At 42.0% G+C, this 72,089-nt stretch overlaps 2 protein-coding genes across 2 annotated transcripts; both read left to right on the top strand.

Moving 5' to 3' along the window:
* The first annotated feature begins 19,539 nt into the window (after nt 1-19,539).
* Nucleotides 19,540-23,999, top strand: LOC110509535 (purine-rich element-binding protein gamma-like). Its single transcript, XM_036968247.1, has one exon. It carries the CDS (start codon nt 19,838-19,840, stop codon nt 20,864-20,866), a length of 1,029 nt encoding a protein of 342 aa, XP_036824142.1. The 5' UTR covers nt 19,540-19,837; the 3' UTR covers nt 20,867-23,999.
* A 14,575-nt stretch (nt 24,000-38,574) lies between these two features.
* On the top strand, nt 38,575-68,516 carry LOC110509534 (serine/threonine-protein phosphatase 2A catalytic subunit beta isoform). Its single transcript, XM_021590453.2, has 7 exons — nt 38,575-39,000; nt 61,758-61,967; nt 62,287-62,460; nt 64,368-64,457; nt 64,947-65,108; nt 65,909-66,027; nt 67,665-68,516. Exons 1-7 carry the CDS (start codon nt 38,899-38,901, stop codon nt 67,735-67,737), a joined length of 930 nt encoding a protein of 309 aa, XP_021446128.1. The 5' UTR covers nt 38,575-38,898; the 3' UTR covers nt 67,738-68,516.
* The last annotated feature ends 3,573 nt before the right edge of the window (nt 68,517-72,089 follow it).

The following is a 72,089-nucleotide window of genomic DNA, read 5'->3' as shown; positions in this document are numbered from 1 at the left end:
AATGTGCAACAATCCCAGGGGCAAAATGTGCCAAGTTTATAGAGATGTACCCCAAGAGACTTGCAGTTGTAATTGCTGGAAAAGGTGGCTCTACAAAGTTTTGACTTGGGGGTGAATAGTTATGCACGCTCAAGTTTTTTTTTGTGTATTATTTCTGTCACGACTCGAACCTCGACCGAAGGTAGCTCACCTTCCTGTTCGGGTGGCGCTCGGAGGTCGTCGTCACCGGCCTACTAGCTGCCATTGATCCCTTTTCCCCTTTTCTGTTTATTGGTTTCACCTGTGTTTGTTTTAGGCTGATTGGTTGGGCTTTATTTACCAGCAGGCCCGACTGCGGGATTGTTCGATGTACGTGTGTACACATCTGTGTGTCACGGTTTTCCCATGTGCTTGGGTTTTTTGCTGGACTGTTTAAGTCCCCCGTGTTTGGGGCATTTGTTTTGGTTGGCGTATGTTCACTGTTGTTGTGCATTAAAAGTTAGCACTACCCTGAACTCTCTGCTTTCTGCGCCTGACTTCTCAACCACTACACCCCGGGGGTTACAATTTCTTGTTTGTTTTACAAGAAAAAATAATTTTCATCTTCAAAGGGGTAGGCATGTTGTGTAAATCAAATGATACAAACCCCCCAAAAATCCATTTATATTCCAGGTTGTAAGGGCAACAAAATAGGAAAAATGCCAGGGGGGTGAATACTTTCGCAAGCCACTGTATATATGTGTGTGTATGTATGTATGTATGTATGTATGTATGTGTGTGTGTGTGTGTATGTATGTATATAATCATTTTATGCAGAGTTTTAAACAGCTTGAATGTTGTTGCTATAAATCAGTGTGCACGAGAGCACGTTCTGTCTTTCTCTTTCCATCAATTCCATTTAAATTGCATGCAAAATAGATAATGGATATATTAATCTTGAACATGATTGAGTGTACAAAACATGACAGACTGACCAGGTGAATCCAGGTGAAAGCTATGATCCCTTGATGTCACTTGTTAAATCCACCTTTATCAGTGGAAATGAAGAGGAGAAGACAGGATCTTCTATCCTCGAGACAACCATTAAGACATGGATTGTGTATGTGTGCCATTCAGAGTTTGAATGGGCAAGACAAAAGATTGAAGTGCCTTTTGAATGGGGTAAGGCAGTAAGTGCCAGCCGCACAGGTTTGAGTGTCAAGAAGTGCAACGCTGCTGGGTTTTTCATGCTCAACAGTTTCCCATGTGTATCAAGAATGGTCCACCACCCAAAGCACATCCAACCAACTTGAAATAACCCTAGGAAGAATTGGAGACATGGGCCAGCATCCCTGTGGAACGCTTTCGACAACTTATACAGTCCATGCCCCAACAAATTCAGGCTGTTCTGAGGGCAAAGGGGGGTGCAACTCAATATTAGGAAGGCTCCTAATGTTCAGTACACTCAGATGTCCTAGCCTACCTCTTTTGTAATACAGTCAATGTAATATTAGCCTTATATTGTTGCTAATTGATAATGGGTTAATATGCATAAGCTTCTAACTTACAGTGCCTTGCAAAAGTATTCAGACCACTTGGATGTATTCACATTTGGTGTTACAAAATAGGATTAAAATATATTTAATTGTCTTTTTTTTAAAAGATCAATATAAATTAAATGACTCAAATATAGTTGTTGCATAAGTATTCGGCTCACTGAGTCTACATATTAGAAATACCGTTGGCATCTGTAATGGCTTTCTTCTTCCTCTTCTGAGGAGTAGTAGGAAGGATTGGAGGACCAAAATGCAGCGTGTTATGTATCCACAATGTAATTTAATGAGAATAAATACAGAATACAAAAAGAACAAGAGAAACAAAATGAAAACCGAAACAGTCCCGGATGGTGCAAACACAGAAAGGGAAAATAATCACCCACACCAAACAGGTAGGAAAATGCTACCTAAGTATGATTCTCAATCAGAGACAATAACAACACCTGCCTCTGATTGAGAACCATACCAGGCCAAACACAAAAACACCACATAGAAAAAGGAACATAGACAACCCACCCAACTCACGCCCTGACCATACTAAAACAAAGACCTAACAAAATAACTAAGGTTAGAACGTGACAGAATCGATAAGTTGTAAGTCTTCTTGGGTAAGTCTATAAGAGCTTTGCACACCTGGGTTGTGCAATATTTCCCATTTATTATTTTCAAAATTCTTCAAGCTCTGTCAAGATGTTGAGGATCATAGATTTTCCAGCAGATTTAAGTCAAAACTAACTTTCACTGTCTTCTTGGTTAGCAACTCCGATGTAGAGTGAATTCTGAAAGTGTTCCGACCCTTCCCTTCTTTCCACATTTTGTTACGTTACAGCCTTATTCTAAAAAAAAAACAGAAGTGTTCCGACCCTTCCCTTCTTTCCACATTTTGTTACGTTACAGGCTTATTCTAAAATAAAATCTGAAGTGTTCTTACCCTTCCCTTCTTTCCACATTTTGTTACGTTACAGCCTTATTAAAAAAAAATCTGAAGTGTTCCGACCCTTTGCTATGAGACTCGAAATTGAGCTCAGGTGCATCCTGTTTCCATTGATCATCTTTGAGATGTTTCTACAACTTGATTTGAGTCCAACTGTGGTATTTTCAATTGTTTGGACATGATTTGCAAAGGCATACACCTGTCTATATATGGTTCCAAAGGTTGACAGTGCACGTCAGAGCAAAAACCAAGCTATGAGGTTGAAGGAATTGTCTGTAGAGCTCCGAGACAGGATTGTGCCGATACACAGGTCTGGGGAAGGGTACCAACGAATGTCTCCAGCTTTGAAGGTCCCCAAGAGCACAGTGGCCTCCATCATTCTTAAATGGAAGAAGTTTGGAACCACCAAGACTCATCCTAGAGCGAGCCGCCCGGCCATACTGAGCAATCAGGGGAGAAGGGCCTTGGTCAGGGAGGTGACCAAGAACCAGATGGTAACTCTGACAGAGCTTCAGAGTTCCTCTGTGGAGATGGGAGAACCTTCCAGAAGGACAACCATCTCTGCAGCACTCCACCAATCAGGCCTATATGTTAGAGTGGCCAGACGGAAGCCACTCCTCAGTAAAAGGCACATGACAGCCACCCCCATGATTCACCATAGGGATGGTGCTAGGTTTCCTCCAGATGTGACGCTTGGCACAAAATAATCTTGGTTTCATCAGACAAGAGAATCTAGTTTATCATGGTCTGAGAGTCCTTTAGGTGCCTTTTGGCAAACTCCAACATGGCCTTTTACTGAGGAGTGGCTTCTGTCTGGCCATTCTACCATGTAGGCCTGATTGGTGGAGTGCTGCAGACATTTTTTGGTACCCTTCCCCAGATCTGTGCCTCGACACAATCCTGTCTCGGAGCACTATGGGAAATTCCTTCAACCTCATGGCTTGGTTTTTGCTCTGACATGCTCTGTCATCTGTGGCTCTTTTCAGATAAATATGTCTTGTTTTTAGGTTTTTTGACTGTCATGTCTCTTCTAATATGGCCAAAAAAAATCACTAGCTAGCTAACAAACAACTGTAATGATGCTTTTGAGAGCAAATTCTCTTTGTGAATTTTTGTTTTGTTTTCAATAAACATTGGAGACAAAATATAGTTTACATATGCAATCTGAGCCAGTCCGTTTGGCACACGCATCGGTTTTATTTCACCTTTATTTAACCAGGTAGGCTAGTTGAGAACAAGTTCTCATTTGCAACTGCGACCTGGCCAAGATAAAGCATAGCAGTGTGAACAGACAACACAGAGTTACACATGGAGTAAACAATAAACTAGTCAATGACACAGTAGAAAAAATAAAGTATATTTACAGTGTGTGCAAAAGGCATGAGGAGGTAGGCAATAAATAGGCCATATGAGCAAATAATTACAATTTAGCAGATTAACACTGGAGTGATAAATGATCAGATGGTCATGTGCAAGTAGAGATGGTGTGCAAAAGAGCAGAAAAGTAAATAAAATAAAAACAGTATGGGGATGAGGTAGGTAGATTGGGTGGGCTATTTACAGATGGACTATGTACAGCTGCAGTGATCGTTTAGCTGCACAGATAGTTGATGTTTAAAGTTGGTGAGGGAAATAAAAGTCTCCAACTTCAGCGATTTTTGCAATTCGTTCTAGTCACTGGCAGCAGAGAACTGGAAGGAAAGGCGGCCAAATGAGGTGTTGGCTTTGGGGATGATCAGTGAGATGTACCTGCTGGAACGTGTGCTACGGGTGGGTGTTATCGTGACCAGTGAACTGAGATAAGGCGGAGCTTTATCTAGCATAGACTTATAGATGACCTGGAGCGAGTGGGTCTGGCGACGAATATGTAGCGAGGGCCAGCTGACTAGAGCATACAGGTCGCAGTGGTGGGTGTTATAAGGTGATTTGGTAACAAAACAGATGGCACTGTGATAGACTGCATCCAGTTTGCTGAGTAGAGCGTTGGAAGCTATTTTGTAGATGACATCGCCAAAGTCGAGGATCGTTAGGATAGTCAGTTTGGTTGCTAAACAACCAACTTGTCTAAACAATCAAAACATGGATATTTATATCATTACTACGATTAAAGTTGGTGCCCCATAAAGCTCCACGTCACACATTTACCAATATAATTTATGCAGAATATACACTGAGTGCACAAAACATTAGGAACACCTACATGATATTGAGTTGCACCCCTTTTTTCCCTCAGAACCACCTCAATTCGTTGGGGCATGGACTCTACAAGGTGTCAAAAGCGTTCCACAGGGATGCTGGCCCATGTTGATTCCAATGCTCCCCACAGTTGTGTCAAGTTGGCTAGATGGCCTTTGGGTGTTGGACCATTCTTAATACACATGGGAAACTGTTGAGCATGAAAAACCCAGCAGTGTTGCACTTCTTGAAACACTCAAACCTGTGCGGCTGGCACCTACTGCCATTCCCGTTTTCAAAGGCACTTAAATATTTTGTCTTGCCTATTCACCCTCTGAATGGCACAAATGCACAATCCATGTCTCAACACTTAAAAATCCTTCTTTCAACCTGTCTCCTCCCCTTCATCTGGATTTAACAAGTGACATCAATAAGGGATCATAGCTTTCACCTGGTCAGTCTGTCATCGAAAGAGTAGGTGTTCCTAATATTTTTCACATTCAGTGTATTTCACATTGTCTTTTTATATTATCCACATTTTTGTGAATACAACTCCACTGATTACAATCTCTCTATAGATATATAACAGATCTCAACAGGTGATTTTAAATAGCTATCTGTGTTGGTACTGATTTTTCACAGTAGAGCAGTGGTAATCATTGCACGGGCAATGAGATTTGCGGTTCGCAGTGATTTTCCTATTTTCCATTCATAAATCACAACAATGACACAATTATAATTCAATGTGGCCTGAATCACTTCATTGAATATATATTGTTCCCTGGCTGGCAGATAGATGGCAGTATAGCGCAGCTGTTGAACAGAAAGGCCAAAGTAGAACGTTTTCCCGAAATAGAACAAAACTTCTCAGCTATAGCGACCAACACATATCGGTTTGCTATTAGCTAATTTTGCAGTCTGGTCGACATGGATCAATTTATTGTAAAAAAGAAACGTAAATCTATTGACAATGAAAATGGGGGGGAAGAGCTGGAGAACGTGACAGCTATGAACGAACAACCACATGAGAACCAAGAAAGTCAGGAATATTGAGGCGGAGAAATGCAGCTGGAAAACGTAGCTAACATGACCAACTTTGCTATGGTGGCTAAGAGAAGGAATGCAGGAAGCATTATATGCGAGGCAATCATAAACCAGGCGAGGCAATCATTTTAATGTCTCTTATCGATGGCGGTTATGATGTCATTTAGGACCTTGAGCGTGGCTGAGGTGCACCCATGGCCAGCTCTGAAACCAGATTGCATAGTGGAGAAGGTACGGTGCGATTCTAAATGGTCGGTAATCTGTTTGTTAACTTGGCTTTCGAAGACCTTAGAAAGACAGGGTAGGATAGATATACAGTGCCTTGCGAAAGTATTCGGCCCCCTTGAACTTTGCGACCTTTTGCCACATTTCAGGCTTCAAACATAAAGATATAAAACTGTATTTTTTTGTGAAGAATCAACAACAAGTGGGACACAATCATGAAGTGGAACGACATTTATTGGATATTTCAAACTTTTTTAACAAATCAAAAACTGAAAAATTGGGCGTGCAAAATTATTCAGGCCCCTTAAGTTAATACTTTGTAGCGCCACCTTTTGCTGCGATTACAGCTGTAAGTCGCTTGGGGTATGTCTCTATCAGTTTTGCACATCGAGAGACTGAATTTTTTTTCCCATTCCTCCTTGCAAAACAGCTCGAGCTCAGTGAGGTTGGATGGAGAGCATTTGTGAACAGCAGTTTTCAGTTCTTTCCACAGATTCTCGATTGGATTCAGGTCTGGACTTTGACTTGGCCATTCTAACACCTGGATATGTATATTTTTGAACCATTCCATTGTAGATTTTGCTTTATGTTTTGGATCATTGTCTTGTTGGAAGACAAATCTCCGTCCCAGTCTCAGGTCTTTTGCAGACTCCATCAGGTTTTCTTCCAGAATGGTCCTGTATTTGGCTCCATCCATCTTCCCATCAATTTTAACCATCTTCCCTGTCCCTGCTGAAGAAAAGCAGGCCCAAACCATGATGCTGCCACCACCATGTTTGACAGTGGGGATGGTGTGTTCAGAGTGATGAGCTGTGTTGCTTTTACGCCAAACATAATGTTTTGCATTGTTGCCAAAAAGTTCAATTTTGGTTTCATCTGACCAGAGCACCTTCTTCCACATGTTTGGTGTGTCTCCCAGGTGGCTTGTGGCAAACTTTAAACAACACTTTTTATGGATATCTTTAAGAAATGGCTTTCTTGCCACTCTTCCATAAAGGCCAGATTTGTGCAATATACGACTGATTGTTGTCCTATGGACAGAGTCTCCCACCTCAGCTGTAGATCTCTGCAGTTCATCCAGAGTGATCATGGGCCTCTTGGCTGCATCTCTGATCAGTCTTCTCCTTGTATGAGCTGAAAGTTTAGAGGGACGGCCAGGTCTTGGTAGATTTGCAGTGGTCTGATACTCCTTCCATTTCAATATTATCGCTTGCACAGTGCTCCTTGGGATGTTTAAAGCTTGGGAAATCTTTTTGTATCCAAATCCGGCTTTAAACTTCTTCACAACAGTATCTCGGACCTGCCTGGTGTGTTCCTTGTTCTTCATGATGCTCTCTGCGCTTTTAACGGACCTCTGAGACTATCACAGTGCAGGTGCATTTATACGGAGACTTGATTACACACAGGTGGATTGTATTTATCATCATTAGTCATTTAGGTCAACATTGGATCATTCAGAGATCCTCACTGAACTTCTGGAGAGAGTTTGCTGCACTGAAAGTAAAGGGGCTGAATAATTTTGCACGCCCAATTTTTCAGTTTTTGATTTGTTAAAAAAGTTTGAAATATCCAATAAATGTCGTTCCACTTCATGATTGTGTCCCACTTGTTGTTGATTCTTCACAAAAAAATACAGTTTTATATCTTTATGTTTGAAGCCTGAAATGTGGCAAAAGGTCGCAAAGTTCAAGGGGGCTGAATACTTTCGCAAGGCACTGTAGGTCTGTAGCCGTTTGGGTCTGGAGTGTCACCCCCTTTGAAGAGGGGGATGACTGCGGCAGCTTTCCAAACTTTGGGAATCTCAGATGATACGAAAGAGAGGTTGAACATGCTAGTAATAGGGGTTGCAACAATTTCGGCAGATCATTTTAGAAAGAGAGGGTCCAGAACATGTCAGAACATCAGCTATCTGGATTTTGGTGAAGGAGAAATGGTGGGGGCTTTGGCGGGTTGTTGTGGAGGGTGCCGGGCAGTTGACCGGGTTAGGGGTAGCCAGGTGGAAAGCATGGCCAGCTGTAAAGAAATGCTTATTGAAATTCTCAATTATAGAGGATTTATCGGTGGTGACAGTGTTTCCTAACTTCCTTCCTTGTTCTTCATGATGCTCTCTGCGCTTTCGACGGACCTCTGAGACTATCACAGTGCAGGTGCATTTATACGGAGACTTGATTACACACAGGTGGATTGTATTTATCATCATTAGTCATTTAGGTCAACATTGGATCATTCAGAGATCCTCACTGAACTTCTGGAGAGAGTTTGCTGCACTGAAAGTAAAGGGGCTGAATAATTTTGCACGCCCAATTTTTCAGTTTTTGATTTGTTAAAAAAGTTTGAAATATCCAATAAATGTCGTTCCACTTCATGATTGTGTCCCACTTGATGTTGATTCTTCACAAAAAAATACAGTTTTATATCTTTATGTTTGAAGCCTGAAATGTGGCAAAAGGTCGCAAAGTTCAAGGGGGCTGAATACTTTCGCAAGGCACTGTAGGTCTGTAGCCGTTTGGGTCTGGAGTGTCACCCCCTTTGAAGAGGGGGATGACTGCGGCAGCTTTCCAAACTTTGGGAATCTCAGATGATACGAAAGAGAGGTTGAACATGCTAGTAATAGGGGTTGCAACAATTTCGGCAGATCATTTTAGAAAGAGAGGGTCCAGAACATGTCAGAACATCAGCTATCTGGATTTTGGTGAAGGAGAAATGGTGGGGGCTTTGGCGGGTTGTTGTGGAGGGTGCCGGGCAGTTGACCGGGTTAGGGGTAGCCAGGTGGAAAGCATGGCCAGCTGTAAAGAAATGCTTATTGAAATTCTCAATTATAGAGGATTTATCGGTGGTGACAGTGTTTCCTAACTTCCTTCCTTGTTCTTCATGATGCTCTCTGCGCTTTCGACGGACCTCTGAGACTATCACAGTGCAGGTGCATTTATACGGAGACTTGATTACACACAGGTGGATTGTATTTATCATCATTAGTCATTTAGGTCAACATTGGATCATTCAGAGATCCTCACTGAACTTCTGGAGAGAGTTTGCTGCACTGAAAGTAAAGGGGCTGAATAATTTTGCACGCCCAACTTTTCAGTTTTTGATTTGTTAAAAAAGTTTGAAATATCCAATAAATGTCGTTCCACTTCATGATTGTGTCCCACTTGTTGTTGATTCTTCACAAAAAAATACAGTTTTATATCTTTATGTTTGAAGCCTGAAATGTGGCAAAAGGTCGCAAAGTTCAAGGGGGCCGAATACTTTCGCAAGGCACTGTAGGTCTGTAGCCGTTTGGGTCTGGAGTGTCACCCCCTTTGAAGAGGGGGATGACTGCGGCAGCTTTCCAAACTTTGGGAATCTCAGATGATACGAAAGAGAGGTTGAACATGCTAGTAATAGGGGTTGCAACAATTTCGGCAGATCATTTTAGAAAGAGAGGGTCCAGAACATGTCAGAACATCAGCTATCTGGATTTTGGTGAAGGAGAAATGGTGGGGGCTTTGGCGGGTTGTTGTGGAGGGTGCCGGGCAGTTGACCGGGTTAGGGGTAGCCAGGTGGAAAGCATGGCCAGCTGTAAAGAAATGCTTATTGAAATTCTCAATTATAGAGGATTTATCGGTGGTGACAGTGTTTCCTAACTTCCTTCCTTGTTCTTCATGATGCTCTCTGCGCTTTCGACGGACCTCTGAGACTATCACAGTGCAGGTGCATTTATACGGAGACTTGATTACACACAGGTGGATTGTATTTATCATCATTAGTCATTTAGGTCAACATTGGATCATTCAGAGATCCTCACTGAACTTCTGGAGAGAGTTTGCTGCACTGAAAGTAAAGGGGCTGAATAATTTTGCACGCCCAATTTTTCAGTTTTTGATTTGTTAAAAAAGTTTGAAATATCCAATAAATGTCGTTCCACTTCATGATTGTGTCCCACTTGATGTTGATTCTTCACAAAAAAATACAGTTTTATATCTTTATGTTTGAAGCCTGAAATGTGGCAAAAGGTCGCAAAGTTCAAGGGGGCTGAATACTTTCGCAAGGCACTGTAGGTCTGTAGCCGTTTGGGTCTGGAGTGTCACCCCCTTTGAAGAGGGGGATGACTGCGGCAGCTTTCCAAACTTTGGGAATCTCAGATGATACGAAAGAGAGGTTGAACATGCTAGTAATAGGGGTTGCAACAATTTCGGCAGATCATTTTAGAAAGAGAGGGTCCAGAACATGTCAGAACATCAGCTATCTGGATTTTGGTGAAGGAGAAATGGTGGGGGCTTTGGCGGGTTGTTGTGGAGGGTGCCGGGCAGTTGACCGGGTTAGGGGTAGCCAGGTGGAAAGCATGGCCAGCTGTAAAGAAATGCTTATTGAAATTCTCAATTATAGAGGATTTATCGGTGGTGACAGTGTTTCCTAACTTCCTTCCTTGTTCTTCATGATGCTCTCTGCGCTTTCGACGGACCTCTGAGACTATCACAGTGCAGGTGCATTTATACGGAGACTTGATTACACACAGGTGGATTGTATTTATCATCATTAGTCATTTAGGTCAACATTGGATCATTCAGAGATCCTCACTGAACTTCTGGAGAGAGTTTGCTGCACTGAAAGTAAAGGGGCTGAATAATTTTGCACGCCCAACTTTTCAGTTTTTGATTTGTTAAAAAAGTTTGAAATATCCAATAAATGTCGTTCCACTTCATGATTGTGTCCCACTTGTTGTTGATTCTTCACAAAAAAATACAGTTTTATATCTTTATGTTTGAAGCCTGAAATGTGGCAAAAGGTCGCAAAGTTCAAGGGGGCCGAATACTTTCGCAAGGCACTGTACATAGCCTTTCCTTCTACATTAGCTGCAGTGAAATGTCTCCACACATCAGATAGTGCCCGTGGCATTTTCGTATAAAGATTAGAAAAAAATGAGTAAAAAAACAAACAAATTCAATTCCATTTACAGATATGGTTAAGCAGTTAGATTAAACAACTCCTTTGTAAGATACATGTTTTAAAATGAAACATGTATGGAAACAGGTGAATTAACACTCCTCAGTTAGTAGGCTTAAGCAAGCTAAAACCCACATGGTAGCAAAAACTAACTAGCAGAATTTGATAAGTTAGAAATTATTTACACACACTTTGCTGTAAGCTACTATTTACTAGTTAACAAAAAATAATGTATGTCATAGAAAATATATTCACTCCACTCAGTACTGTAATCAAAATTTACCAGAAAGCATGTAGTCCTTGGCTCAGACAATGTTTCCCAACCCCTTCTGTCTCAGCCTCCAGTATTTATGCTGCAGTAGTTTGTGTCGGGGGGCTAGGGTCAGTATGTTATATCTGGAGTATTTCTCCTGTCTTATCCGGTGTCTTGTGTGAATTTAAGTATGCTCTCTCTAATTCTCTCTCTCTTTTTCTCTCTCTCAGCCCTAGGTCCATGCCTCAGGACTACCTGGCCTGATAACTCTTCGCTGTCCCCAGTCCACCTGGTCATGCTGCTGCTTCAGTTTCAACTGTTCTGCGGCTATGGAACCCTGACTTGTTCACCGGACGTGCTACCTGTCCCAGACATGCTATTTTCAACTCTCTAGAGGCAGCAGGAGCGGTAGAGATACTCTGAATGATTGGCTATGAAAAGTCAACTGACATTTACTCCTGAGGTGCTGACCTGTTGCACCCTCTACAATCACTGTGATTATTATTGTTTGACCGTGCTGGTCATCTATGAACATTTGAAAATCTTGGCCATGTTCTGTTATAATCTCCACCCTGAACAGCCAGAAGAGGACTGGCCACCCCTCATAGCCTGGTTCCTCTCTAGGTTTCTTCCTAGGTTCTGGATTTTCTAGGGAGTTTTTCTTAGCCACCGTGCTTCTACACCTGCAATGCTTGCTGTTTAGGGTTTTAGGCTGGGTTTCTGTACAGCACTTTGTGACATCAGCTAATGTAAGAAGGGCTATATAAATACATTTGATTAGTAGTGTGGGCTCAATAGCATCTCATTAGTGGATCAGCTGTACATTTGATGGAAGAATGAACTGTGCATGCAGAGGGTTGCAATTCCATTGAATTGGGGATAGTTGAAATATGCCACAAGACCTAGAATTGCCTTATGTGGATCCCACGAAAATGTACACTGTTATAAGCTAGAAGAAAAAGAAACGCACACCTATTAAGATGAGGTGCTGGCTAGCGGAGTAGAAAACTTGAAAATAAAAGTGAGCCGCACACTCTAGGAGCTCAGATGCAAAAATGTAATTACAAACGTTTCGACAGCCAAGCTGTCTTCATCAGGGTATAATCACAAACACTGCGGGATGACTCGTTTATATAGTGTCAAAAGACACAGGTGTCTGTAATCATGGCCAAGAGTGGTGCTCTTCACAGATGAAAGCAGGTTCACACTGAGCACATGTGACAGACGTGACAGAGTCTGGAGACGCCGTGGAGAACGTTCTGCTGCCTGCAACATCCTCCAGCATGACCGGATTGGCGGTGGGTCAGTCATGGTGTGGGGTGGCATTTCTTTGGGGGGCCGCACAGCCCTCCAGGTGCTCGCCAGAGGTAGCCTGACTGCCATTAGGTACCAAGATGAGATCCTCAGACCCCTTGTGAGACCATATGCTGGCGTGGTTGGCCCTGGGTTCCTCCTAATGCAAGACAATGCTAGACCTCATGTGGCTGGAGTGTGTCAGCAGTTCCTGCAAGAGGAAGGCATTGATGCTATGGACTGTCCCGCCCGTTCCCCAGACCTGAATCCAATTGAGCACATCTGGGACATCATGTCTCGCTCCATCCACCAATGCCACGTTGCACCACAGACTGTCCAGGAGTTGGCGGATGCTTTAGTCCAGGTCTGGGAGGAGATCCCTCAGGAGACCATCCGCCACCTCATCAGGAGCATGCCCAGGCGTTGTAGGGAGGTCATACAGGCACTTGGATGCCACACACACTACTGAGCCTCATTTTGACTTGTTTTAAGGACATTACATCAAAGTTGGATCAGCCTGTAGTGTGGTTTTCCACTTTAATTTTGAGTGTGACTCCAAATCCAGACCTCCATGGGTTGATCTTAATGTTTTTCCTCATAATCCTGGACTATCGGACCACCATTTTATTACGTTTGCAATTGCAACAAATAATCTGCTCAGACCCCAACCAAGGAACATCAAAAGTCGTGCTATAAATTCACAGACAACACAAAGATTCCTTGATGTCCTTCCAGATTCCCTCTGTCTACCCAAGGACGCCAGAGAACAAAAATCAGTTAACCACTTAACTGAGGAACTCAATTTAACCTTGCGCAATACCCTAGATGCAGTTGCACCCCTAAAAACTAAAAACATTTCTCATAAGAAACTAGCTCCCTGGTACACAGAAAATACCCGAGCTCTGAAGCAAGCTTCCAGAAAATTGGAACGGAAATGGCTCCACACCAAACTGGAAGTCTTCCGACTAGCTTGGAAAGACAGTACTGTGCAGTACCGAAGAGCCCTTACTGCTGCTCGATTATCCTATTTTTCTAACTTAATTGAGGAAAATAAGAACAATCCGAAATTCCTATTTGATACTGTCGCAAAGCTAACTAAAAAGCAGCATTCCCCAAGAGAGGATGGCTTTCACTTTAGCAGTAATAAATTCATGAATTCCTTTGAGGAAAAGATCATGATTATTAGAAAGCAAATTATGGACTCCTCTTTAAATCTGCGTATTCCTTCAAAGCTCAGTTGTCCTGAGTCTGCACAACTCTGCCAGGACCTAGGATCAAGAGAGACGCTCAAGTGTTTTAGTACTATATCTCTTGACACAATGATGAAAATAATCATGGCCTCTAAACCTTCAAGCTGCATACTGGACCCTATTCCAACTAAACTACTGAAAGAGCTGCTTCCTGTGCTTGGCCCTCCTATGTTGAACACAATAAACGGCTCTCTATCCACCGGATGTGTACCAAACTCACTAAAAGTGGCCCAGAAAATATAAAAAACTATCGGCCTATATCGAATCTTCCATTCCTCTCAAAAATTTTAGAAAAGGCTGTTGCGCAGCAACTCAGTGCCTTCCTGAAGACAAACAATGTATACGAAATGCTTCAGTCTGGTTTTAGACCCCATCATAGCACTGAGACTGCACTTGTGAGGGTGGTAAATGACCTTTTAATGGCATCAGATCGAGGCTCTGCATCTGTCCTCGTGCTCCTAGACCTTAATGCTGCTTTTGATACCATCGATCACCACATTCTTGTGGAGAGATTGGAAACCCAAATTGGTCTACACGGACAAGTTCTGGCCTGGTTTAGATCTTATCTGTCGGAAAGATATCAGTTTGTCTCTGTGAATGGTTTGTCCTCTGAAAAATCAACTGTAAATTTCGGTGTTCCTCAAGGTTCCGTTTTAGGACCACTATTGTTTTCACTATATATTTTACCTCTTGGGGATGTTATTCGAAAACATAATGTTAACTTTCACTGCTATGCGGATGACACACAGCTGTACATTTCAATGAAACATGGTGAAGCCCCAAAATTGCCCTCGCTAGAAGCATGTGTTTCAGACTTAAGAAAGTGGATGGCTGCAAACTTTCTACTTTTAAACCCGGACAAAACAGAGATGCTTGTTCTAGGTCCCAAGAAACAAAGAGATCTTCTGTTGAATCTGACAATTAATCTTAATGGTTGTACAGTCGTCTCAAATAAAACTGTGAAGGACCTCGGCGTTACTCTGGACGCTGATCTCTCTTTTGAAGAACATATCAAGACCATTTCAAGGACAGCTTTTTTCCATCTACGTAACATTGCAAAAATCCGAAACTTTCTGTCCAAAAATGATACAGAAAAATGTATCCATGCTTTTGTCACTTCTAGGTTAGACTACTGCAATGCTCTACTTTCCGGCTACCCGGATAAAGCACTAAACAAACTTCAGTTAGTGCTAAATACGGCTGCTAGAATCCTGACTAGAACCAAACAATTTGATCATATTACTCCAGTGCTAGCCTTTCTCTCTCTCGGAGGACCTGAGCCCTAGGATCATGCCTCAGGACTACCTGACATGATGACTCCTTGCTGTCCCCAGTCCACCTGGCTGTGCTGCTGCTCCAGTTTCAACTGTTCTGCCTTATTATTATTGGACCATGCTGGTCATTTTATGAACATTTGAACATCTTGGCCATGTTCTGTTATAATCTCCACCCGGCACAGCCAGAAGAGGACTGGCCACCCCACATAGCCTGGTTCCTCTCTAGGTTTATTCCTAGGTTTTGGCCTTTCTAGGGAGTTTTTCCTAGCCACCGTGCTTCTACACCTGCATTGCTTGCTGTTTGGGGTTTTAGGCTGGGTTTCTGTACAGCACTTTGAGATATCAGCTGATGTACGAAGGGCTATATAAATAAATACTTTTGATTTGATTTGATTTTGATAAATTTGATTTCCATTGATAATTTTTGTGTGATTTTGTTGTCAGCACATTCAACTATGTAAAGAAAAAAGTATTTAATAAGAATATTTCATTCATTCAGATCTAGGATGTGTTACTTTAGTGTTCCCTTTATTTTTTTGAACAGTGTACATTCACTCGGAACGTTGGTACAATATTTTATCGTCTGTTCAAAACCGGGACATTTTGAAGCAGTTGATTGAATCAATAGAATAATTTGCATATAGCGCACTAAAACAATATGACTATACTCTTAGTCGATATTCACGTAATAATAAGGAATTTCCCTTGACAACACACAGAAATTGTTGGGAAAAAAAGTTATTTCCAATTGACCCCCATAGTAAAAAAAAAGCCAACAGAAATGTAAAACCATGTCGAAAAGCTGGTAAGTATTCGGCTTGGGAAATGTGGGGACAAGTTCTCCAAGTAGGCTACATGTAGCTATGTGTGTGGAACACATTTCATCACAGGTAAGAAATGTTACTTGTTTAGTATAGTCCGTTTGTAACTCCACTCATAACTTGTAGCCGTATAGTTGTTGGTCTTGGGTAGCTTAAAGATATACAGTGGGGAGAACAAGTATTTCATACACTGCCGATTTTGCAGGTTTTCCTACTTACAAAGCATGTAGAGGTCTGTAATTTTTATCATAGGTACACTTCAACTGTGAGAGACGGAATCTAAAACAAAAATCCATAAAATCACATTGGATGATTTTTAAGTAATTAATTTGCATTTTATTGCATGACATAAGTATTTGATCACCTACCAACCAGTAAGAATTCCGGCTCTCACAGACCTGTTAGTTTTTCTTTAAGAATCCCTCCTGTTCTCCACTCATTACCTGTATTAACTGCACCTGTTTGAACTCGTTACCGGTATAAAAGACACCTGTCCACACACTCAAACAGACTCCAACCTCTCCATAATGGCCAAGACCAGAGAGCTGTGTAAGGACATCAGGGATAAAATTGTAGACCTGTACAAGGCTGGAATGGGCTACAGGACAATAGGCAAGCAGCTTGGTGAGAAGGCAACAACTGTTGGCGCAATTATTAAAAATGGAAGAAGTTCAAGATGACGGTCAATCACCCTCGGTCTGGGGCTCCATGCAAGATCTCACCTCGTGGGGCATCAATGATCATGAGGAAGGTGACGGATCAGCCCAGAACTACGCGGCAGGACCTGGTCAATGACCTGAAGAGAGCTGGGACCACAGTCTCAAAGGAAACCATTAGTAACACACTACACCGTCATGGATTAAAATCCTGCAGCGCACGCAAGATCCCCTTGCTCAAGCCAGCGCATGTCCAGGCCCATCTGAAGTTTGCCAATGACCATCTGGATGATCCAGAGGAGGAATGGGAGAAGGTCATGTGGTCTGATGAGACAAAAATAGAGCTTTTTGGTCTAAACTCCACTCGCTGTGTTTAGAGGAAGAAGAAGGATGAGTACAACCCCAAGAACACCATCCCAAACGTGAAGCATGGAGGTGGAAACATCATTCTTTGGGGATGCTTTTCTGCAAAGGGGACAGGACGACTGCACCATATTGAGGGGAGGATGGATGGGGCCATGTATCGCGAGTTCTTGGCCAAAAACCTCCTTCCCTCAGTAAGTGCATTGAAGATGGGTCATGGCTGGGTCTTCCAGCATGACAACGACCCGAAACACACAGCCAGGGCAGCTAAGGACTGGCTCCGTAAGAAGCATCTCGAGGTCCTGGAGTGGCCTAGCCAGTCTCCAGACCTGAACCCAATAGAACATCTTTGGAGGGAGCTGAAAGTCCGTATTGCCCAGCGACAGCCCCGAAACCTGAAAGATCTGGTCTGTATGGAGGAGTGGGTCAAAATCCCTGCTGCAGTGTGTGCAAACCTGGTCAAGAACTACAGGAAACATATGATCTCTGTAATTGCAAACAAAGGTTTCTGTCCCAAATATTAAGTGCTGCTTTTCTGATGTATCAAATACTCATGTCATGCAATAAAATGCTAATTAATTACTTAAAAATCATACAATGTGATTTTCTGGATTTTTGTTTTAGATTCCGTCTCTCACAGTTGAAGTGTACCTATGATTTTAAAAAATACAGACCTCTACATGCTTTGTAAGTAGGAAAACCTGCAAAATCGGCAGTGTATCAAATACTTGTTCTCCCCACTGTATGTAACGGCCGTCGTCGGGGGAAGAAGGTGAGGACCAAGGTGCAGCGTGGTAAGTGTTCATGATTTTTTTATATAATCAAAATAGAACACTAAACAAAATAACAACTAGGAAGAACAAACAAATGAAACAGTCCTGTCTAGTGATGACACACAAAAACAGAAAATAAACACCCACAAAACACAGGTGGAAAAAGGCTACCTAAGTATGATTCTCAATCAGAGACAACTAACAACACCTGCCTCTGATTGAGAACCATACCAGCCCAAACTCAAAAACCAACATAGAAAAACAAACAGACTGCCCACCCCAACTCACGCCCTGACCATACTAAAACAAAGACAAAACAAAGGAACTAAGGTCAGAACGTGACAATATATATATATTTTTTATTGCAATAATAACAGTATTACACATCAATACAGGGACATTCCTGTGGATACAATGAAAAAATGAAATAATAGAACACCAGGTGACCCCGCCCAAAACAAAATAATAATTCAGGACATCATTAATATGTGACAAGGCAATGAGACATTAACAGACCCTCAGAGATATGACTTCTAATAATTTTTCACATTTTTTAAGATACACAAATTTGAGGGATTTATAAAATTGGGTAGCTTAAAGATGCACTTTGCAGAAATCGCTCCGCCATTTCCTGGTTGCTAAAATTCTAATAGTTCATCTAATTTCAGTTTCTGTGACAAAATAAGCAGTCATTGTGTAGATAATCATTGTACCATCTAATCCACTGTGAAATATATTTTCCACAACCAAAAATATTGTTTCTTCAACTGTTTGAAGCTGGTGTACAAATCCGAATGTAAAAGGATGGGAAGCATAGAAATAGTGCACATAGAACAGACCTAGCGCTTCTTAGACTTGCTTTCAATGATAATGGAAGCTGTATAATCTGCTAAATTGTAATTATTCGCCTACCTTCGCATGCCTTTTGCACACAATGTATATAGACTTTTTTCTGTGTTATTGACTTGTTTATTGTTTACTCCATGTGTAACTCTGTGTTGTTGTCTGTTCACACTGCTTTGCTTTATCTTGGCCAGGTTGCAGTTGTAAATGAGAACTTGTTCTCAACTAGCCTACCTGGTTTAATAAAGGTGAAATAAAATAAATAAAAATAACTCACAACTCAAGTCTATGTGAATTTGGTCGGGTTGGCAAAAAATGACATATTGTAGCTTTAATGTTGTGGTTGGTAGCTAGCTAACTAGCACTCACTCACTCATGTGGCTGCTAGCACCATCATGAAAAGCAGCATGAAGGAAGCTTTATTACGTGAGAATGCTGGGGAGCAGGCAATGTTGAAAAGTAATCATTAAACATGTTGTACTTTTCTTTTCTTAAATGTAGTTTTTTAATTGACTAAAACAAGCAGGTAACAAGAAAATTTCGTTTGAAAAAAATGTAACCTTTTTGCTGTGGGCCAATGGTAACCACAATTTGTTTCCCCCACCTTTTCTCAAATACCGACGGGGACTATACTGGTGGTCAGCGCACTGCTCTATATTTTGCCAATCAATTACCATGTGCCTTCCTCTACTTTATTAATGTTGAAAAGATTGGTAGGTAAGCCTTTATATTTTCCTTGACAGCATCTTTGTCCCCGGCGACAACGTTATCGCAGCTATCTATCTTATAAAGGCAGTTATTTGCAGTAAATTCGCTTGCTGTGTCAAATGAAACGGTACTGCTCAAACTAGGTTGTCTCTTTAAACTGTGGGATTTCGCTGCTGGAATCGGAAGGGGGAGAGAGTTGGATGGGTTCACTGGGTTCATCAATCTACCGCTACCGAAGCAGGTCGTCACTAGTTAACAAAGCCACAACATCATAAACCCCGCCTATTTCTAAAATCTATATTCTTAAAATGCAATTTTAATCCTTAACCATGCCAATAACCGTATGCCTAACCCTAACCTTGAATTAAGACCCAAACGCTATTTTTTATTATTATTTTTTACGAGAAAACCAATGTTGACTTTGTGGCTGTGGTAACTAGTGGAAACCACCGAAGCAGCGCCCTCTGAAGAGACTGTCGGGGAGAACTGTCAGACGCAGGAAAGGGGGTAGCTAGGTAACCCGTCTTGCCAAGGGTTACGATGAAAATGGCATCAAACCGTACTAACGCTTGACCTTTAAATCCGGACGCAGAAACTCGATCAACTGAATACTCCTGTCAGGTAGCGGCCATTTCAGGTCATTTCAGGTATCTTTCAAATGTAGCCTACTATAGCAATAAACGGCCTGTCTAGCGAAACGAATAAGGTTACATGAAAGACAGCATGTTGGCTGGTAGTGGCAGGCAATTTGTCGTGTGCTCAACTGTGTTGGAAACGAAATAATGATGTCTGATACAACATATTCAAGAGGGATGGAAAGAGACAGAGGAAGGATTACATCAGATTCTATGGCGAGAGGCGCATATCCTCAACAGTATGTTCACCCTGGCAGTCAGCAGCAGGGCATAGACATCCAGGAGCTTGCCTCTAAACGTGTCGACATCCAGAAGAAACGGTTTTATTTGGATGTAAAACAAAGTGCACGGGGCCGATTCCTAAAAATTGCAGAGGTTTGGATTGGAAGAGAACGTCATGATAACATCAGAAAAAGCAAATTAACGCTGTCCATGTCAATGGCACCCGATCTACGTTATTGCCTGGGGAACTTCATTGATTATTACGCTCATATTGGGTTGAGAGGTGGCCTGGTACCACGGCCAGAAGAGCAGAGCAATGGCCAGGGCCGCCCGCACGATTCCCGCAGAAGACCGCAAGATCACCACGCAGCATCAGTGTCTCCCACTGGCTCTGCGGTGTCGGAGGAACATACTCATCGCGTCCTGAAGAGTGAATTCATTGAGAGAGACAATAGAAAGTACTATCTGGACCTGAAAGAGAACCAGCGAGGCAGGTTCCTCCGCATCAGACAGACTGTCAGCAGAGGGCATGGGGCCATCGGTTACTACGGCCAGGGCATCGATCAAACCATAGTGTTGCCGGCTCAAGGGCTAATCGAATTCAGAGATGCACTGTCGCAGCTGATTGAAGACTACGGCGATGATGATGCCACGGATGAGCTTGGAAGAGGCAATGGGAACCATGAAGAATCCACCGAGTTTCCCGAGGCAGCATCATTCCGAGTGGACAATAAGAGGTTTTATTTCGACGTTGGTTCCAATCGGTATGGTGTCTTTTTAAAGATTAGCGAGGTAAAACAGCCATACAGGAACACCATAACGGTTCCCATGAAAGCCTGGGCCAAATTTGGAGATCATTTCATTAGGTATGAGGAAGAAATGCAGCGAATGTGCACCTGTCACAAGGAGAAGGGGACAGAGACTCGCGAGGACATTGGAGAACAAGAGGATTGACAACGGCATTATATGGCTGTAAGAGGTTTCTAGTGATGGTGGGTTAAAACAGGGATGGAAAAAGCTAAACATGACAATATCCTAGAACATATGAAAAAGTATTATTTAATGTACTTCTATTAGGCCTATGTCTCTGGTCAACTAGCACTTTTGCTTTGTTCATGGTCATTCCGGCTTAAATCATACATTTCGATTATGGCATCCGTTTTGAAATTGGTGCAGCAGGACGTGTTGCCTATTGAAAAATGAAAAAAATGATATTCAAAAGGCAAAATGATGATATAGGTAATTTATGTGAATCAAATCTCTTTTTTTCATTGTGGTTGACTGAGTGTGCGAATGAAAGTACGTGTGGGCATGTGATTGTCTGATTGAGAAAAAAAGGTGAGACATGAAAGTGTACACGTCCTGTCCCCCACAAACATTGGTAGGGGGTTAATGTTAGATATACTGCTGAATGCTAGACATGATATTGTTGTTTAAACAGTAACAATAATTTGTGTAGGTAGCGCTTCATGATTTCGTTTTATAGAATAAGGGACAGTTTGGTTGAGGGTTCGCCGACCATCACGGACGAGCTCAAACTCCCTGCATATGTCATTACTCTATAATCAGAGCCGGCTGCAGACAATTATCAACTAGGGGAAATCCTATTTTCAACATTTTGATGCTATATTTATAATTATATAAAATATATGCAACGATTTTTCATTAACAGGTTTATGTACCAAAGCACTACACACAACCAATAAGCAATTCAGAACTACATACCGAATACCGACTTCGAGCACATCATCATGGTTTGCGTTTTCAACACCCCATTCAAATAGAGTATGTCAATCCGGACAAACAGGGAATACATCTTTCCCTACTCAGTATCGATGGCTTGGCTTGACAATCTCTGAATGTCATTTCACTTTTTTATATTTTGTAACAGATGTCTTTTTCCATTCATCGAATGGCTGGTGTGCAGTTTGGATGATGGAATTATATCAGAGTGGAGTGGATGAATGTGCGCAGGTAACCTACTGTTGAAGTAGCCTAATCAGATTAAAACATTGTGACTGATTGAGTTTATGCCATACATAAAATACATGTTTAAAGTTAAATTACAAATATTTAGGCTATATTGAAGCGTTAGGTTCAAGGTCGAGAAATAGCTGCTCGGATGGAAAAGGAGATACAACGCACATGAAGGTTTCCTGAATAACTGGGCCTGCTAGAAGCATAGGCCTATGTGGCTGCACTATTTTAAACGACTCAGGAGAATGATGATCAGCAACAGAAATTTAAATACAGCCTGACTGTCCTGCACGATGCCTTTCTAGACTTTATAATCTGCTGAGAGTAGACCCACAATTTATCCAAATGGAATGAAACGTTGAATTAACTGCTTTTATTCAAATTACATTATTACTTGTACTTACTTGAAAATCATAATTCAAATATGAATTGCATTGCGGTGTTGTAGGCTAGTCTAGGTAGGATCATTTTATTGTCCCTAAGGCCATACATGTAATTAACTGTATAACAGAGCCAGCAATAAAAAATTACATAATTGAAAGATAAAATAAAAGGTGTACCCCGTGTAATAATACTAAACAACATTTGTAGGCTACAACACCTAGCGACCTCACCACGATATTTGAGCCTTTTGGGATTGTAGTGAATAGTGGGGCAGGGAATAAAACTCAGATACCTGGCGTGACAGACAAACACCATATGCATCGTGTCAATAGGGTTAACCCACTTGCTTGGAATTGTAACATGGCACATATGGCAAGGTTTGTTACACTGTCCCCTCCTTACTCGAAGGCACATCCCTGTGCTTTGACTACTCAGCCCCCCAGCATGTCTGAGCCATTGCATAGCCGCCATCCCACTTTTGACACCAGTGTAGCAAACGGCAGGACAAATATGTAAAACCGGTGCTGTGTTCGAATACCCATACTAACATACTGTATACGACATACTTAATGATTATATACTATTAGTTCATTTTAGTATACTGTAAGGGACCAGGGCTTGAGTCCCAGTCAGGGTACCCCCTAATCCACTATATTGGTATCAGCCAGGTGTTGCAGCCTTTCAGTTGAATGTACTAGGGCTTTGCCAGTCTACTGGAAGTTGATGCTGTTGCTATGCAACCTCTTGCTCGCTTGTTAGCATAACATATGACTAGCTAGACATTTTACGATTTCGGGTGTGTTCGTAAATTCAATATGGAGTGCCAGAGAGCGATCAGAGTTAGCTCTGGGCGTTCGTAAATTCAGAGCTTTGTCATGTTCATTTGTAAATTCAGTGTTTTCAATCTCGGAGGCCACACTGGAAGCTCTGAGGAGTAGGGTTGATCTGAGCGTTCTGCCCTCACAACGGTAGTCAATCACCCAAGCTAACTGGCTAACGTTGGCTAGCTTACTAGCTACTTCCAGACACAAATGAGAGAACACCTCACTCTGACCATTTTACTCACCCTAGCAGAGCTGCTTAGGCTGTTTTCATGTTATCCAGAGCGTTGGTGACTGTAACTGTGCTGCTGGCAACAGTTTAATTTAGCTTTTTTTTTGCAACGTTTACCGACACCGTTCATATTCAACGGGTGTATCCGCTCTCGTTGGAATTTGGCTGTATATTTTCCACCATTTAAAAAACTGGAAGAACGATCCATCTACCACTATTGTCACTATGGGGAGAGGGCAGGATAGAGTTAACTGTATAGTAAGCGCTAAGAAAAGCGTAGTGCGTAAGAGAAGTACCTAAACACCTTGATAGGCGAGGCGCATGCAAGAAGATGAGGAAATGTGGCTATATGGAATAAATTATATAGTAAAACGTGCAAAATGGGGAATGTAAACCAGGTTTAAAAAAAATGACTACCCTCCCCCGCGCCCCACCAAAAATCAGCAGGGATACTGCAATTACTTAGTTATAACGTAAGTCTTGCATCTCATACATACACACAAACAACCTTGACGGAAATATAGACTATTATTCACACGATCTACCTTTATCGCACCACTGAGCACAGTAGATATTCATTCCAGGTTTTAGGAGGCATCCCAAATAGCCTACAGTGCCTTGCGAAAGTATTCGGCCCCCTTGAACTTTGCGACCTTTTGCCACATTTCAGGCTTCAAACATAAAGATATAAAACTGTATTTTTTTGTGAAGTATCAACAACAAGTGGGACACAATCATGAAGTGGAACGACATTTATTGGATATTTCAAACTTTTTTAACAAATCAAAAACTGAAAAATTGGGCGTGCAAAATTATTCAGCCCCCTTAAGTTAATACTTTGTAGCGCCACCTTTTGCTGCGATTACAGCTGTAAGTCGCTTGGGGTATGTCTCTATCAGTTTTGCACATCGAAAGACTGAAATTTTTTCCCATTCCTCCTTGCAAAACAGCTCGAGCTCAGTGAGGTTGGATGGAGAGCATTTGTGAACAGCAGTTTTCAGTTCTTTCCACAGATTCTCGATTGGATTCAGGTCTGGACTTTGACTTGGCCATTCTAACACCTGGATATGTTTATTTTTGAACCATTCCATTGTAGATTTTGCTTTATGTTTTGGATCATTGTCTTGTTGGAAGACAAATCTCCGTCCCAGTCTCAGGTCTTTTGCAGACTCCATCAGGTTTTCTTCCAGAATGGTCCTGTATTTGGCTCCATCCATCTTCCCATCAATTTTAACCATCTTCCCTGTCCCTGCTGAAGAAAAGCAGGCCCAAACCATGATGCTGCCACCACCATGTTTGACAGTGGGGATGGTATGTTCAGGGTGTTGCTTTTACGCCAAACATAACGTTTTGCATTGTTGCCAAAAGGTTCAATTTTGGTTTCATCTGACCAGAGCACCTTCTTCCACATGTTTGGTGTGTCTCCCAGGTGGCTTGTGGCAAACTTTAAACGACACTTTTTATGGATATCTTTAAGAAATGGCTTTCTTGCCACTCTTCCATAAAGGCCAGATTTGTGCAATATACGACTGATTGTTGTCCTATGGACAGAGTCTCCCACCTCAGCTGTAGATCTCTGCAGTTCATCCAGAGTGATCATGGGCCTCTTGGCTGCATCTCTGATCAGTCTTCTCCTTGTATGAGCTGAAAGTTTAGAGGGACGGCCAGGTCTTGGTAGATTTGCAGTGGTCTGATACTCCTTCCATTTCAATATTATCGCTTGCACAGTGCTCCTTGGGATGTTTAAAGCTTTGGAAATCTTTTTGTATCCAAATCCGGCTTTAAACTTCATCACAACAGTAGCTCGGACCTGCCTGGTGTGTTCATTGTTCTTCACGATGCTCTCTGCGCTTTTAACGGACCTCTGAGACTATCACAGTGCAGGTGCATTTATACGGAGACTTGATTACACACAGGTGGATTGTATTTATCATCATTAGTCATTTAGGTCAACATTGGATCATTCAGAGATCCTCACTGAACTTCTGGAGAGAGTTTGCTGCACTGAAAGTAAAGGGGCTGAATAATTTTGCACGCCCAATTTTTCAGTTTTTGATTTGTTAAAAAAGTTTGAAATATCCAATAAATGTCGTTCCACTTCGTGATTGTGTCCCACTTGATGTTGATTCTTCACAAAAAAATACAGTTTTATATCTTTATGTTTGAAGCCTGAAATGTGGCAAAAGGTCGCAAAGTTCAAGGGGGCCGAATACTTTCGCAAGGCACTTTATATGGCTCTGGTCAAAAGTATTGGACTATATAGGAAGTAGGGTGCTATTTGGGAAACGACCTTGATGCAGCCGTAAAGCTGCTCATGAGCCAGAATTTCAACACTTAAGAAGTGAAAATTCTCATGCCTTTACAAATCTTACGATGATACTTGAAACATTGAGATGCAGCTTTTAAACCTCCTCAGATATCCTTACTTACAGGTGCAACTTAGTCAGTGTGGCCCCAAAATGATCCTTATCTCGTAAGCTGTGTTCGAATACCCATACTAACATACTGTATACTATTAGTTCATTTTAGTATACTGTAAACGAACGGTATCGTTTCAGTTGAGCGTACTAGCGCTTCGCCTGTCTACTGGAAGTTGATGCTGTTGCTATGCAACCTCTTGCTAGCTTCTTAGCATAACACATATTCAATCTGGAGTGCCAGAGTGCGCTCTGGGCGTTTGTAAATCCAGAGCATTGTCAAATTCAGCGTTGAGCGCACACGCTGGATGGCAGTCAAGCACCCAAGCTAACTGGCTAACATTGGCTAGCTACTTCCAGACACATAACAAGAGAACACCCCACTCTGACCATTTTACTCGCCCTAGCCGGGCTGGTTAGAATGTTTTCATGTTATCCAGAGCGTTGGTGACTGTAACTGTGCTGCTGGCAACAATTTAATTACACTTTTTTTTGCCAGAGGTTTACTGACAGGTGTTGCGCGTTTGTAAATTCTATGACCAATAAGCATACCATATTCTCATTTCACGTCACAAATAGTACGGTTAGTATGAGTATTCGAACACAGCTATTGTCTTTTACAAGTTATTTAATGCATTTGACTGTGTAATTTATTAGCATAGTATTTGTGCTGAGTGACTAACCAAAACTTCGGTTTTCAAACAACTAATTGATGTCAGTTCAGTCATTTGAATTACATTTTTTATTTCTTTCTGTGAGCTTGATGTGGAGTTTCTGTAAAGATAAATCAGATCAAGCCTGAACTGTGCGATGTAGTAGGGAGTTGTAGTTTCCAACGGGCCAATATTCTACATAGTTTAGAGCAGGAAACATGGTAATTAACTACAATGACCATAATCCATTGGATGCCCACTTAAACTTGTTTGGTCTGTGCGGAGCAAGACACAGAGATTGAGAGGAGAGAACATGCCTTCAAGAGGTATAAAAAGCAATCGCTTAGTGAGTCTGAAAGTACATGATCTAAGTGATTGATAGTTAATATTCAGCAGTTTTTTTTTTTTTTTCACCTTTATTTAACCAGGTAGGCTAGTTGAGAACAAGTTCTCATTTGCAACTGCGACCTGGCCAAGATAAAGCATAGCAGTGTGAACAGACAACACAGAGTTACACATGGAGTAAACAATAAACAAGTCAATAACACAGTAGAGAAAAAAAAGAGTCTACATACATTGTGTGCAAAAGGCATGAGGAGGTAGGCAAATAATTACAATTTTGCAGATTAACACTGGAGTGATAAATTATCAGATGGTCATGTACAGGTAGAGATGTTGGTGTGCAAAAGAGCAGAAAAGTAAATAAATAAAAACAGTATGGGGATGGGTGGGCTATTTACTGATAGACTATGTACAGCTGCAGCGATCGGTTAGCTGCTCAGATAGCAGATGTTTGAAGTTGGTGAGGGAGATAAAAGTCTCCAACTTCAGCGATTTTTGCAATTCGTTCCAGTCACAGGCAGCAGAGAACTGGAACGAAAGGCGGCCAAATGAGGTGTTGGCTTTAAAAATTATCAGTGAGATACATCTGCTGGAGCGCGTGCTATGGGTGGGTGTTGCCATCGTGACCAGTGAACTGAGATAAAGCGGAGCTTTACCTAGCATGGACTTGTAGATGACCTGGAGCCAGTGGGTCTGGCGACGAATATGTAGCGAGGGCCAGCCGACTAGAGCATACAGGTCGCAGTGGTGGGTGGTATAAGGTGCTTTAGTGACAAAACGGATGGCACTGTGATAAACTGCATCCAGTTTGCTGAGTAGAGTGTTGGAAGCTATTTTGTAGATGTCGAGGATCGGTAGGATAGTCAGTTTTACTAGGGTAAGTTTGGCGGTGTGAGTGAAGGAGGCTTTGTTGCGGAATAGAAAGCCGACTAGATTTGATTTTCGGTTGGAGATGTTTGATATGAGTCTGGAAGGAGAGTTTACAGTCTAGCCAGACACCTAGGTACTTATAGATGTCCACATATTCAAGGTCGGAACCATCCAGGGTGGTGATGCTAGTCAGGCGTGCGGGTGCAGGCAGCGAACGGTTGAAAAGCATGCATTTGGTTTCACTAGCGTTTAAGAGTAGTTGGAGGCCACGGAAGGAGTGTTGTATGGCATTGAAGCTCGTTTGGAGGTTAGATAGCACAGTGTCCAAGGACAGGCCGGAAGTATATAGAATGGTGTCGTCTGCGTAGAGGTGGATCAGGGAATCGCCCGCAGCAAGAGCAACATCATTGATATATACAGAGAAAAGAATTGAACCCTGTGGCACCCCCATAGAGACTGCCAGAGGACCGGACAGCATGCCCTCCGATATGACACACTGATCTCTGTCTGCAAAGTAGTTGGTGAACCAGGCAAGGCAGTCATCAGAAAAACCGAGGCTACTGAGTCTGCCGATAAGAATATGGTGATTGACAGAGTCGAAAGCCTTGGCAAGGTCGATGAAGACGGCTGCACAGTACTGTCTTTTATCGATGGCGGTTATGATATCGTTTAGTACCTTGAGCGTGGCTGAGGTGCACCCGTGACCGGCTCGGAAACCAGATTGCACAGCGGAGAAGGTACGGTGGGATTCGAGATGGTCAGTGACCTGTTTGTTGACTTGGCTTTCGAAGACCTTAGATAGGCAGGGCAGGATGGATATAGGTCTGTAACAGTTTGGGTCCAGGGTGTCTCCCCCTTTGAAGAGGGGGATGACTGCGGCAGCTTTCCAATCCTTGGGGATCTCAGACGATATGAAAGAGAGGTTGAACAGGCTGGTAATAGGGGTTGCGACAATGGCGGCGGATAGTTTCAGAAATAGAGGGTCCAGATTGTCAAGCCCAGCTGATTTGTACGGGTCCAGGTTTTGCAGCTCTTTCAGAACATCTGCTATCTGGATTTGGGTAAAGGAGAACCTGGAGAGGCTTGGGCGAGTAGCTGCGGGGGGGGCGGAGCTGTTGGCCGAGGTTGGAGTATCCAGGCGGAAGGCATGGCCAGCCGTTGAGAAATGCTTGTTGAAGTTTTCGATAACCATGATTCTTTTTTAATAATCGAACCGAAACCGAACCGACCTCAAAAAGCACTAATCGCCCAGCACTACATATTAACAAATGAAAACACAATTTCTCCTCACATGGATTTTTGAATATCTGCCCTACTATATTTTTAGTTTCAAGTCATGCTGACACTTGTGGTGCTATAGAAAGGAGCACTGCTCCTAACACAGATCATCTTTATTGATTTTTATTTATTTTACCTTTATTTAACCAGGCAAGTCAGTTAAGAACAAATTCTTATTTTCAATGACGGCCTGGGAACAGTGGGTTAACTGCCTGTTCAGGGGCAGAACGACAGATTTGTACCTTGTCAGCTCGGGGGTTTGAACTCGCAACCTTCCAGTTACTAGTCCAACGCTCTAACCACTAGGCTACCCTGCCGCCCGATATAGGCTTTGTTGCCTACTTGTAATAGTCTCAACACATGTAGAGGCTGGTTAGACCGCAGGCAGTTGAAAAATGTGCCCTTGTCACATGCCCAAATGAGGTCTTTAAAAAAGACAGGTGATATTCTGTTACAAACTTCCTTCACATCTAATTTGTTGCCACATTTTAGACCCCTGGAGCTTTATTAGACCATTTTTATCATTTAGGGGCTGTGTCCAGGAAACAGTGTCCACATATTCTAAGTCAGAACCATCCAGAGTAGTGATGCTAGTCGGGCGGGAGGGTACGGGCAGCAATCGGTTGAAGAGCACGCACTTAGTTTTTCTAGCATTTAAAAGCAGTTGGAGGCCACGGAACGAGTGTTGTATGATGTTCACATATGGTGTCCAGGGCACAACTGGGGGCGGAGGGAGGTCTATAACAAGCGGCAACGGTGAGAGGCTTATTTCTGGAGAGATTTGTTTTTTAAATTAGATGCTCAAACTGTTTGCGCATAGACATAGGTTTTGGCCTTTCTAGGGAGTTTTTCCTAGCCACCGTGCTTCTACACCTGCATTGCTTGCTATTTGGGGTTTTAGGCTGGGTTTCTGTACAGCACTTTGATATATCAGCTGATGTAAGAAGGGCTATATAAATACATTTGATTTGATTTGATGATGAGAGGTTTTGTCTCTAGAGGCACCATTTAAGCCAGGTGCAGTCACCGCGTGTGTGGGGGGTGTAACATAAGGGCTAGCTTAGGCATTGAGCAGGGCTGGAGGCTCTACATTGAAATAAGACAAAAATGACTAACCAAAACAGCAATAGACAAGGCATATTGACATTAGGGAGAGGCATAAAAAAGGTTTTTCAGTGTGTTTTATTTGAATGATCTATTGTGTGGTATGGAAATTCCATTTGAATGATTTCATTTAGTCTAACGGGACAAGTTTAACAACTCATTATAGAAAAATCATTCAAAGCACAACTTTCCTTCAAAATGTATTTGTTCCCACATGTTTTAATTTATATCAATATTTTAGAGTGCCCAGTGATTTTGTGTTTCAGATTAAGGCTTTAATGATGATCACAGAACCTTTGGGGCAAATGTTGCCTGCATCATGAATATCTCTAAAAACAAAGGCCTTTTTCCTCTCTTGGAGATGGAGAGAGAATATGAAGGGGGGTGCACAGCTCATTTGCTCTTCGAAACACAAGCCTCCCTAAGAAAGCACTTTAAAAAACAGCACTTTACTCTGCTGCTTCTTACTCAATTCACATGGAGCAACCACATGATCCATGCATTGGTTTAAACTTTGAAGTGACAATCATGCACTTAAATTGCCATACCATGAAGCTAATCTTCGCCTAGATGTTGATATCATCCATTTTAATCTCAAAAGAGCTGCACCTTGAGATAAGCTGATCCAGATATTGTCCCTGAAGTCACTAGCCTACCCTTCATCTTTAAGTTTTGTTTTACCTGAACCACTGTGACACTTTTGAAATAAGGTCAATGTCTTACAGTGTTATGGCTTTCCGATGCTATTGTTTTGTTGTAGTAATAACGGCAGCTAGCAATGTCAAATGGAGTTGATATCTACCCTAAATTCATTTTTTTTTCACAATTTAAGTGAATAAACTTGAGCTTTTTGAGGGGTGGTAGGTAGCCTAGTGGTTAGAGTATTGGGCCAGTAACCGAAAGCTGGATCGAATCCCCGAGCTGACATGGTGAAAATCTTTTGTTCTGCCCCTGAACAAGGCAGTTACTGTTCCCTAGTAGGCTGTCATTGTAAATAATAATTTGTTCTTAACTGACTTGCCTAGTTAAATAAAAATATCTCTGTTTTCTTGTGAAATTGAACAAAATGAAATGTCCTACATTTCTGACTGCTGTATGTTTAACGCACATTTCATTTGAGTGCAATTTATCTTTTTGGATTGTCAAGTTTAAGGATTCAACCAAGTTGTAGAGGTGTCGTTATGATCAGAAAATGAAATGAATTTAGTGTATCTTTATGGTTGTAACAATGGTTAACATTTTCAATGCAAGGTACTCAATTGTTGTGGATTTGGACTTAATCACTTATAGGCCAAACACATTGTGTTGACAAAACCTAAAATGCTCCAACTCTTGCTGCAAAAATGTCCCTGGAACTATCAACCCAACATGATCAAATAAGCATTTTAGATTACGTGCGAACAGGTTATCTTGCCCCTTATTTATCTTCCAAACTAAAATATAAAATAAATTATATGAAATGTGTACAAGAAAGTAATACTAGGCCTGATATCCAACTAGACCTGGGCAGGAGTGTGAATGGTCTCAAAGTCCTTGCAAGTGCAAGCAAGGTCCTCACTGTGTTGGTCTCTTATAAATAAGTTGAATGTATCGAATTTGGACTGTTATCATCTAAACAAAAGGTTTCTAACCTTTAAGCTTTGGAACTCCTTTACAATTTGATTCTATTGTTTTGATTTGGATGATGATTTGTATTTGTTTTTAGAACAAAAGGTATGTTTAGAAAATGGAAACGATTACCTGTCAGTCTGGTGAAAGAAATAAGAGGGCGATGTTTATTGCAACAGATTTCTATTGCATGTAACACCAATGATGTTCAAGCATGTTTAGGAGATTATAGTTTCAGAAGCATAGGCTACTTAGCACTCAAGCTCCACAACACACTATTAACCTCCTAACTGCAGTAGTGTCAACTAAAAGAAGAGACTAAAAGAGTTCAGGCTTCACTTAGGAAATGTAAGGACATCTTTAAATATGTTACTAATTTATAGTTGTGTATGTAGTGTGCTGTGAGAAGTATGGGTATTGAAGAAGCTTTGTTGGTGTGTTTATCATGCCATTTTTGCAGTAGAATTTTAAACTAAATGTCTATGGTAGTGATATAAAAATGCAATGGTGAAGCTAAAAAGTTGAGTGTATCTTTGGATAAATGCCATGTTAAAACCTGTCCTGTAGTTATATAGAATATTAGATGACTCAAAACAAGAAAGCAATTGTTCTGTGTTCTAGAACTTTCCTTTACATGTGCACTGTATTATTTCATGTTCTACATGTATGGTACTGTATGAATATTCATTCAATGCCTTGTAATGTTTGTAAAAGGTTGCAATGTTTAGAAAACCAATCTGAAAAAACCCAAGTGTATGCATGCCAACAGTTGGGTCCGAAACTGAAAACGGTCAAAAATGAACTATAAAATGGTGCTATAACATATGAAGGTGCTTATATGGACCCCAGATGCATGCATTCAAAGAGGAAATGTCATGTTTATACATGTTGTGCAGTCAAATGACTCGCAAGATGTCCTCCCAGAACACAAATGGTATGGTGTAACTGTAAATACTGTCAATGGAAGCCTCATCACCTATCAAGACATTTACTACCAACACTTGGCCACCAGTTTACACTGGCCCCAGTCTGTCATTACTACAGCATTGATCAAGTTGTGTTTTTCTATCAACAAAACACATCCCTACAGACAGACAGAGACCTGTATCTCCAGCAGCTTTGGAGGCAGTCAGTCCCAAGGTGGCTGATACTTTTGGTAAAGGAAATAGGGATTGCATCAGTGATGCCAATTTACTGTTACGCTCCCTTTGTGATTATGCACCAAAATATCTATAGACAATCTAATTATTTGTTTGTTTCTGCGTTTGTCTTTGAACAGCTTTTACAGGAAAATGTGGTAGTTTTACAGTTGTATTAACCATTCCTTGTATTTTATTTTTCAATAAAAGTTTGATCAGATGTAGTTGTGAAGTTTCCTGTGCGCTATCTCAATGTTAAGCTTGGTACCACTTTAGAATAAGTGTCCTTAATACATACCCTGCTGGAAAATCCAGGTTGACCAGTTTAACCATCTTGACCAGCTCTATACCTGCTTCAGTGCAGGACTAAGGTGGTATTCTATGCCGATAGCAGTCAGTGTGCAGCAACCAAAGGTTGCTTGCCATGTCTGTCTGCTCATTGGAAGATGCCGCAGTTGTTGACAAACATGTATTTACATAGGTGTGTCCACCTAGTACCCACCATAATGTGTACCTATCCACACTAATTATATGTACAGGTACACATCATGTACCTGCCTATAAACTACCACGTAAACACACAGAAATGGGGATAGCTGTACAACTGAATGTCTTACACTGAAATGTGTCTTCAGCATTTAACTCAACCCTCTGAATCAGAGGGTGGCTGCCTTAATCGACATCCACGTCTTCAGAGCCCGGGAAACAGTGGGTCAACTGCCTTGCTCAGTGGCAGAACGACAGATTTTTACCTTGTCAGGTCAGGGATTCAGTCCAGCAACCTTTCGGTTACTGGCCCAACACTCTAACCACTAGGCTACCTGCTTCCCCGGTCACACTATAAAGAGACATCTGTAGTTGTTTGTCATTATCATACCAGCAGTGCAGGTTTTTATCCCTCTGATCAGTACCCTTCCCATGATTCATCACGTAATTCATTATACAGTAAGAAAACTATTTAAAAACTATTAAAGAGCAATTGATTGTAGATTCAGTCGAAACCAGATATGTCAGCTGTATAGAAACATGTACAGAATTAAGAAATTGTGTCTTAAAGCAAAAGCCCCAGCTTCAATCTTCGACATACTTCTTATTTTCTTCTTATTCTTTAGCACGCTACTCCTCTTACACCATTTAAGCTAGAAACGTAAACTTTAAAACATTTAGAATGGTCATGCTTGAGTTGCTTGTATACAACTTTTTGACATCTTAAAAATATGTAACTATTTATATTTTTGTCCTCCATCCCCCTGTATGAGTCACGACTCCTACCGAAGGTGGCTCCCCTTCCCGTTCGGGTGGCGCTCGGCGGTCGTCATCACCTGGCCTACTAGCTGCCACTGATTCTTTCCTCCCCCTCCTTGTCTGTTTATTGGTTAAACCTGTTGTTTATTTGGTGATCAGTTGGGCTTTATTAACCAGCCGGCCCACCTGCTCTTTGTGTGGGATTGTTTGTGTGACTAGTGTGCACTTTAGAGGTTAACGTGTTTTCCTGTTCGTGTTTTTTTTTGCTGGACTGTTTTAGTCCCGGTGTTTGGGGCATTTGTTTTTGTGTGCGCCCTGTGTTTTCGTGGGGTGGCTTATGTTCGCCGTTTGTGCATTAAATAGCACTACCCTGAACTCTCTGCTTCCTGCGCCTGACTTCTCACCCACTACACCCAGATCGTTACAGTATGGGATCACTTCCAACTTCCATTTACTGTCAATTCAACAATACAACTTTAGACACGAATCAGCTACTGTATCAGCTACTGTACTGTACCACTTTTCTAAAAAGTTACCCAAATCTGTAAAAATAACAGAAATATCCAGTAGGGATCTAACAATACAGCTGTTTTAGTAACCGCAACAACATTTTCTGTAACTTTTTTTGCGAACAACTGCTGATTTGAACAGTCGCACACAAGTCATACAAAAACAAAGGACATGAAATGTTCCTCTGCTTCTCTGCTATTCAAATCCAATAACGGATTACGAATAGCTTGTACCAATCAATAGGATGACCTGGAATGATAAAGAGAAGATGTCTAATGATCACTAGCTTTGATCTCCTACTCAGGATCATCCTCCGTGCTCTAAATTGCTCAATTGTTTAAAGAGAAAGGTAGGCTGTTCCCCTCTGATTGGATAAAGCAGATTAGGAATAGTTTCTACCAATAAAAAGTTAAAGCTGTTTGTCTGAGTTTAGGCTAACAAAAAGTGTCTCGCTAACGTCAGCTAACAGCCTTCTGTGTCATCATTGAGCAGCCCAAACGGAGCCGTTACTATGGATACTCAGACTCAGAGGACAAAAAATGATTTTTTTCTGCCATTTACCGTCAATACTACTCGCCAACGTGCAATCATTGGACAATAAACTAGACAAGGTGCGATCACGAATATCCTACCAACGGGACATAAAAAACTGTACTACCGTATGTTTCACGGAATCGTGGCTGAATGACGACATGGATATTCAGCTAGCGGGATATACGCTGCACCCGCAAGATAGAACAGCACACTCCGTAAGACGGGGGGGGGGGGGTCAGATGGTGCACGAAATCTAAGGAAGTCTCTAGATTTTGCTCGCCTGAAGTAGAGTATATTGTGATAAATTGCAGGCCACACGAGAGAGTTTTCAGCTATACTTTTTGTGGCTGTTTATTTACCACCACAGACAGATGCTGGCACTAAGACTGCACTCAGTCAGCTGTATAAGGAAATAAGCAAACAGGAAACCACTCACCCAGTGGCGGCGCTCCTATCGGCCGGAGACTTTAATGCAGGGAAACTTAAATCAGTTCTACCAAATTTCTATCAACATGTTAAATGTGCAACCAGAGGGGAAAAAAACATCTAGATCACCTTTACTCCACACACAGAGACGCATACAAAGCTCTCCCTCACCCTCCCTTTGGTAAATTCGACCACAACTCTATCCTCCTGATCTCCGGCTTACAAGCAAAAATTAAAGCAGGAAGCACCAGTGACTCGGGCTGTAAAAAGTGGTCAGATAAAGCAGATGCTAAACTACAGGACTGTTTTGCTATCACAGGCTGGAACATGTTCCGGGATTCTTCTGATGACACCACATCAGTCACTGGCTATATCAATAAGTGCATTGAGGACGTCGTCCCCACAGTGACTGTGCGTACATACCCCAAGCAGAAGCCATGGATTACAGGCAACATTCACACTGAGCTAAAGGGTAGAGCTGCCGCTTTCAAGGACCTGGAAGCTTAAAAGAAATCCGCTATACCCTGCGACGAACCATCAAACAGGCAGGGCGTCAATACAGGGCTAAGATTGGATCATACTGCACCGGCTCCAATGCTCGTCTTATGTGGCAGGGCTTGCAAACTATTACAGACTACAAAGGGAAGCACAGTGACACGAGCCTACCAGACGAGCTAAATCACTTCTATGCTCGCTTCGAGGTGAGCAACACGGAGGCATGCATGAGAGCATCAGCTGTTCCGGATGACTGTGTGATCACGCTCTCCATAGCCGATGTGAGTAAGACCTTTAAACAGGTCAATATACACAAGGCTGTGGGGCCAGACGGTTTACCAGGACGTGTGCTCCGGGAATGTGTTGACCAACTGGCAGGTGTTTTCACTGACATTTTCAACATGTCCCTGATTGAGTCTGTAATACCAACATGTTTCAAGCAGACAACCATAGTCCCTGTGCCCAAGAACACAAAGGCAACCTGCCTACATTAATACAGACCCTTAGCACTCACGTCCATAGCCATGAAGTGCTTTGAAAGACTGGTAATGGCTCACATCAACACCATTAGCCCAGAAACCCTAGACCCACTCCAATTTGCATACTGCCCAAACATATCCACAGATCATGCAATCTCTATTGCACTCCACACTGCCCTAAACACCTCCCTCTGCAACTGGATCCTGGACTTCCTGACGGGCCGCCCCCAGGTGGTGAGGGTAGGTAGCAACACATCTGCTACGCTGATCCTCAATACTGGAGCTTCCCAGGGGTGCGCGCTCAGTCCCCTCCTGTACTCCCTGTTCACCTACAACTGCATGGCCAGGCACGACTCCAACACCATCATTAAGTTTGCAGACGACACAACAGTGGTAGGCCTGATCACCGACAACAACGAGACAGCCTACAGGGAGGAGGTCAGAGACCTGGCTGGGTGGTGCCAGAATAACAACCTATCCCTCAGCGTAACCAAAACTAAGGAGATGATTGTGGACTACAGAAAAAGGAGAACAGAGCACACCCCCATTCTCATAGATGGGGCTGTATTGGAGCAGGTTGAGAGCTTCAAGTTCCTTGGTGTCCACATCAACAACAAACTAGAATGGTCCAAACACACCAAGACAGTCGTGAAGAGGGCACGACAAAGCCTATTCCCCCTCAGGAAACTGAAAAGATTTGGCATGGGTCCTGACATCCTCAAAAAGTTCTACAGCTGCAACATCGAGAGCTTCCTGACTGGTTGCATCACTGCCTAGTATGGCAATTGCTCGGCCTCCGACCGCAAGGCACTACAGAGGGTAATGCGTACGGCCCAGTACATCACTGGGGCTAAGCTGCCTGCCATCCAGGACCTCTACACCAGGCGATGTCAGAGGAAGGCCATAAAAATTGTCAAATACCCCAGCCATCCCAGTCATAAACTGTTCTCTCTACTACCGCATGGCAAGTGTTACAGGAGTGCCAAGTCTAGGACAAAAAGGCTTCTCAACAGTTTTTACCCCCAAGCCATAAGACTCCTGAACAGGTAATCAAATGGCTACCCGGACTATTTGTATTGTGTGTGTCCCCCCCACCCCTCTTTTACGCTGCTGCTACTCTCTGTTTATCATATATGCACATTTACTTTAACTATATTCATTCATTCATGTGGATATGTACATACTACCTCAATTGGCCCGACCAACCAGTGCACCCACACATTGGCAAACCGGGCTATATGCATTGTGTCCCACCACCCACCACCCACTCTTTACGCTACTGCTACTCTCTGTTCATCATATATGCATAGTCACTTTAACCATATCTACATGTACATACTACCTCAATCAGCCTGACTAAACGGTGTCTGTATGTAGCCTCGCTACTTTTATAGCTTCGCTACTGTTTTTCACTGTTGTTTTTATTTCTTTACTTACCTTTTTTTGCACTATTGCTTAGAGCCTGTAAGTAAGCATTTCACTGTAAGGTCTACTACCTGTTGTATTCGGCGCACGTGGCAAATAAACTTGGATTTGAATCAAGGCGCCCTCTCCGAAAAGGTTAATTGACCCACAGTCCCACACGGTGACATGCAAATGAGTGAAACCGATTGCACAAGTGCCACCATTCTGGAATTTTTTTTTTTTTTTTTTGTGCGGGAGCCCCATGCCACCCCTGGCAAGATACCGCCCTGGGTGGCTGCCCATGTCGCCTATGTCTAAATCCGCCACTTCCAACAAGTGATATATGTTTCAGCAATATTGGATTTTTTTGTATTAACAGCAATGATTATTGACTATACTCCACGGATGGAACGTAAAGTCGCAGAAAATAAAGGTTGTGTTGGCAGCTGCAGAGAGGTATTTGGGTGTGCGAGACTTGACATTAGAAGGAAGCGTTAGTGTGTTTAGCAGTGATGTCCCATCCTTTCAGGCTGTTGGCCTGAATTAGGACTAAATACATTTAAATTGTGGAGTAGGGTATTTATTATTATTATATCATTGAATTTTTGGTGAGTGTAGTGTTATATGATAGGGTATTTGTTGTATTATATATATTTGTTAAACTAATTAAGCAAAGTATAAGGGAGTTATACTCCAGTCTAGTAGATGGCGGTAATGCCAACATTTATTGGATGCCAACTGCCGTTAAACCTCATCGATGAAGAAAACGTCGATCAGAGCGGCCATTATACAGCGAGTTTCCTTTGTAGGGGGCGACAGGGAACCAACAGTGCCGTCCCTGCCGCGCCACACGGTGTATACGTGGGACATACAAATACCAGGAAGATTAACTAGCTTTGTATTGAGGATATCGGTACCGACAATAATCAGTGATTAGCTCGTTGATGATAGAGAGCTGCGCATCGTTAAGTTAGCTACAACGCCATCCATAGTTCCGGTTGACGTTATTTCATTACTTCACCATATCCACCAGTTAGCTAAAAACAGTACATCTGATCAGTTTTCAAAATGGACGATAAAGTCTTTACGATGGAATTAGACCAATGGGTCGAGCAACTGAATGAATGCAAGCAACTATCGGAGAATCAAGTGAGAACGCTCTGCGAAAAGGTAAGGACATCCAACTGAGTGCGTTTCTTCAACACCGATAACTAGCGGACAATTTGTATGTCAGATAGCTCTCCCTGACCGAGGTTGCAGACCAAACACTAAGACACACCCTATCCCCTCAGCCCTCAAATGAAGTGGACACGTCTGATGACGTTTCATGACGTCTGACGAGTATACAGTTGCAGGGCGAGGAAGGAGTGATTTTTAAATGGACCGCCCTTGCCCGGAAATGTGTCACTAGTTCATCCCGCGATGGTTGTGTTTTCAGCCACCGGTGGTGCTTTATATGCGCTACAGTCAATCATGAGTGCATGTCTACTTATATTGACTATATAATTATTAACATATGCCTACTGTATGATAGCTAGCTAATTAATTAGCTAACTAACGTTAGCCTGCCTATCTGGAACTTCAGAAGGAAAATGTTTTACTTCTGCAATTTCCAAAAGATAACAAAAAACCATTTGCTTTTTACGAGATGTGTTTGTGTAGTCATGTGTATTAGTAGCACAATTTCTAGTTATTTGCATTTGTTTTTACTTACAATTGCATGTAGACTCCTCTATTAATGTTGTTTTTAAGGCTTTTCTTAGCGGTTGTGCAATTGCCACAAATTGTATTCAATTTGTATTCAGGCCCCGGAGTGAACATAACATAATTGTACACTAGCAAACTCAACTAAAAACGAGGGCTGTGGAGCTTACGTTGCAAACTTCCCTTGGTTGGCTAAACATTTGTACCGCCCTCCAAGATGGTGATGGGGATTCCCCCAAGGGAATAAGTCAAGGGTAAGTGGACGAGGGTATGTCTTTTATGAGTTTGAACCGCAGCCCGAGTCTGTAATATCTACATGTTTCAAGCAGACCACAATAGTCCCTGTACTCAAGAAAGCAAAGGTAACCTGCCTAACCTCTTTCTAAAAATTATCAGCTGAAATTGTTGCAACCTCTGTAGCCTGTTCTACCTCTTTTGTATCGTCTGAGATCCCCAAAGATTGGAATGCTGCTGCGGTCACCCCCCCCCCTCTTCAAAGGGGGAGATGCTCTAGACCCAAACTGCTACAGACCTATATCTATCCTTCCCTGCCTTTCTAAGGTCTTCAAAAGCCAAGTTAACAAACACATCACTGACCATTTCGAATCCCACTGTACCTTCTCCGCTATGCAATCTGGTTTCAGAGCTGGTCATGGGTGCACCTCAGCCACGCTCAAGGTCCTAAATGATATCATAACCGCCATCGATAAGAGACAATACTGTGCAGCTGTATTCATCGACCTGGCCAAGGCTTTCGACTCTGTCAATCACCACATTCTTATTGGCAGACTCAACAGCCTTGGTTTCTCAAATGATTGCCTCGCCTGGTTCACCAACTACTTCTCTGATAGAGTTCAGTGTGTCAAATCAGAGGGCCTGTGGTCCGGACCTCTGGCGGTCTCTAGGGGTGCCACAGGGTTAAATTCTCGGGCTGACTCTTTTCTCTGTATACATCAAATTATGTCGCTCTGGCTGCTGGTGATTCTCTGATCCACCTCTACGCAGACGACACCATTCTGTATACTTCTGGCCATTCTTTGGACACTGTGTTAACTAACTTTCAGACAAGCTTCAATACCATACAACTCTCCTTCTGTGGCCTCCAACTGCTCTTAAATGCAAGTAAAACTAAATGCATGCTCTTTAACCGATCATTGCCCGCACCTTCCCACCTGTCCAGCATCACTATTCTGGGCGGTTCTGACTTAGAATATGTTGACAACTACAAATAACTAGGTGTCTGGTTAGTGTAAACTCTCCTTCCAGACTCATATTAAGCATCTCCAATCCAAAATTAAATCTAGAATTGGCTTCGTATTTCGCAACAAAGCACACCTCACTCATGCCGCCAAATATACCCTCGTAAAACTGACTATCCTGCTGATCTTTGACTTCGGCGATGCCATTTACAAAATAGTCTCCAACACTCTAATCAGCAAACTGGATGCAGTCTATCACAGTGACATCCATTTTGTCACAACTCCATATACTACCCTTCACTGCGACCTGTATGCTCTCGTTGGCTGGCCCTCGCTTCGTATTCGTCGCCAAAACCTCTGGCTCCAGGTCATCTACAGCGCCGGCTTTACCTAGCAAAGACTTATCTCAGCTTACTGGTCACCATAGCAGCACCCACCCGTAGCACACGCTCCAGCAGGTATATTTCACTGGTCGCCCCCAAAGCCAATTATTCCTTTGGCTGCCTCTCCTTCCAGTTCTCTGCTGCCAATGACTGGAACGAATTGCAAACATCACTGAAGCTGGAGACTCATATCTCCCTCACTAACTTTAAGCACTAGCTGTCAGAGCAGCTCACAGATCACTGCACCTGTACATAGCCCATCTGTAAATAGCCCATCCAACTATCTCAACCCCATAATGTTTTTGTTTTTTTCTTCTGAAAATAAGTCCTTTGCACCCCAGTATCTCTACTTGCACATTTATCACTCCAGTTTTTAAATTCTAATTATTTCGCCACCATGGCCTTTTTATTGTCTTCCCTCCCTTATCTTACCTCATTTGCACACGCTGTACATAGACTTTTTTTTCTATTGTGATATTGACTGTTTGTTTATCCCATGTGTAACTCTGTCTTGTGTCGCACTGCTTTTCTTTATCTTGGCCATGTTGCAGTTGTATATGAGAACTTGTTCTCAACTAGCTTACCTGATTCAATAAAGGTGAAATAAAATGTAAAAAAATTAATGTCTACCACCCGTATAGCACTCACGTCGTTAGCTAAGAAGTTGGCTCACATCAACACCATCATCCCTCAAACCCTTGCCTAGACCCACTCCAATTTGCATACCCCCCCCCCCCCCCCCCCCAGAATGCTGTTAAAATCAAACCAACCTTTGTCACATGCACCAAATACAACATGTGTAGACTTTACCGTGAAATGCTTACTTACAAGCCTTTAACCAACAGTGCAGTTCAAGGAAGGGTTACCAAAATATTTACCAAATAAACGAAAGTAACAATAAAATAACAATAAGGCTATATACATGTGTACCGGTACCGAGTCAATGTGCAGGGATTCATTGACTACAGCTCAGCGTTCGACACCATAGTGCCCACAAAGCTCATCCCTATGCTAAGGACCCTGGGACTAAATACCTCCCTCTGCAACTGGATCCTGGACTTCCTGATGGGCCACCCCTAGGTGGTAAGAGTTGGCAACCACATCTGTCACGCTGATCCTCAACGCGGGGGTGCGTGCTTAGTTCCCTCCTGTACTCCCTGTTCACCCAAGACTGCGTGGCCAAGCACGACTCGAACACCATCAAGTTTGCTGACAACACAGGTAGGCCTGATCATCGACAATGATGAGACAGCCTATAGGGAGGAAGTCCGAGACCTGGCAGTGTGGTGACAGGACAACAACCTCTCCCTCAACGTGAACAAGACAAAGGAGCTGGACTACAGGAAAAGGAGGACTTAACACGCCCCCATTCACATCAACGGGGCAGAAGTGGAGCGGGTCGAGAGTTTCAAACTCCTTGGTGTCCACATCACCAACAAACTATCATGGTCCAAAAACACAGAGACAGTCGTGAAGAGGGCACGACAACACCTTTTCCCCCTCAGGAGACTTAAAAGATTTGGCATGGGTCCCCAGATCCTAAAAAGTTCCACAGCGGCACTGCTGAGAGCATCCTCACCGGTTGCTTCACCACCTGGTATGGCAACTGCTCGGTATCCGACCTTAAAATGCTACAGCGGGCAGTCCGTACGGCCCAGTACATCGCTGGGGTCAAGCTTCCTGCCATCCAGGACCTATATACTAGGCGGAGTCAGAGGAAGGCCCCAAATTATTTAAAAAGGTTTACCCTGCTGCTACTCGCTGTTTATTATATATGCATAGTCACCTTACCCCTACTAACATGTACCCCCTGCACATTGAATCGGTACCGGTACCCCCTGTATATAGCCTCATTATTATTATTATTATTATTATTATTTATTATTTTGTGTTACGTTTATTTTTTTTGTTTATTTTGTAAATATTTTCTTAACCAACAATGCAGTTCAAGAATGAGTTATGGGCTTGTAAGGTCTGTAGACCTTACCGTTTCATGGTATTTGGCACATGTGACATACAATTTGATTTGATAACTATGGGTGTGTTCTTAAATTCAATCTGGAGTGCTGGAGTGCGCTCTGGTCGTTTGTAAATTCATCAGTTATTCTGCGCTCTGGCACACTCAGATGAGAGCGCTCTGAAATCTAAGTATATTTTATTTTTTATTTTTTATGTAACCTTTTATTTAACTAGGCAAGTCCGTTAAAAAAATCGTATTCTTACCCCGGCCAAACCTGGACGACACTGGGCCAATTGTGCGCCGCCATATGGGACCAATCATGACCGAGATACAGCCTACAAGCCAGAGTGACTTTATGAATGCACCCTATGTTTCCATTACTGGGTGTTACCGGTTAGTTTAGCTATCCAAAACGGCAACATAGTATCTCCCAGAGCAGGTTAGTTTAATAATCTGTCTATATTCTTGATTTGGGGAAAAAATGTATCTTATAAACGTCCGTGACCAGTTGCAGGTGATTCTACAAAAAAGTCTTCCATGTTGTGCAGGTCTTTGTTTTGGGCGAACTGTGTGGCACTGTCGTCCACTTTCTACACATGTCTGCATTACATAAAACGACTAGTTCCTGCAAAGATGCTGTGAAATGCTAGATGTGCGGCAGCTAAGATGGCAAGTTGCCCGAGGTGCCTCCTCACGCAGTGCAAATAGGGTGACCACATTTAAAATACCCAAATGCGGATAACAGGATGATTTTGTGGGACATTCATGGAACAGTGTATCCAAAATGAATACATTTTTTGGGCACAAGTTCTTGAAATTTTCCACGTTGACTGACCTTCATGTCTTAAAGTAATGATGGACTGTTGTTTCTCTTTGCTTATTTGAGCTGTTCTTGTCATAATATGGACTTGGTCTTTTACCAAATAGGGCTGTTTTCTGTATACCACCATTAACTTGTCACAAAATAACTGATTTGCTCCAATGCATTAAGAAGGAAATAAATTCCACAATTAACTTTTAACAAGGCACACCTGTTAATTGAAATGCATTACAGGTGACTGACTACCTCATGAAGCTGCTTGAGAGAATGCCTTGACAGCTTTGCACAGTATTGGCAAAGGGTGGCTACTTTGAAAAATATTAAATATATTTTGATTTGTTAAACACTTTTTGGGGGGTTGCATGATTCCATGTGTTATTTTCATAGTTTTGATGTCTTCACTGTTCAACAATGTAGAATATATTTATTTATTTATTTATTTATTTATTTTTAAACCTTGAATGAATAGGTGTGTCAACTTTTGGCTGGTACTGTACATATTCAAAAATGTATCAAAACAATATTCAGAAATTATTTCAAAACCCACACAAAGTAGGCCATTGGATTGGCAAAGATTCTTACTTCTGTTAGTGTAAAAATGCAAATGACTATTCAGACAATTTCAAAATATAGATAACCTCTCCTAACACAATTTAGTAGAGACCAGGCCTGACACAAAATGTAGAAATAGTACTTTGACAACAATTTAGAGAATGCAACAAGTATTAGATAAACACAACTGTTCAGAGACTAATTTTAAACATACACATTTGCTGATAAGATTTGTAGTAAAAATGAATGTCACGCAAGTGTTTACATTTAGTCAACAACATGTCAAGGAAGTTGCTGAAGTGTGTTGCTCAGGGGCAGAACAACAGATTTTTACCTTGTCAGCTTGTGGATTAGATCCAGCCCAATACTCCTACCCGCCAGGCTACCTGCATCCCCTGTTAGGCTAGCTTAACACTTTTTTTAAAACCTATTTCACATGGGTCACTTTAGTGTTTGCATTTAGCCTACAACGTGTGGAACTTCTGGAAGCGCGTCCCCATCCATCAAAGGGGCACAGAACACGTAGGGCACCCAAAGGAGGTTTCTACACATCTCCCACTTTTTGCCCTGCTTCCATTCCGGATGCACACAGCACACCCTCTCTTGCACCCTTTAAACTTCACCAGGGAGTGGCTGCTTTCAAATGATGAGATACAACTCGGTCTACACCCCCTGGTGCCACATTCTTGGCTTCCCGCTTCCTGCCACTATATCCATCACAAAGCGAATGCGCAAGCTGCATTTTGAATGCCTTCAGGGACATGCGCCTGTGGTTTCTGGGAAGGAGCCTTTGCAGGGTCCAAATCAAATTTTATTTGTCACATACACATGGTTAGCAGATGTTAATGCGAGTGTAGCGAAATGCTTGTGCTTGTAAGCATGATAATAGCAATTTTGAGCATCCCCCAAAACACTTGCTTCCACTATTTCCTGGCTGTGCGTCCAACGTTATAGTAGCTCCTGAACTGGTCGATGGTCAACCCCAACCATTTTCTTTCTTGTTGTAATCCAGGACCAGCTCTGGAACACAGAATTGAATGTTGTTCCTGTGTTTTGATACTGGTTTTTGGGTGTCATTCTCTGAGCTATTAGAACATAGAAAGTACACCTCATTTGTCCCTCCCGCAGCACACCATAACATTATCCACAGGCCATTTTAGAATCTGAACTCTGTGGAGCTTGCCCTCCATAATGGCCTTGGGGGAATTCTTCCTGTTGTGCCTTACTGTGCCACAATATTATGTGTTAGTGCCAAGAAAATCTTTCACCAGGGGTTTGAGGGAAAATAAGATGTCATCATAGACCTGGTGATCTGACAAGAGAGAGCCCCACATGAGCTCCATGACACCTAAGGCTAAGCCAAGCTCTGTTGCTTCATCCCCCTGACCTGTGTACACACTGAAAGGAAGGCAGTAGCCAGTCAAGGAGTCAGACGCCATATTTTTATCCCCCACTTTTTTGGGGCATTTACTGCTTTCACAGTAGACTACCGTCAAATGCTATCATAGTAGTTGAAGTAGTTTGGGGAAATTCTCTTGCAGTTTTCTGATAAAAAGCCTGACTTTGTAATTTCTGTCACATTGGCTGAATTTGGATCGAAGAAGTACATCTATTTACTAGGATGCACCGATATGTCATTTTGGCCGATACCGATATTTTCCTTGCCAAAAAAACGATACCGATATTTAAATAATTAAGTATTATAGTACAGTTAAATAGTTGAAACACACACTGACCAAAAAGTTATTTTGTTGCCTTCTACGTATGTCCCCATTTCCAGTAAAACATAATCAAAACCTATTTCTTTCACTTACTGGCTGTGCTGTTTTGTTAATTTGTTCATTCTCAACCAGGATTTCATTATACATGTCAATCAGTGAAGTTTCAGCTGTGTCTGTCCGTGGCCTCTCTTCCTCGGTGCGCACTGTCACTGTGACCGTTTCCATCTTGTCCAGCTGTATCTAATATTTCACGTAAACCCTGTTTCTTGTCTGCATCGAAGTAGCGGTCCTTGTACCTAGCATCGAGCATGGTGGTGACACAGTGGAGACTCAGAGAGAATGCCACCGAATCGCTTGTTCAGTACTTTTGTAAGTTTAACCCCACGGTCTGTGTCGGCAGTTTTGTTGAGCAGGCGTTTCAATGCCATGACAGGGCATCACGTCTGCTGCAGGCGCAGTTGATTAGCTTGTTTCTCGAGTCAGTTGTTTGAATGGAGCTAGGAGTGTGTTCATGTTTCCAACATGTTCTCAAATGCCATTGAACTGGCAGCAGCGGTATGAGAACCAGCACAGTCTTGTGCTTTCCTCAGTACTAAATCCTCGTCGACCCACTGTACTGTCAGACTCAGCATGTTCATGGGGCTGACATCGCTGGTCCAAATGTCAGTTGTGAAGCTAATAGCAGTGACGCCCATAACAAGTAGCTCATGGATGTGCTTTTCAATAATAATGTGTAACTCCGCCAGGGCAACATTTTTTTTCAAATGACTGCTTGACTTTAACTTGTTTAGTTGTTGGAAGTGTGCACTTAGTATTTTTCAGCTTTTGTTCTGTGTAGCTCTGTATTTTTGTTGTGGCGTCATTACGTCATCTACCTACGTTTATATAGGTATGCACGTCATCTACCTACGTTTATATAGGTATGCACGTCATCTACCTACGTTTATATAGGTATGCACGTCATCTACCTACGTTTATATAGGTATGCACGTCATCTACCTACGTTTATATAGGTATGCACGTCATCTACCTACGTTTATTTAGGTATGCACGTCATCTACCTACGTTTATATAGGTATGCACGTCATCTACCTACGTTTATATAGGTATGCACGTCATCTACCTACGTTTATATAGGTATGCACGTCATCTACCTACGTTTATATAGGTATGCACGTCATCTACCTACGTTTATATAGGTATGCACGTCATCTACCTACGTTTATATAGGTATGCACGTCATCTACCTACGTTTATATAGGTATGCACGTCATCTACCTACGTTTATATAGGTATGCACGTCATCTACCTACGTTTATATAGGTATGCACGTCATCTACCTACGTTTATATAGGTATGCACGTCATCTACCTACGTTTATATAGGTATGCACGTCATCTACCTACGTTTATATAGGTATGCACGTCATCTACCTACGTTTATTTAGGTATGCACGTCATCTACCTACGTTTATATAGGTATGCAGTCATCTACCTACGTTTATATAGGTATGCACGTCATCTACCTACGTTTATATAGGTATGCACGTCATCTACCTACGTTTATATAGGTATGCACGTCATCTACCTACGTTTATATAGGTATGCACGTCATCTACCTACGTTTATATAGGTATGCACGTCATCTACCTACGTTTATATAGGTATGCACGTCATCTACCTACGTTTATTTAGGTATGCACGTCATCTACCTACGTTTATATAGGTATGCACGTCATCTACCTACGTTTATATAGGTATGCACGTCATCTACCTACGTTTATATAGGTATGCACGTCATCTACCTACGTTTATATAGGTATGCACGTCATCTACCTACGTTTATATAGGTATGCACGTCATCTACCTACGTTTATATAGGTATGCACGTCATCTACCTACGTTTATATAGGTATGCACGTCATCTACCTACGTTTATATAGGTATGCACGTCATCTACCTACGTTTATATAGGTATGCACGTCATCTACCTATGTTTATATAGGTATGCACGTCATCTACCTACGTTTATATAGGTATGCACGTCATCTACCTACGTTTATTTAGGTATGCACGTCATCTACCTACGTTTATATAGGTATGCACGTCATCTACCTACGTTTATATAGGTATGCACGTCATCTACCTACGTTTATATAGGTATGCACGTCATCTACCTACGTTTATATAGGTATGCACGTCATCTACCTACGTTTATAAGGTATGCACGTCATCTACCTACGTTTATATACAGTGCCTTGTGAAAGTATTCGGCCCCCTTGAACTTTGCGACCTTTTGCCACATTTCAGGCTTCAAACACAAAGATATAAAACTGTATTTTTTTTGTGAAGAATCAACAACAAGTGGGGCACAATCATGAAGTGGAACGACATTTATTGGATATTTCAAACTTTTTTAACAAATCAAAAACTGAAAAATTGGGCGTGCAAAATTATTCAGCCCCTTTACTTTCAGTGCAGCAAACTCTCTCCAGAAGTTCAGTGAGGATCTCTGAATGATCCAATGTTGACCTAAATGACTAATGATGATAAATACAATCCACCTGTGTGTAATCAAGTCTCCGTATAAATGCACCTGCACTGTGATAGTCTCAGAGGTCCGTTAAAAGCGCAGAGAGCATCATGAAGAACAAGGAACACACCAGGCAGGTCCGAGATACTGTTGTGAAGAAGTTTAAAGCCGGATCTGGATACAAAAAGATTTCCCAAGCTTTGAACATCCCAAGGAGCACTGTGCAAGCGATAATATTGAAATGGAAGGAGTATCAGACCACTGCAAATCTACCAAGACCTGGCCGTCCCTCTAAACTTTCAGCTCATACAAGGAGAAGACTGATCAGAGATGCAGCCAAGAGGCCCATGATCACTCTGGATGAACTGCAGAGATCTACAGCTGAGGTGGGAGACTCTGTCCATAGGACAACAATCAGTCGTATATTGCACAAATCTGGCCTTTATGGAAGAGTGGCAAGAAAGCCATTTCTTAAAGATATCCATAAAAAGTGTTGTTTAAAGTTTGCCACAAGCCACCTGGGAGACACACCAAACATGTGGAAGAAGGTGCTCTGGTCAGATGAAACCAAAATTGAACTTTTTGGCAACAATGCAAAACGTTATGTTTGGCGTAAAAGCAACACAGCTCATCACACTGAACACGCCATCCCCACTGTCAAACATGGTGGTGGCAGCATCATGGTTTGGGCCTGCTTTTCTTCAGCAGGGACAGGGAAGATGGTTAAAATTGATGGGAAGATGGATGGAGCCAAATACAGGACCATTCTGGAAGAAAACCTGATGGAGTCTGCAAAAGACCTGAGACTGGGACGGAGATTTGTCTTCCAACAAGACAATGATCCAAAACATAAAGCAAAATCTACAATGGAATGGTTCAAAAATAAACATATCCAGGTGTTAGAATGGCCAAGTCAAAGTCCAGACCTGAATCCAATCGGGAATCTGTGGAAAGAACTGAAAACTGCTGTTCACTGAGCTCGAGCTGTTTTGCAAGGAGGAATGGGAAAAAAATTCAGTCTCTTGATGTGCAAAACTGATAGAGACATACCCCAAGCGACTTACAGCTGTAATCGCAGCAAAAGGTGGCGCTACAAAGTATTAACTTATGGGGGCTGAATCATTTTGCACGCCCAATTTTTCAGTTTTTGATTTGTTAAAAAAGTTTGAAATATCCAATAAATGTCGTTCCACTTCATGATTGTGTCCCACTTGTTGTTGATTCTTCACAAAAAAATACAGTTTTATATCTTTGTGTTTGAAGCCTGAAATGTGGCAAAAGGTCGCAAAGTTCAAGGGGGCCGAATACTTTCGCAAGGCACTGTAGGTATGCACGTCATCTACCTACGTTTATATAGGTATGCACGTCCGATGTGCAAAACTGATGGCAAAGCTGAGTTAGACTAGACATCGGGCCGCTATTGGCATTTGTAGCTAATATTGGCCGATTGGATGCCTCTGCATCCGCCTATGTCACACTTCCATATCTGCGTTGAAAGGTGACAGAGTTAGAGCGTTGTTTGTCAGACCATGAGACATCTTGAAAATCGGTCTTCTCACAAAATCATCTGGATCATCGGAACGGTATGGACTACAAACACATCTATGGAAAGATGAGACTCAAGAAAACGATGGCGCTCTACAAAAAGTGTCTTAGGACTTGTCTGAAGTCGGTACAGCCGATCTGCCAACTTCTGTCTGAAGCGTCCAAACAGTTTGGGCTACACACTAGTATGATCCCTCTGTGGAAAGGTGAGACTCTCACGTACATGTTTTTCTCTAGGACGCCCACAGGCCTCACAAGACTGGTCTGAAGGTCCCCTGTACTGGAAGTATAAATGTAGACTGTTTTATTGCCAAAAATATGTGGTTAAATACATGTATTAAAAAAAAATACAAGGAAACAAATGTTTCCTGATCTTGTATCTCTCAAATATAGGACAGACACATCAGAAGGACCTTCCTATGGAATTCTTTGGTGTGGGCTAATAGCAGTAAGGTCAAATAACATTTACATGAAGTAGCCCTACAAAAAATATTTTAAGGGGTCGTAAAATTCTAAATCAAATAAAAAAGTTATCCTTAGTATAACCTTCTTTAAACAATTCCATGTAGCTTAGTAAAACGCCCCCTTTTCCCCCTGCTTAGATGGGGCGTAGACTCTTATGGGTTAAACACCATATCTGCTTAGATGGGGCGTAGACTCTTATGGGTTAAACACCATATCTGCTTAGATGGGGCGTAGACTCTTATGGGTTAAACACCATATCTGGTGGGAAAAAACAGACTCCTACTGCTTTCAAAAACCACTTCAAAACCCCATGCCAATGTCACTTTAGGCCCAGGCTGGGTTGTGCAAGGAATGGTGAGACACAGGGCAGACACAACAGGCTGGGCTGTTGCTCCCCATGGATGCTCTTCCTCTCCATGCTCCTCCTCTCTACTCCCCTCTCCTTCCACTCCTCCCTCCCTCGTCCTCTCTGACGGATGGATAATCAGACAGGATAGAGCACACAAAGATGTTCATGGAGGACCAGCAGGGTCTGATTATAACCGTAAAAGCTGTATAGTCAACACAGGGCTGTTACGGTGACCGTATTACTGTCACACCAGCGTTCACGAATCATGACCGCAGTCAAATTCCACGTGACCGTTTAGTTACGGTAACTAGGCTTCTCCTAGCTCTGATGCTGCTGATGCTCATGAGTAGCCAACCAAACTTGCTAACTACCTGGTACTCAGCACTCTATTGTCCCTCTAGTTACTCTGACATCAATGCAAATGTTATCGAAAATCAGAGCCCGTATGCTCATGTTGTGCAATATTTCTATAGGCTATGCAATTGTTTGAGAAAACCGAGTGAAGACCTCTATTAAAAAGCGGTACCATCAGCTTTCTATAGGCTAAGCCTACTATATTTATTTATCATTTCCTAATATTAAGCACATTGCTTTGCTTTACAACAGGAGTAAAGCCTACCTGGTTGGTATGAAAATGAACCACGGGACAACGCATCCTCCATTTGCTGTTTTAAGTGCATATGATAAGTGTTTTTTTCCACCTGGCCACTGTTTCTAGACAGGTGCATGATAATGGTCCAGTCTAAATCAAAACACATTTCACACACATTATTTAGTATTAGTGATGCACCGATATTATATTTTTGGCCAATACCGATATCTGGTATTTTCCTTGCCAAAAAAAGGGTACCAATAACTAGGGCTGGGCGATATGGCCAAAATCTCATGTCCCGATATAGGTAATTTCATATCCCGATAACGATACATATCATGATATAGCACATTTTCTGTAAATGTATTTAATGACCACATGTAAAGGCCTATTTCTTATTACATTTGTTAATAATGCTCAACAAAGAAAAGGTACTTCTTTTATTTAGAACCTTTGTGGAAATGTTCAATTAAGCATGTAATACAATATGAATGTATGCAAGGTAAATATAGTTGTAACTATGGTTGTAAAGAATATAAATATAGGCCTAAAATATATAAAATATATATTTAGCGGCTTGCCTGTTTTGCATGTTTTTTTGGCATTAATACATGTCACATCAATTTGCATTTGGTACCTTGGGTCGAGTGTTGGCACCAGCTCACGAAACCCCTGTTTCTTGACCCTGTAAATTGGGGCCATGTCTTTGCAGATGTAAGATCTCTTTCCAACTTCGTGGTTCTTTGCCATATGGTGTGACGAGGGCAAAAGCCTCTTGCAACGTCTGAGTCGGGGGGTTTGTTTTGAGCACTCGACCGTAGAGACTCTCCGTACTGTTTCACATGATACATGCGTAGGTGGTAAAAGAGGTTAGTGGTGTTTGAGCCTGTTTTTGGGACCGGCCTGCAGCATATTTTGCAGAGGACGGTTTTCTGGTCCGTCAGACTTTTCATACCCAAACCACATCCATGTGACCGAAGTAGCACCTCTTAGGTACGAGCTCCGTGTCTCTGTGCTCTCTGTCACATTCACTCTCCTCCATGTTTGTTTGTGTTGCAAATCTCTTTCCACACAATACGTGTGAAAGAACACAGAGCGTTGTCCAATTGACAAAAAAATATTGCCGAATTGGATCAGGCAGTGCATGGTTGACATTGAGTAAATTGCCAAGACTCCTATTTGATATAGGCCATTTCAATGAATATGTTATATTTACACAAAGAGAGAGAACAATGTAGACAGAGCTAAGAGTCTCACCAAAGCAAAGGAAAACACGTTTCTCGCTCTCTCAGATGATCTGGGCCAATAGCAGGAGTCTATTTTTATAGTGGATACTCCAGTGTCTTATCCATACGATACACAGCATAAACAGTTGAAGTCGGAAGTTTACATAGGTTGGGGTCATTAAAACTCATTTTTCAACTACTCCACACATTTCTTGTTAAAAACAATCTAAACATAGAATTGACTGAAATCGTACATCTATGCATTCCCCCAAAATGCAGTGCATTCTTCACATCTCAAATAGTGTGAGCTATACAGCAATTGGAATACCAAATGATTTCATAAATACAGCAGTACAAATGTGCATGCAGCCTTGAAAAACACATTAGTCATACTGTGACGTTCTCCTTGGGTATAATCAGGAATCGTGGCCAATATCTAACGTTCTGAATATACATTGCTGTCATGTGTTGAGATAATGAAGATCACCAAATGCAGTGGTTGAGAATTACCTTCAGATTACGTTGCCTTAATGTTTTGGGAAGGTCATGACATTATCAATCCATTTCGTTGGGGTTGGTCGTGGTTACGTAACGTGTTTGCTGGGTATTTGGCAAAGGAAACATTTCTGGTTGGTCTTGGAATGTAGGAAGGGACATTTTAAAAACGGGATTAAGTGAAGTAGAAGCAAATATGTTGAATGAGCAACTAATGAGCAAGTTTGTCAAAATCCTTTAGGCTTATACCTTTCTTGCCTGGCGACTCACCCTGAAATGAATTCCGCTGCTCAATCGATCGCTACATGCATTCATTGTGGAAAGAAACATCACTTGGCCGACGCGATGTGGATGGGTAGCCAGGCAAATATCTTTCAACCTAATATGTATTTTTACTTAGTTTTGTAGCTTTTTTAGAAGCATGCTTTTTGTAATTGTCTTCAAGTTTACCTGGAATTTAGCCCGAAAGGATTTGACAAATGTGAAATGTCCAAACTACATCTCCATGCCAGTCATTTGATTGTTTGACCTCAACCAGTTTCATGGAATATGCTTGAATTACTGTGTTTGTAAGCGAATTAGAGCAGGTGTTAACTATTAGCCTTGTATTTTTTGAGGACTATTCAGCTTCAGCTAACCACCCTAAAATCTTGTTAGAAATGAACAGTAACATTATAGGTCTACTATGATCTGATATTATATTCTGTTATGTAAAATACAAATTAATCATTGTGATCTTGCAACTTTACTAAACAAGCACCATTGTGAGAAGTGATGAATTTTATATTTATTCTAATAAGTGTTGAGTGACTATTAGGCGTAGGTAACAGATCTTGATGAAATGATGTTAACCCTATCAGTCCTGAGACCCCAGCAAAAATCTGTTTTTAATGTATCTGCATGTCCAGCCCTCACATTTAGCCTTACAATGAAGAGTTTTACCATTTTCTTTTCAGGACAGTAGAAGTAGAACACAAAACAATTTGACATAAACAGTTACATTCATGAGTTTTATTGACAAATGTCAACAACAAAAAGTCTGCCAAAGCAAAAACTTGATTAAATATAAATGTTTATGAATTCTGTAAGTACAGAAATTGTTTGCTCACTGGGAAATTAATATACTGGTCGGTGACAACTGCGTGGTGTTTGGGACTGCAACTATGTGAGCTTATTACTGTATTATAGACTAGAGGTCGACCGATTTTATGATTTTTCAACGCCGAGGACCAAAAAAAGCAGAGGCCGATTAATCAGCCATTTTTAAATAATGACAATTACAATAATACTGAATGGACACTTATTTTAACATGATACATCAATAAAATCTATTTAGTCTCAAATAAATAATGAAATATGTTTTTAATTTGGTTTAAATAAGGCAAAAACAAAGTTTTGGAGAAGAAAGTAAATGCAATATGTGCCATGTAAGAAAGCTGACGTTTCAGTACCTTGCTCAGAACATGAGAACATATGAAAGCTGGTGGTTCCTTTTAACATGAGTCTTCAATATTCCCCGTTAAGTTTTAGGTTGTAGTTATTATAGGAATTATGACGTGTTAACTATTTCTCTCTATACCATTTGTATTTCATATATCTTTGACTATTGGATGTTCTTATAGGCACTTTAGTATTGCCAGTGTAACAGTATAGCTTCCGTCCCTCTCCTCGCCCCTACCTGGGCTCGAACCAGGGACACATCGACAACAGCCACCCTCAAAGCATCGTTACCCATCGCTCCACAAAAGCCGCGGCCCTTGCAGAGCAAGGGGAATAACTACTTCAAGGTTTCAGAGCGAGTGACGTCACCGATGGAAAGCTAGTAGCGCGCACCTCGCTAACTAGCTAGCCATTTCACATCGGTTACACCAGCCTAATCTCGGGAGTTGATAGGCTTGAAGTCAAACAGCTCAATGCTTGAAGCACAGTGAAGAGCTGCTGGCAAATGCACGAAAGTGCTGTTTGAATGAATGCTTATTAGCCTGCTGCTGCCCACCACTGCTCAGTTAGACTCCTCTATCAAATAGGTCATTAGGTTTAGGTCATTAATATTGTCAAAACCGGAAACTATCATTTTGAAAACAAAACGTTTATTCTTTCAGTGAAATACGGAACAGTTCCATATTTTATCTAACGGGTGGCATCCCTAAGTCTAAATATTGCTGGTACATTGCACAACCTTCAATGTTATGTCATAATTATGTACAATTCTGGCAAATTAATTACGGTCTTTGTTAGGAAGAAATGGTCTTCACACAGTTCACAACGAGCCAGGCGGCCCAAACTGCTGCATATACCCTGACTCTGTTTGCATGGAACACAAGAGAAGTGAAACTTTCCCTAGTTAAAATAAATTCATGTTAGCAAGGAAATATTAACTAAATATGTAGATTTACAAATATATACTTGTGTATTGATTTTTTTTATAGATTTTTTTAAAAGGCAATTATGTTTATGGTTAGGTACACATTGGTGCAACGCCAATGCTTTTTTCGCGAATGCGCTTGTTAAATCACACAGCGAAGTAGGCTGTGATTCAATGATAAATTAACAGGCACCACATCGTTTATATGCAACGCAGGACAAGCTAGATAAACTGGTAATATCATCAATCATGTGTAGTTAACTAGTGATTATGTTAAGATTGATAGTTTTTTATAAGATAAGTTTAATGCTAGCTAGCAACTTACCTTGGCTTCTTGCTGTACTCGCGTAACAGGTAGTCAGTCGGCTTGCTACGCAGTCTCCTCGTGGAGTGCAATGTAATCGCCCACAATCAGTGTCCAAAAATGCAGATTACCGATTGTTAAGAGAACTTGAAATCGGCCCTGATTAATCTGTCACCATGTCCTGGGATTTCCAATGATCTACTTCAATCCATCCCCCAAATTTCTATATTTTTTTCTGCATTAAATATGATATTTGAGTTCCGATTTTGAGAGTGGGTATAGGAAATAGGTATGTTCCTTGATACAGTTGGTAAAGCTGACGACTTCTCCGAGTTGAGACAGACTTAGCTTTCGGTGCGAACATATTGGGGCATCTGAACGATCTGAATGTGAAACTGAAATGGTGTTTTTGTGCATGAACGGTATTCCAATGTGGAAGCATTCAAGGCCAAACTTATGTTGTTATCCAGACAAATGAACAGCTGTTCTCACTCATTTTCCAACATTGCCTGCACTGAACGCGCGCACATTGCAGTGCCGCACTGAGACATACAGTAGCACTTTAATCGACCTGCATGCTGAGTTTCCCCCGTCACCAAGTTAGAGACCTGAGCTGGAGCTTGTATCATGCCCTCTGTCTTTCGACAGTGAGAAAGCACCACCAGCCCCACACCACAATTGGAGCTCATCGATATCCAACGTGACAGTGCTTTGAAGGAGAAGTACAAAACAGCAACAATATACCAGTTCTATGGCTCACTGAATGAAACAAAGTTTCCAAACGTGAAAAAGCACACACAAAGGATGTTTGTTTTATTAGGGTCCCCATATGTGTGTTGTTCTCATTCATGAATTACAATCCCGTCATAGGTCAAATTTAACAAATGACCACTTGTCAGCTGTTCAAAGAATCTCTACATCAAAGATGACACCAGACTTTGATGCCCTTGCCCAGAGACGTGACCAGACCCATTGTTCACATTAAGACTTGAATAACCGTGACTGGGGTAGGCAAGAATTATGCCTTTTCATGGTGATTGTTATGCAGTGAGAATTCGGGCTCCAGTTCGGACTCTACAGACGTTTTTGGATAAAAGCCCCGGTCTCACAAACTGCACTTGCTCAGCCCCCGTTAATCATGCAGACTAATGGTTGGTATCTACGGATGCAGAAGAAATGGACAAATCCAAGTGTACAACTATTTAAAGTCTGTAGCTCAAACACACTATGTTTAAAAGGGGTTGGAAGTCCAAAATGCGCCAGCCATACGGTGTGACTCATTGGGTTAAAGAAGTTGAACAAGCTTGTGGTGCTGAAGGATAGCTCTGCACATTCGACCAGTTCAGGAACAAACAACAATATGCCTATGACTACGTGATATAGCTATTTATAGGCTATAACCTAATATAAATGTAAATATCATTGCACTGTTTGCGAGGAGAGCTTTATTGCGAGTAGGCATTTAATTGTATTGTGTAGCTTCAATCTTGACCACATAGTGATTAGCTTGACCACATAGTTACAAAACAGTGCATTCGGAAAGTATTCAGACTCCTTGACTTTTTCCACATTTTGTTACATTTACAGCCTTATTCTAAAATGTATTAAATTGTTTTCATCAATCTACACAAAATACCCCATAATGACAAGACAAAAACAACTTTTTAGATTTCTTTGCAAAAAAAACTGAATTGACATTTACATGAGGATTCAGAATATTTACTCAGTACTTTCTTGAAGCACATTTGGCAGTGATTACAGCCTCAAGTCTTCTTGGGTATGATGCTACAAGCTTGGCACACCTGTATTTGGGGAGTTTCTCCCCACAGCATGATGCTGCCACCACCATGCTTCACCATAGGGATGGTGCCAGGTTTCCTCCAGATGTGACTCTTGGCATTCAGGCCAAAGAGTTCAATCTTGGATTCATCAGACCAGAGAATGTTGTTTCTTATGGTCTGAGAGTCTTTAGGTGCCTTTTGGCAAACTCCAAGCGGGCTGTCATGTGCCTTTTACTGAAGATTGGCTTCCGTCTGGCCACTCTATCATAAAGGCCTGATTGGCGGAGTGCTGCGGAGATGGTTGCCCTTCTGGAAGATTCTCCCTTCTCCACAGAGGAACTCAGGAGCTCTGTTAAAGTTACCATTGGGTTCTTGGTCAGCTCACTGACCAAGGCCCTTCTCCCCTGATTGCTCAGTTTAGCCGGGCGGCCAGCTCTAGGAACAGTCTTGGTGGTTCCAAACTTCTTATATTTAAGAATGATGGAGGCCACTGTGTTCTTGGGAACCTTCAATGCTACAAAAAAATATATGGAACCACACATCTGCCACACTTATCCTCAGCACGGGGGCCCTTCAGGGGTGCGTGCTCAGTCCCCTCCTGTGTACTCCCTGTTCACACATGACTGCACGGCCAGGCACGACTCCAACACCATAATTTAAGTTTGCCGATGACACAACGGTGGTAAGCCTGATCAACAATGACAAGACCGCATATAGGTAGGAGGTCAGAGACCTGGCCAACAACAACCTTTCCCTCAACGTAATCAAGAAAAGGAGAACTGAGCACACCCCCATTCTCATTGACAGGGCTGTAGTGGAACAGGTTGAGAGCTTCAAGTTCCTTGGTGTCCACATCACCAAGAAACTAACATGGTCCAAGCACACCAAGACAGCCATGAGGAGGGCATGACAAAACCTATTCCCCTCAGGAGACTGAAAAGATTTGGCATGGGTCCTCAGATCCTCAACGTTCTACAGATGCACCATCGAGAGCATCCTGACAGTTTGCATCACTGCCTGGTATGCTCGGCCTTCGACCGCAAGGCGCTACAGAGAGTAGTGCGTACTTCCCAGTACATCACTGGGGACAAGTTTCCTGCCATCCAGGACCACTATACCAGGCGGTGTCAGAGGAAGGCCCTAAAAATTGTCAAAGACCCCAGCCACCCCAGTCCTAGACTGTTCTCTCTACTACCGCACGTCAAGCGGTACCGGAGTGCCAAGTCTAGGTCGAAGAGGCTTCTAAAACAGCTTCTACCCCCAAGCCATAAGACTACTGAACATCTAATCAAATGGCTTTTTGCATTACCCCCCTCTTTTATGCTGCTGTTACTGTTATTGTCTATGCATAAGTCACTTTAATAACTCTAACCACATATGTGTATATTACCTCAATTACCTTGACTTACTGGTGCCCCCGCACATTGACTCTGTACCCCTGTATATAGCCTCACTATCGTTATTTTACTGCTGCTCTTAGTTATTTGTTACTTTTACTTATTTTCTTTATTTTGTATTTTTCTTAGCTGCATTGTTGTTTAAGGGCTTGTATATTCCGCTTCAGGCTTAATTTGAGCTTCAAGATTATATTATTCCATGTGAAAGCCTACACTATTTTTCTTACAAAGAATGCAAATGTTACAATGATACAACCATGAGAAATTAAACACAATGGGAAGTATAAGTTCTGACAGTTTCATTATTCTTGATAAAACGAAATACAAAAATGTGGATTAAAAATCAAGAACCGCTTCACCAGACACCGTAACTAAAGTTGGTCGTGTGCAGTAGATCATCTACTGAGTGTCAACCAACAGGAGCATAAGGCAGAATCTGTGACGGCCAGCAGCAGTAGGCAGTGGGAGGAAGAGTGTCAAATGTTCTTCTGGTTAGGGTATATTCATCTCTGGCTCCCTCTTCAGTAATTTGTCTGTTAATTTTTGGACAAACTTGCATTGTCTCCATGGTGATAATGGAGCAGCTTTCATTGCATATGGTGTGTTGATCGAGGAAGCTGCAGTATCCTTGTAGTGCAAGGAATGAATATAGAACTGATGCTTTTTTTCTTTAGGGGGGGGGGGGTTCAGCTTAATATTGTGGAAAGATTGATGGAATCAACAATGTAATTCTCTGCATCATTTCCAATCCCCCATTAGTTTTTTTTTGTAAATATATTTATTTCCATATACAGTGGGGAGAGCAAGTATTTGATACACTGCCAATTTTGCAGGTTTTTTTTATTTAAAAAAAATCATAGGTACACTTCAACTGTGAGAGACAAAAATCCAGAAAAAAAATCCATCTAAAACAAAAATCCAGAAAATCACATTGTATGATTTTTAAGTAATTAATTAGCATTTTATTGCATGACATGAGTATTTGATACATCAGATACAATAGAATGGGACAGAATCAGAATCGGAATCAGAATCAATATTTGGGACAGAAACCTTTGTTTGCAATTACAGAGATCATACGTTTCCTGTAGTTCTTGACCAGGTTTGCACACACTGCAGCAGGGATTTTGGCCCACTCCTCCATACAGACCTTCTCCAGATCCTTCAGGTTTCGGGGCTGTCGCTGGGCAATACGGACTTTCAGCTCACTCCAAATATTTTCTATTGGGTTCAGGTCTGGAGACTGGCTAGGCCACTCCAGGACCTCAAGATGCTTCTTACGGAGCCAGTCCTTAGTTGCCCTGGCTGTGTGTTTCAGGTCGTTGTCATGCTGGAAGACCCAGTCACGACCCGTCTTCAATGCCCTTACTGAGGGAAAGAGGTTGTTGGCCAAGATCTTGTGATATATGGCCCCATCCATCCTCCCCTCAATACAGTGCAGTCGTCCTGTCCCCTTTGCAGAAAAGCATCCCCAAAGAATGATGTTTCCACCTCCATGCTTCACGGTTGGGATGGTATTCTTGGGGTTGTACTCATCCTTCTTCCTCCAAACACGGCGAGTGGAGTTTAGACCAAAAAGCTTTATTTTTGTCTCATCAGACCACATGGCCGTCTCCCATTCCTCCTCTGGATCATCCAGATGGTCATTGGCAAACTTCAGACGGGCCTGGACATGCGCTGGCTTGAGCAGGGAGACCTTGCGTGCGCTGCAGGATTTTAATCCATGACAGCATAGTGTGTTACTAATGTTTTTCTTTGAGACTGTGGTCCCAGCTCTCTTCAGGTCATTGACCTGGAGTCTGTTTGATTGAGTGTGTGGACAGGTGTATTTTATACAGGTAACGACTTCAAACAGATGCAGAGAATACAGGTAATGAGTGGAGAACAGGAGGGCTTCTTAAAGAAAAACTAACAGGTCTGTGAGAGCCGGAATTCTTACTGGTTGGTAGGTGATCAATGCAAATTAATTACTTAAAAATCATACAATGTGATTTTCTGGATTTTTGTTTTAGATTCCATCTCTCAGAGTTGAAGTGTACCTATGATAAAAAAAAATACAGACCTCTACATGCTTTGTAAGTAGGAAAACCTGCAAAATCGGCAGTGTATCAAATACTTCAAATCCCCACTGTATAAAATCCCCACTGTATAATATATAAAAAGATATGCGAAGAAAATATTGTGTGTGTGTGTGTGTGTGTGTATATACATCCAAGATGACATAGCAGTCAGACGTCCTTTGTCCTCGTATTATATATATATATATATAGGTATATATAGATATAGATATCTATATATAATACGAGGACAAAGGACGTCTGACTGCTATGTCATCTTGGATGTCGTTAGTAATGTAAGAAATAAAAATACATTAATAAACAAAATACTGCAAAGTTTCCTAAGAGCAAGAAGCGAGGGAACCCTCTGTCGGGTTACTTGTCTTGCAGCCTTTCATTCACCCTCTTGAATAAATGTTTACATTTGTATACACCAGTCACTGATGTTTTCTGTAATCCACTTTTTGTTCCCCTCTTCAGGCTAAAGAGATCCTGACCAAGGAGTCTAACGTGCAGGAGGTGCGCTGTCCCGTCACGGTGTGCGGAGATGTGCACGGCCAGTTCCATGACCTCATGGAGCTTTTCAGAATCGGGGGTAAATCGCCCGACACCAACTACCTATTCATGGGGGACTACGTAGACCGAGGCTACTACTCGGTGGAAACAGTCTCGCTGCTTGTCGCACTAAAGGCAAGTGAACTCTGAACTTGATGAGTGGGCTGAAACCACAGTATTTCAGTTTCTGGTATAAAGTCTGTCTTGCCGTCAGGGGTTGGAACCGGTTCAGTGAACAGGACCAAAAACCGGAAAATGACGTAATTTTTAGAGGAACCGAAATAACCAGGAGCGAAAGTGCGATTTTCATGATTGTAAATGGTTTTGAATACGATGCAGTTTAGTTTTCACATGGTGGCACCGTGCTGCTGTCACATTCTGTGTAATGAAAAATGCCTTTAATCAAGTTTTTAGGCCTAGAGCTTTTGGAGCTAAACTCTCTCTCGCTCCGCAGGTCCGTTACCCAAAGCGCATCACGATACTGCGGGGGAACCACGAGAGCAGACAGATCACCCAGGTGTATGGCTTCTACGACGAGTGCCTGAGGAAGTACGGCAATGCCAATGTGTGGAAATACTTCACAGACCTCTTCGACTATCTCCCCCTGACGGCCCTTGTGGACGAACAGGTAACACAAGTGCATAAAGTGGTGTTATTTTATGTCATTGTGTGCATCCCAAATGGCACCCTTTTTCCTTTATAGTGCACTACTTTTGACCAGGGCCTGATTTTCACCAGGGTCCATAGGGCTGTGGTCAAAAGTAGTCAGAAGTTTACTTACACTTGTAGGTTGTCATGAACTTGTTTTTCAACCACTCCACACATTTCTTGTTAACAAACTATAGTTTTGGCAAGTCGGTTAGGATATCTACTTTGTGCATGACACCAGTAATTTTTCAAACATTTGTTTACAGACAGATTATTTCACTTATAATTCACTGTATCACAATTCCAGTGGGTCAGAAGTTTACATACACTAAGTTGACTGAACCTTTAAACAGCTTGGAAAATTCCAGAAAAGGATGTCATGGCTTTAGAAGCTTCTGATAGGCTAATTTACATAATTTGAGTTAATTGGAGGTGTAACCTTGGATGTATTTCAAGACCTACGTTCAAACTCAGTGCTTCTTTGCTTGACATCATGGGAAAATCAAAAGAAATCAGCCAAGACTTCAGAAATAAAATAGACCTCCACAAGTCTGGTTCATCCTTGGGAGCAATTTCCAAATGCCTGAAGGTACCACGTTCATCTGTACAAATAATAGTAGGCAAGTATAAACATCATGGGACCACGCAGCCGTCATACCGCTCAGGAAGGAGACACGTTCTGTTGTCTCGAGATGAAAGTACTTTGGTGCGAAAAGTGCAAATCAATCCCAGAACAACAGCAAAGGACCTTGTGAAGATGCTGGAGGAAACAGGTACAAAAGTATATATATCCACAGTAAAACGAGTCCTATATCGATATAACCTGAAATGCCACTCAGCAAGGAAGAAGCCACTGCTCCAAAACCTCCGTAAAAAAGCCAGACTACGATTTGCAACTGCACATGAGGACAAAGATTGTACTTTTTGGAGAAATGTCCTCTGGTCTGATGAAACAAAAATGTTTGGCCATAATGACCATTGTTATGTTTGGAGGAAAACATAACAAGCCAGAGAACACTATCCCAACCGTGAAGCACGGGGTGGCAGCATCATGTTGTGGGGGTGCTTTGCTGCAGGAGGGACTGGGGTACTTAAGAAAATAGATGGCATCATTAGGATGGAAAATGATGTGGATATATTGAAGCAACACCTCAAGTCATCAGTCAGGAAATTAAAGCTTGGTTGCAAATGGGTCTTCCAAATGGACAATGACCCCAAGCATACTTCCAAAGTTGTGGCAAAATGGCTTAAGGACAACAAAGTCAAGGTATTGGAGTGGCCATCACAAATCCCTGACCTCAATCCTATAAAACATTTGTGGGCAGTACTGACAAAGCGTGTGCGAGCAAGGAGGCCTACAAACCTGACTCAGTTACACCAGCTCTGTCAGGAGGAATGGGCCAAAATTCACCCAACTTATTGTGGGAAGCTTGTGGAAGGCTACCTGAAATGTTTGACCCAAGTTAAACAATTTAAAGGCAATGCTACCAAGTACTAATTGAGTGTATGTAAACGTCTGACCCACTGGGAATGTGATGAAATAAATAAACCTGAAATAAATCCTTCTCTCTGCTATTATTCTGACATTTCACATTCTTAAAATAAAGTGGTGATTCTAACTGACCTAAGACAGGGAATTTTTACTAGGATTAAATGTCAGGAATGGTGAAAAACTGAGTTTAAATGTATTTGGCTAACGTGCATGTAAACTTCCGACTTCAACTGTACATAATAGGGTGCAGTTTGGGATATACATTGAATGTTATGCATAAGTTCAAAGGAAGCCTTCCTAATTATGTTTGTGATTTACATGTAGGGAACAACCCTCTTATCCAAAGTGACTTGTCTCACGGTAAATCAGGTCTATTCTTTCGTCCTATGCTGTAGATCTTCTGCCTGCACGGTGGCCTCTCCCCCTCCATAGACACACTGGATCACATCCGGGCACTGGATCGCCTGCAGGAAGTTCCACACGAGGTCAGTGTTGCCTGACAGAGGACCTAATTAGTCAGCCCTGTCAACCACGCAGACAGTCGGGGTAGGATACTAGCTAGCTGTCAGCACCGAGAGGGGCTGTCAGATGGTATGAGGTCGACTGCATGATGGTGTGGTGGTGTTGACCTACCTCAGTGTTAGAGCCAAGCCCCAGGTTGTGTTCAGTAGGCACCAAATGGAGTACAATAGGGAGACCTTAACTGGACCACGGTGAAATAATCCTTTTTGCTATGTCGTGCCATAATGAACATGGCCCTGGTCTCTTTTCGAGGCTTAGGCTATTCAGGTTCCAATGCATCACTGTCATTGATGGCTGCAGTCTTGTGACAAATATTAGGATTATTTCTCTCCTTTGCAATCCTACTGCCCATTACATATTTAATATGATCTCTGTGTTCAAGCCGTCCTGCGTAAGGTCAGAATCACTGTGCGGCAATTTATTGAGGGCTGCTTTTCGTGTCTGTGTTTCAGGGGCCCATGTGTGACCTGCTGTGGTCAGACCCAGATGACCGCGGGGGCTGGGGCATCTCCCCCCGAGGTGCTGGCTACACCTTTGGGCAGGACATCTCGGAAACCTTCAACCATGCCAACGGTCTTACCCTTGTGTCCCGTGCCCACCAACTTGTCATGGAGGTAACCCCAGTTATGCTTTTAGTTTAGGCAGTTAATGTTTATGCTCAGTGTCTTTATATACTTGGTTGGTGTAGTTTTAGTATCAAAGCATGTAGCAATTACACTGATTCTGGGAGTAAAATGCTTCTGTAGATGGTTTAGAATTTGAATTCTCCCATGGAAGAGAGGACAATTTTTCTAAATGTTTCAAGTCGAATATTGTAGTACTTCCGTTCTGTACATGGAACCTGAAGGTCTGTTAAGACTGCCCAGGGGGAATTGAATTTGAGATGTCAAAATGAACAGATATCGTGGTAAGAGCAGATGTAGCCTACACACACTTGAGTTAGCTTGCCCTCCATGTCTTTGTAGATGTTTCAGCTGGAAGCCACTGTGCAAATGTTAGCTGTTTAACATGGATAAATAATTCAGGAGTCTTGTGTACGCCGTTTTCATTTATAGTATTATCCACTACCGGCTTTGAGGGAGGAGCTGGCGGCTTGTGTCCAAAATGGAACCCTATCCCGCACGTAGTGCACCATTTTTGAACAGGGCTCTCTTTTTAAAATTTGCTGAGGGGAATAGATTGCTATTTGGGAAGCATCCTGGGAGTTCACCTGGCTCAAAATTCCAGGGCCAGAATGTAGAGTTGGAAATTAAGCCGTGTACTGTATACATATAACTACTTCTTGTAAAGGAAGGGTTTAAGTACCTAAAATACATACATTGGATATTCCCTCAGAAAGATCTAACTAATGATTAGAATAAGCAATTTAAGGTTGACTTAACTTTTTATGGTGATGCTGATTTTTGTTTTCCAGGGCTACAACTGGTGTCATGACCGAAACGTCGTCACCATCTTCAGTGCACCAAACTACTGCTATCGCTGTGGCAACCAAGCTGCCATCATGGAACTGGACGATACTCTTAAATACTCTTTGTAAGTGACACTGAGGTTATCTGAGGCTCTAAGGACAGGTGAACTCAGATTAGTGTTTTTAACCAGGTTTCCATCCAACCAGTTCATACAGATGAATTACCTGATGCATTAGAGTCACTACCAGACTGATGGAAACAGGATATGCTGGGTACAATTGTATAAATGTCGACAGACAATTTGTTGGTTCGACACGGGATCTTTTCAAATCAAATTTTATTGGTCACATTCACATGGTTAGCAGATGTGAGTGTAGGGAAATGATTGTGCTCATAGTTCCAACAGTGCAGCAATATCTAACAGGTAATATCTAACAATTCCACAACAAAAACCTAATGCACACAAATCTAGTAAAGGAATGGAATAAGAATATATACATTAATGGATGAGTAATGTCAGGGTGGCATTTTTGTGTCTGTAAAATGTATAAAGTGAGGAATGGCGGTGGAAATGCATTTTATGCGCAAATATTGGTATAATAACCATCATATTGAAGTAAACTTGATGTGTTGTGTGATCCTCCCACTACGACTCGGGAAAGCATGCAGTTTATTAGGCCACAGATTAAATAAATGATAATGAACTGCACAGAGTGGTGAAAGTGCATGGTGAGGAGCTTGATACACCTTACTTATTCTGGTGATGTTTATTTATCAAAGCATGGCTGCCGTTTGACAAATATTGTCCTTAATAATCTCATCCAGGTACCTGCACTGTATCTGCCAGCTGTTGGCTATAGTGCACGTGCCAAGACCAGAGTGGACACATTTGTTGTATAATGCAACAGTATTTGTGACACTGCATTATTTTTATTTGCAGTACGTCTACACGCATAGTCCTGTATCCGCAATAAGTCTGTTTGATTTGTGCTAATTTTCCAAAATTCAATGCATTTTTCCATGAATGCTGTGTTCTTTTGCTATCAATGCACATAACAATCTATGCACAAACATAACGATCAATGCTGCTGAATTCATAGTTGTTGTTTTTTCAGCTGTGTAGCATTTATTTAGGTGATTTTTAGTTCTCAGTGATTATATTATAAATAAAAAAAGATATACAGTGACTTCAGAAATGATTCACACCCCTGGACTTTTTCCAGATATTGTTGTTACAGCCAGAATGTAGAATGGATTCATTTGAGATGTTTTGTCACTGGTATTGTCACACAATACCCCGTAATGTCAAAGTGGAATTAGGCGTTTTGAAATTTGTACAAAGTTAATTACAAATGAAAAGCTGAAATGTCTTGAGGCAATAAGTAATCAACCCCTTTTTTTATGGCAAGCCTAAATAAGTTCCAGAGTAAAACAAATGTTGCTTAAGTTGCATGGACTCACTGTGTGCAATAATAGTGTGTAACATCACTTTTGAATGACTACCTCATCTCTGTACCCCACACATACAATTATCTGTAAGGTCCCTTTGTCGAGCACTGAATTTCAAACACAGATTCAACCACAAAGACCAGGGAGGTTTTCCAGTGCCTCGCAAAAAAGGGCACCTATTTATTGGTAGATGGGTAAAAATGCCGGCATTATTGTAATTGATTGTAACTGTTCTGAAATGTTAAAATGTGCCAGTTCTGTAATGGTCTTCATTGGAGTCATCCTAATGTTGTATTTCCTGTCCTCCTCCAGCCTTCAGTTTGACCCTGCACCTCGACGCGGGGAGCCCCATGTCACCCGCCGTACCCCCGACTACTTCTTATAAACACCCACTGGCCTGGTGGTGGAGGAAGAAGACTGCAAGACCGCTACAGCAAGCAACAAACCCCCAAAACCTGTGTGCATATGACCTGTTAAAACATGAAAACACTGACATGGACCAAAATGTGCCATATAAGCATTTAGTACATAATACAAATTGCCCTGTGTCTCAGTAATGCAACACAGTGTTCCGTTTGAGCCTTTACTGTAGTTGGCTGCTGTATAATATTGATCGTAATGTTATTTTGTTCATGGGTCTACACAGAGAGAAAGCATCCCTATATACAGTATTTCCCATTATTGTGTCTGAGCGCACAGGCACTGCCATTGAGGCAATCTCTATTTTGAAGTGGTCGATTTTCTTCACGATTGGCTGATCTCTCCTGATTACCCGGTTGGCCATGATTTCCAACAGGGTCATCGGGGGGGGGGGGGGGGTCAGCCAATGAAGTTGGCTAAAATGGCCTTTTGGCCACTAGAGGCCTCTCTGCAACTGTACATTACTCTGCACAAAAAACGTGATAACTTGCTTACTTTCCCCACCCAAATATCACTGGACAATGATACATTTTCCATTGGCAATGCCTGGAATGTGAATAACGGTATTTTATACAGATGCACAAGCTTACATCCCCAGCCCACTCTTCTTCACCAAACTTCTTCCTACTCTTCCCCTTGGGCTAATCTACCTGTTTATTGTTCCTCTGTATATTTGTCATGAAATGATTACCTCTTTGATGCATTTGAACTAATAAAGTACTTTTAATTGTAAATGACACCAAATCACTGACTCCCAGGGATATTTTCAATCAAAATGGTCCACTCATACAGTAAATCTGTGTAGCAAAATGTTTTAATAAAGCTTGGGAACCACTGTTTGAGCATTGGGAAGAGTACACTAGGCAGAGGTGGAAAAAGTACTCAATTGTTATACTTGAGTAAAAGTAGAAAGTAAATGCTATACATAAAATTCCTTATATTTAGCAAACCAAATGGCACAATTGACTTTTTAATTACTTTTTTGACAGCCAAGGGCACACCAACACTCAAACGAAGCATTTATGTTTAGTGAGTCCCAGATCAGAGGCAGTACGGATGACCATGGACGTTCTCTTGAGAAGTGTGTGAATTGGACCTTTTTCCTGTACTGCTAAGCATTCAAATTGTAACTAGTACTTTTGAGTCAGTGAAAATGTATGGAGTAAAAAATACATTTTATTTTGGAATGTAGTGAGGTTAAAGTTGCCAAAAATATTAAAAGTAAAGTAGCCCCAGAAAATTACTAATACTTTCCACCACTGACACTAGGGTTGTAGACTGTCCTGACATTGAGCTGTAAAATCTTGGCAATATGGATTTATTTAACAGGTTTATATACTGAACAAAAATATAAACTCAACATGTGTTGGTCCCATGTTTCATGAGCTGAAATAAAAGATCCAAGAAATGTTCCAATATGCTCAAATTGTGTCCACAAATTTGTTTACATCCCTGTTAGTGAGCATTTCTCCTTTGCCAAGATAATCCACCCATTTGACAGGTGTGGCATATCAAGAAGCTGATTAAGCGGCATGATCATTACACAGGTACACCTTGCAATGGGGACAATACAAGGCCACTAAAATGTGCATTTTGTCACACAACACAATGCTACAGATATCTCAAGTTTTGAGGGAGCATGTAATTGGCATGCAGACTTCATTAATGTGCACCAGAGCTATTGTAAGTTAATCAAATGTTCATTTCTGTACCATGACCCGCCTCGAACTTCGTTTTAGAGAATTTGGCAGTACGTCCAACCGGCCTGATCAACTCTATGCGACGGAGATGTGTCATGCTTCATGTGGCAAATGGTGGTCACACCAGATACTAACTGGTTTTCTGATCCACGCCCCTACCTTTTTTTAAGGTGTCTGTGACCAACAGATGCATATTTGTATTCCCAGTCATCTGATATCCATGGATTAGGGCCTAATACATTTTTTTAAATTGACTGATTTCCTTCTAACACAGTAAAATCTTTGAAATTGGTGCATGTTGCATTCATATTTTTGTTCAGTATAGAATCACCTTTGGCAGCGATTACAGTATTTGTGGGTAAGTCTAAGAGGTTTGCACACCTGGTACAATATTTGCAATTTATTTTTATTTTTATTATTCAGGGATGCAAGCTAGTCACCTTTAGGTGAAATTCTCAGTTTCAAATCCAAAATAGGTGACCTATGTGATTCGTGTAGATCCAATGAGAAAAGTTTGGAGGGTGGGGCTTTGGATCACAACTGGCTGTAAGCGAATGAGTGATGTGCATTTGGTGCAATACTAGCTGTATCCAAGGCTCAGTGTAGCTTAGTAGTTAGAGCATTGGACTAGTAACTGCAAGGTTGCAAGATTGAATCCACGAGCTGACAAGGTACAAATCTGTCGTTCTGCCGCTGAACAAGGAAGTTAACCCATTGTTCCTAGGCTGTCATTGAAAATAAGAATTTGTTCTTAACTGACCTGCGGAGTTAAATAAAGGTAAAAAAATAAATAATAATAATAATTGACATAACAGGGTGATTCTGCAACTTTAGGCACTTTGGCCATGCAAACTTTCAGCTGCAGCGATCGGTAAGCTGCACAGATAGCTGATGCTTAAAGTTAGTGAGGCGGGCGGGTGCGGGCAGCGATCAGTTAAAGAGCATTCATGTAGTTTTACAAGCATTTAAGAGCAGTTAGAGGCCACAGAAGGAGTGTTGTATGGCATTGACGCTCGTTTGGAGGTTTGTTAACACAATGCCGAAGAAGGGGCCAGATGTATACAGAATGGTGTCGTCTGCGTAGAGGTGGATCAAGGAATCACCCGCAGCAAGAGCGACATCATTGATATATACAGAGAAAAGAGTTGGCCCGAAAATTTAACCCTGTGGTACCCCCAGAGACTGCCAGAGGTCCGGACAACAGGCCCACCGATTTGACACACTGAACTGAGAAGTAGTTGGTGAACCAATCATTGGAGAAACCAAGGCTGTTGAGTCTGCCGATAAGAATACGGTGATTGGCAGTGTCGAGAGCCTTGGCCATGTCGATAAAGACGGTTGCACAGTACTGTCTTTTATCGATGGCGGTTATGATATTGTTTCGTACCTTGAGCGTGGCTGAGGTCGAAAAGCTCGAAAACCGGATTGCACAGCGGAGAAGGTACGGTGGGATTCGAAATGGTCATTGATCTGTTTGTTACCGTGGCTTTCAAAGATTTTAGAATAGCAGGGCAGGATCGATATAGGTCTGTAGCAATTTGGGTCTAGAGTGTCTCACCCTTTGAAGAGGGGGATGACCGCGGCAGCTTTCCAGTCTTTAGGAATCTCGGATGATACGAAAGAGAAGTTGAACAGACTAGTAATAGGGGTTGCAACAATGGCGGCGGATCATTTTAGAAAGAGACGGTCCAGATAGTCTAGGCCAGCTGAATTGTATGGGTCCAGGTTTTGCAGCTCTTTCAGAACATCAGCTATCTGGATTTGGGTGAAGGAGAAGCTGGGGAGGCTTGGGCAAGTAGCTGTGACGGGTGCGGAGCTGTTGGCCTGGGTTGGGGTAGCCAGGAGGAAAGCATGGCCAGCCGTAGAGAAATGCTTATTGAAATTCTCGATTATAGTGGATTTCTTGGTGGTGACCGTGTGTCCTAGCCTCAGTGCAGTGGGCAGCTGGGAGGAGGTGCTTTTATTCTCCATGGACTGTACAGTGTTCCAGAACTTTTTGGAGAGAGCTACAGGATTCAAATTTTTGTTTGACAAAGCTAGCCTTAGTTTTCCTAACTGACTGTGTGTGTTGGTTTCTGACTTCCCTGAAAAGTTGCATATCGCGGGGACTATTTGATGCTAGTGCAGTCCGCCACAGGATGTTTTTGTGCTGGTCGAGGGCAGTCAGGTCTGGAGTGAACCAAGGGCTATATCTTTTCTTAGTTCTATATTTTTTTAAAGGGGCATGCTTATTTAAGATGGTGAGGACATTACTTTTAAAGAACAACCAGGCATCCTCAACTGACGGGATGAGGTCAATATCCTTCCAGGATACCCGGGCCAGGTCGATTAGAAAGGCCTGCTCGCAGAAGTGTTTTGGGGAGAGTTTGACAGTGATGAGATGTGGTCGTTTGAGATCCTGATTGAAAACAGCAGAGGTGTATTTGGAGGACAAGTTGGTCAGGATAATATCTCTGAGGGTGCCCATGTTTACGGATTTAGGGTTGTACCTGATTGGTTCCTTAATTATTTGTGTGAGACTGAGGGCATCTAGCTTAGATTGTTGGGCGGCCTGGGTGTTAAGCATATCCCAGTTTAGGTCACCTAACAGAACGAACTCTGAAGATAGATGGGGGGC

This window comes from Oncorhynchus mykiss, chromosome Y, assembly GCF_013265735.2.
Source record: "Oncorhynchus mykiss isolate Arlee chromosome Y, USDA_OmykA_1.1, whole genome shotgun sequence".
Lineage (NCBI taxonomy): Eukaryota > Metazoa > Chordata > Actinopteri > Salmoniformes > Salmonidae > Oncorhynchus > Oncorhynchus mykiss.
Note: the sequence above shows the minus strand (reverse complement) of the source record. Positions and strands in the feature narration are given on the sequence as shown.

What these genes read in the sequence shown, in the direction of transcription:
- LOC110509535 (XM_036968247.1), top strand. Translation starts at nt 19,838, where the DNA reads ATGATGTCTGATACAACATATTCAAGAGGGATGGAAAGAGACAGAGGA.
- LOC110509534 (XM_021590453.2), top strand. Translation starts at nt 38,899, where the DNA reads ATGGACGATAAAGTCTTTACGATGGAATTAGACCAATGGGTCGAGCAA. An exon ending in TGCAGGAAGTTCCACACGAG is followed by an intron (nt 64,458 to 64,946) that starts GTCAGTGTTGCC and finishes TCTGTGTTTCAG; the next exon opens with GGGCCCATGTGTGACCTGCT. An exon ending in GATACTCTTAAATACTCTTT is followed by an intron (nt 66,028 to 67,664) that starts GTAAGTGACACT and finishes GTCCTCCTCCAG; the next exon opens with CCTTCAGTTTGACCCTGCAC.